We start from the raw sequence: 67,301 nt of genomic DNA, 5'->3' as shown, positions 1-67,301 counted from the left end.
GGTGCTGCCAGCGACGGGAAGCCGTTACCGACCTCACCGTCGCCTCTGTATCGCCACCACCGCGCCTACACTGCCACGACACCGGCGTCCATGTTGCTGCGGCGCCATGGACCCAACTGTGCTAGGGTGAGGTACTGGAACAGTTTCCCCATCTAAGAGCTATTTATCCCCTGATCTACGTTCTAGAGGTACTACGACCTATCATGTTTCACACACATATATTGAATGTCATTTGTTATGGCAAGTGGAGCCGGCCTAGGGGCCCATGCGACACTATAGCTGCATGAACAGTGACAGATCAGATTAGATTATATTAGATTGGTCTGGTTTATTAGGAAAGAGATACTGTAGGTTCTAATGTTGGGAGCTTCATTACAATGAACTTATGTAACTCAATTTTGTTGAAACTCAGCTTGGAATCCCTAGTGTTTCATTAATTTATATTTCATCCAGTGTATTTTGTGATGTTATCTCACTGCAACTACCTTGATAGCAATGCAAACCAATATCATCTCAATTTGCTTTTGTTTCCCGAGATGGACCAACAGGCTCAGAGCGTCCTTGAGGCTCTGCTTGAAGCGGAAGTTGCAGAGAATGCTAAACTGTTTGTCTCGCAGCCTCATGGTCAGCTACCTAAGGAATGAAGATGAAGATGATGTGCTTGAAGATGTTGTAGACAGGGACCAAATCGTTCGCCTAACAGCCTCATGGTCAATTGCCCATGGAGTCCCTATGAGCTTTTGATCCTTAACAGGATTTGGCATACTGCTTGTAGATTGGATTTTGTAGAACAGAACATCAGTGCTGGTCACCATTGAGCATGTTACTTATCGGTGGCGCTCTCGGAGCATGCTAAAGTAGCTAAACTTTGTGCAGATGGTGGTATCTTGACTTGATTGACACAGATGATCCGGTAATCTAATGGTACATCAAACAGCATTGGTCTCTGCTTCCGAAACAGTGTGTGCCATTAACGCCTTGTGGAAGCTGAAAGCATATGTCATGGATGGTTACCGAAGTTTTCACTTTTCAGGCGTTGTTAGACGGGATGAAATGCATTGGCTTCACAGTTCACATAGAGCCTTTTTCCTTCTGCTGAAGTGCTAGATGTTAACAGGGTTGCAGTTACAGAGGCAATGAGACTGGTTTAGAATTTGCTGGTACAAAATGTTCCCTAGAAAGATATTTATATATAGAAAAAGTTGTTGATGCAAGATTAAACCCATTTGGAAGGCGTGCATGTAAAAAATTCCCAATTAATTATAGGTGATCTGCTTGTTATGGTAATTGGCAAACAAGCAATGATCATGCATGCATAATGTCAAACCCTTCGCTAAGCTGCTAGTAATGGATACTGAGTATATATTGCATTCCTTGCACGTAACTGTTAGAACATTTTTATAACTGAAGGAATTGCTTCTGCAACTTACGGATTAGGACGTACTGTACCATGCATGTACGGAGTACGTGGTGAAGTAGGGCTCTTATTTCATCCGGATATATTTTATAATTTGTATAGAAACAAGTTGACTTTCCGGACTGGACCAGACCGGACCGCCCAGCCCGCGCCACGCCCCCCCTGCCCACGCTGCCCGCCACGCAGCCACCCCTTCGCTCTTCACCTTTTTAGTCTCATCGCCACTAGAGTGAGCCGTTAGCGAGTGTCGAGAGGCCGCTGCCGAGGTCAAATCAAGAAAGGGTGGAGCTTTCACGCGGCTGAGCTGCGTGAGATCTGTGCGCACCCCTCGCTCGGACTCGCGCCTCCTACCGCAGCCACTGCTCCATCTGCAGGCGAGATGCCCGCACCGGAGCTCCATGCACCGCCGCCAACCTCCGCGCCGCTGCGAGCTCCATGTGCCGTCGCCAACCTCTGGCACCACCGCGAGCTCCATGCGCCGCCACCGCGACCTCCACACCGGCGTCAAGCTCCACAACAACGAGCCTCCATTCGTTCAAGTAGCAGGGTAACATTGCGCTGAAAGCGCATGTTGCAAGCGTATGTTTAAGTGTTTCAGATGTTTTAGAGGTATGTTGCAAGTGTTTAATGCAGATGTTGTAAAAGTAGATCGGGATATTGGACATGTTGCAATAATGGTAGTACACGTATGCTGCAATTTTTGCTCCCAATGTTTTATCTGTTTTTTCCATACGTATATTGCAAATATGTTTATTCGGATGTTTCATACGTTTCACACATATGTTGCAAGTATTTTATCTGGATGTTGCGTATGTTTTACAATGGTTTTCAAGTGTTTTCCATGTGTTTTTGCAAGTGTTTCAGATGCATGTTTTAAATGATTGATCTGCCTTCAGACGTATGTTGCAAGTGTTGCATCTGGATGTTTCAAAAGTAGATCAGATGTTGTATCTCCCTCCTCGCTTTCTGCTGCCTCGCATCGGTATCTCCTCCTTCTCCTGGCGCTAGCTGGGCATCCAACGCCCCCTTCCCCTCTTTCTTGATGCTGGTGACATTCAGGGCGACGCGGGCCCAGCGTGGGCGTGCGAAACGGTACGGGAAACGGCTATCAGGCGCGGGCGTTCAGAACGCCCCGTCCGTCCAGATGTCCGGGCGCTAGCAACCCCGGTTGGCTAAAGGATGGAGATAGGGACTTGCATCACCACGATACAAAATATGATGACATGCTTGAAGCTTGATACGTAGTACTGTACTTGTTACTGAAGAATCTATATGCTCTAAAGAATATATTTATCTTATGGCCTTAATAATTATAATTATAATAGTCATGATTGCCGCGTGTGTAAAAGCAAAAGTGTGTTGGAGAAACGTGTCGACTCGATCCACCAACCCAACCATCAGCCATCAGCCTGTCCGGCTGGTGCTGATATGATCGTATATGATCGTGGATTATTACTGCTGGTTTGTTTAGTGTGAGAGAAAAATATTGTTCTGGCTGAAAATTTACGATCGTTTACGACCAAGCGAACAGGCTGCATGGCTGGAGTCAGACGGCCTATTCGCTGATTAGTTTCTGAGCTAGTTTGAGCTGACTGATGCTGGTTTGTTGTGAGAAAAAAACATTATTGACTGGCTGAAACCAACAAGCGAAACGAACAGGGTGAGAGTCAAGATCATGTGGCCCGCTCTGCCAAACTTTTTTTTTTGTTGCCTCGGGGGCACTTATTCTTCCTCTGCATATCTAAGGGTGCAGAACAGAAGAGTATAAGCGCTTAGGCGTATTTTACTCTCTCACCCGCTCCGTTTATAAAGAATAAAGAATATACTATGTGGGCACACACTGCCGAAAGATGACCACCACTTATTCCAATTTGTACGCTTGTGCTTAGGTGCTTATATAGAGTAATATATACTCCCTCAGTTCCCTAATAAATCAATGTATAGAATCATCTTAGTTTTTTTTAAGTTTGACTGAATTTATATAAAAAGATCGTCAAAATTTATGAAACCAAATTAGTATTGCTAGGTGCACCTAAAATGTATTTTTATAATGTGTTTATTTAATTCTATAAACATTGTGCTCTTTTCTATAAATTTTTGGTTAAACGTAAAAAAAAGTTTGACTTAAGACAACTTTAGAAACTGGTTTACTTATAGACCGAGAGAGTATTTCTTTTTTAGATTTAGTTTGTCCTTGAACTACATATATATAGGAGCAAACGTGTATGTGTTGCAAAATAGTATGTAGTCTAATGGTTACAAGAGCTTTAGTAACACATGAGGTCATAGACTCGTCTCCTGCAGTGGTAGATGATGTTCCAGTTCCGGTCAACGTTGTGAGCGTATATCCATAAAGACGAGAATAGAGAGAGTAAGTGACGGAAGAAGAAGATGAGAGTGAGGAACGTCCCCTAAAGGCGAGAATAAAGAAAGTGACGGAAGAAGAAGAAGATGAGAGCGAGGAACGTCGGACCGAGGGACGAAGAAAAAAAATTAACAATATCTTTTAATAGTATAGTGTATAGATGGCCCCGTTCGGCTTACTCCATATTTGACTTGTTTTTTTCAACCGAAACAGTGTTTTTCTCTCATAATAATTCAGTCATAATAGTGTTTTTCAGTCAGTTTCAGTCAAGATTCAGCCAGCGGAACGGGGCCATAGGTGTGAAACAGGTTATTCGGTTCGAATACCAGCGTTAGGAGTATCATGATGTTAACCTATCTCGATCAGTCTCCACCACATCCCATTCCAACTCAGATGTGACGCTTGGGTAGCTTTTTCCTTTTGAGTCCGTGATGGATACATATATACTGCACCTGTGACTCGCTGTCATGAAAAGTTGATTGTATCCGGCTTACTTTCTTCTAAGAAAATGAAACAAGGGATGCTAGGTCGTCATTTCTTTAAAGTTTAAACACAACGCAGATACTCACGTATGCATGTTCACACCCCACTCACACAACGCAGATACTCACGTATGCATGTTCACACCCCACTCAAATCCCACTTCAATTCTACCAATGCTTCTTAAAACACTGGGCCTGCACTTCATAAAACTGATAAAATCGCTGCAAGTATCCCTCGCTATTGATTAACACATCACTTATACCACTAAAATTAGCCGAAATACAAACATTCATACTGAGTTGAAGACGAATTAAATCTAGCCAAAATACTATTACATTCATACTCAGTAGTATTTCAGGTCATGTGTTCAACTCCCTCGTGGGAGCGAGTTTGAAAAGCTCTGAGTTTAAAAAACATGTAAGTTCCTGAGCTTTTAACATCTGATAAGTAGTTTTCAGCAAGACGCACATAGGCGTAAACATGTGGCCATGGCGCTCGCCGCTCGGTGGCACATCTAGAGCAATTGAACTTTGGGATTTTTTTTAATGCCCAGGGAAGTCTCCCAGAGAAGAAGGTGAGGCAACCCTACCGCCCAATGCTCGAACACGGGTGGGCAGCTCGACCCCAGTCAGAGCTAACCAACTGAGCCCCCGCTCAGTCCCGGACTTTGGGTTTTTTTTTTCTCGGCCTGCATGGAAGCAGATTCTTCTTATTAGTGAACGCCTTTTGGGGATGATCTTTTTTTTAGATCGAGTTTTTTAATTACTCAAGCACAATGTATTGCTCATACATGCAAGTATACTTGATCAACGTGATAGCATAACATGTGCTCGCTCCGACATCCGTCCCAAAATAATCGCACATCATGCTTTTCAAGGAGTACTTTAGGTTAGTTTTTTTTTATATAATGTAATAGTAACAGCATATATTTAAGCATGTTAGATTTGTCTTGACTCTGGGAACTATCTTTCAAATCAGCATACATTAGTTCACGGAAAATAACAAAGCCGATTTCCCTACTGGGAATCTTAGGCCTTCTTTTCGTTGACTTTTGTTGAATACGCCACCCTCCACCTCCATGATGGTCCTCACAAACCTGCAAATGGCATCATGCTTCTAGTGACGAATTAGATTTTATTATATTTACTCGCAAAGCCTAAAACACATTTTTAACTAGTAATAAATCAAGTCTATGAATGCAAAGTCAAACCGAAAGCGATCCAGAATAACAACACAACAAATAAAATGATAGAGCCACTGAAATTTTAGTTTATTCCAGTAAGAGTTGTTCTCTCTAAAAAAATTCCAGTAAGAGTCGTACGGGGCATCGCAAACAAAGATTACTGCAACAAGAAACCGCCCCGATTCCCATCTTGATGGCTTTCCACCCTTATATATGCTGACACCCTTTTGATTCTTTCCACACAACAAGTCACTTTGTTTTGCTCCCCTTTTCACCTTTTCTCCGTCGATCTTACAGCATTCAACTTATAGAAGCAAATCAAAAGGTGATGATGGAGTTAGTGGTGAATCTAGAGAGGTTACTGTCTGAAACGTGCCCTTAGACTGCATGCTTTTTAGTCTTAGTAACTACTACACGCATCTGAGGGTTACTTTCAGCCTAATTAGATTATGTTTTCATAATTATATTATAGTATATGCCATCCATATGTATATATCTTTGAGATGAAGGCACTACTAATTCATCAAACATCTGCACGGGGACTCTGAATGATTGACGAATATTATATGAATTCGATGACTCAATCATGATCATGGAGCTTAGCATGCCACCTCTGATCGATCTCGACAAAAGCTCAGCAACACATTTTAGGGAAGATTGGAATAGGCCTTCCTCTCTCTCTTTTTTTTTTTAAAAAAAACTAGCTTTTGGGGACTGTCCTAGATGCTTTTCCCTAGAGTTTTCCCAAGAAAAAAAAATACATGCTTTGCGTGATAATGCATTATTGATGTAGACATCGTCGACAGCACTTTCCTGATCGACCAGGCAGCTATCTTGTCTCCTGTGTAAATTATTGCAAATATGTGATGATCACACAAGTTGAGATTAGCTACGGGAACAATCTCTTGGCCACTGCAATTGGATAATACAAATCTGGATATGAAATCCAGAAACTAGTAACAATTTAATAGTGGAGGAGGTTGGCTTTGGTCAGTATTAGTAGTAGTAGAACCATCATGGATAAGTTTTTCTTTCCCATATATTATATTCCTTTTTTCTTTTTTGGAAAGGAAAAGATAACTTGTTATATTTATTTTGTCCTTTGTCTGTTGCATTTGATGGCTGATGTTTCATCTGTTGGACACACATATTGGTGCAGTACAGCTTGTTATATTCATTTCCTCTCCTTTATTTGTTGCATTTGATGATGCATGATCCCCCTCAGTACATTTTGTTTTCATGTTGAGTTGATATCCCATCTACGGTTGTTGAGACGTGAACATTTTAAGTGTTTGATTTCCCATTCCTATCAAAGGGGGGCAAAGCAAGCTTTCAAGTCCTAATAACAAAAGGCAACAATTCCCTGTTGGACTGAACTTTATTATCACAGCCAGAAAGGAGAAGAAAAGATGGATATCCTTTTGTTTTGCAGCAAATATAATAATAACATAATCGAAAAAGAGGAACCTAAGAATTAAAAACAGCGCGTTAATACATTACCTTACCTAGAAATTCTAGGCTTGAAGCGCTAAACCTTGACATTTACAACTCTTTTATTGCTCCAACTAGTACTAAGAGCTCGTTTGGTGTATCTTGGGTGTTCGATCGGCTCTCTAACAAAATATTTTACCGATAATGTTTTTACAACTGTAGTAAAAAAATCATTTTTTTTTCTCTCTCTAAATGAAAAGGATCCAGAAAACACATGAAGACTAGTTACGATGACTTCAAGAAGTACGGGGCTGTTTGGTGCCCAGGCGAGGTGTGGCGCGGTCACCGAAGCTGTGGAATTGCGTGGTGAGGGAAGTGGCTGCCACACCATTGGCAAAAACCAACGTGCAAACCAAACAGCAGCCGAGGTACGCGAGCGACCACGGGCAACCAAACAGCCCCTACGCCTCCTCTGCTTACGTGCTAGAGAGAGAACACATGGAATCGCTTGATTTTGATGGATTCATCGGCTCTTGGCTCCTCAAGCTACATTCGGAGTCAGAGCCCCGGGAGACCTAATAAACAAGCTCTAAAGTCTAAATAGTTCCTTGCCAAACTTAATATGTATAAAGCCAAAGATTAGGAAAAGTGAAGAGAAAACTATGTGAAATTCAAGTGTTTCCAAAAGTCCATCGCGGGACGCAATCGCAGTGAGAAAGAAATTCAGGCTCCTCCTATCCCAAAGTCGGAATTCGCTCCCTCCTCTCCTCTCTTCCACCCGCTCCGAGAAATGCTCCCAAAATCCAGCCACCGGCGCTGACAAATCGAGCGAACCAAACCGAACCACCCGCAGTCCGCGTGCCCTCCTCCGCAGGACCACCGGTCCACCGCCGCCTCTCCCCGGCTCCTCCTCGTCCTCTCTGCTGCGGCGGCCGTACCGTCGGTCGCCTGGACGGGTGCGGCGGTCACGTCGTGACCCACGGAGAGGAGAGAGGGAGAGGCCTGGCCGCCAGGGAGGAAGACGTCTCACCTCACCCCGCCTCGTCGTCTTCTGCGGCGTCCGTTCTTCAAGCTCTCTCCCCCGTCACCCACCAGCAGCCCGCCCGCCCCCCGAGGAGGACGCAGCGGTACGACTCGTCCCCTCTCCCCTCCACTTCGGCGACTGTTGAGCGGTCTGCGGTTGTGCGCCGATCACGTGTTCTTCTGTTTTTTATTTTTTATTTCAAGCAATTCCTCAGTGATACAGTGGACTTTATAGTTCCCGATTGGATCCGCTTCTTTGCTTCTGTTCTGGGATTCGTGGAACCGTGGGAGGGCTGGGTTTAGGGGTAATGATTTGGATGAAGTTTCGTAATTACCACTCGATTTCTTAACCTGTTGCCTGTCGATGGTTTTGACATTTGGATTCAGTATTTTTCTTCAGAGGATTTTATTGAGTTCACCTACCTCCGAAACCCGTTTAATTTAGTTTAAGGTGTGCTGTGGATTAACTTACTAGTTATTACTTACAAGTTACAACTGCATCTGTCTGATACTGATTAATATGGGCGGAGTTGGATACTGATTAATATGAGGAGTTGGCTAGTTGTTGTTTTTTTCTTCTTGAAACATGGTACTGTGTTTCATATCTGCAGAACATAACTGATTGTGTTAGCATTTCTCTAGTGAGGTCAACTAATTGCAACCATATATTTCAAATTTGGCTGGCTGATCTGGAAAGGCGCTACCATGCTACTGCATCGAACTTCTAGTTGTTTAGCTTCCAGTACCATTAGTTTTGCTAATTATATGGCACAAATGTTATAAAAAAACTGCTAAATTTTGATGTAAACACGCCGATATTGTTTCCATATACGAAGTCTGTGGCTTTGATGCACATGGGAAATGCATGTGACATGCTAAACTATAGGGTTGAGAGGCTAATTTTCTTGCTGCTTGATCGATGCAGGTTGCCATGAGAAGATAACTTTGGTAGTGCCAAACATCAGCCTAGGAATTTCAGCATGGGTTCGGGGAATTTGGTAATGAAGAAGGCGATAAGGCCCAGCTCCTTTGATCTGGACATAAAAATTGATCAAAGTTGGATGGAGGATGTTGCTTGCCCAATCTGTCTCGATTTCCCCCACAATGCGGTACTGCTTAGGTGCACCTCGTATGAGAAGGGCTGTAGACCTTTCATATGTGACACTGACCAGACTCGCTCAAACTGTCTCGAGAGGTTCAAAGGCGCTCATGGCCTACCAGCCAATGTCAAAGTCTCATCTCGTACTGTGGCTCCCCTTAATAGCATTCATATCATTTCATCAAATGCAAATAACCGCCCAGCTTGTCCGTTGTGTAGAGGTGATGTGATTGGGTGGTTTGTTATTGATGAGGCTCGCCTTGCACCTTAACCAGAAGAAAAGATGCTGCGAAGAGAGTTGCTGCTCGTATGTTGGCAACTTCCATGAGCTTCAGAAGCACACTCAACAAAAACATCCAAATTCACGCCCTTCTGAAATTGATCCTGCTCGCCAGGTTGATTGGGAGAACTTGCAGCAGTCTTCTGACATAATAGATGTCTTGAGCACAATACATGCACAAGTTCCGAATGGTATAGTTCTTGGAGATTATGTCATTGACTATGGGGATGATGAAGCTGGAGATGACTATGAAGTTTACCACAGGGTTAGAGCAAACTGGTGGACATCCTGCATTTTTTGCAAAGCATTCTGTAGGTCTACAGGAGGAGGCCGAAGAAGGACAAGAACAAGGGAAAGGAGAAGTAGTGGAACAAGGAACAGTCAACAGATCTAGTCAAGAAAGCTTTAGTCTTGAAGTGCCAACAAGATCTGTTGACATGAGAGAAATCAGATTTGATGAAATTGATGATGAATATATAGTTACGGGGGCCATTGACTAGGGCTGCTGTGTCAAGGAGAATGGCTGCTCATTACAGGTCTGTAGTCACTGTGTTATTTCCTGCTGTCTGTTATTACTCAGATCATATGGTTAAAATGACATGCACACTATCAAGAGAAATGATTTTTTATTTATGTTCTCCATTTGCACACTTTTTTCTTCAGTCTCAAACTGTGCCCAATTCTTCTGATTATTACATGGCTACATTCTAGTCCATAGTGCATTGTTTTGGGGGGTTCAGAGAGCCCATAAAAAGTTTTAATCCCCCTGCAGTGATTATTGGCATCATTTGGCTGAAACTTTGTAGTGTTATTATTACAGGATTACTCGCTGTTGAAACATGCTATTGGCGTACTGGATAGCCAATAAACATGACAACCAACAGCACAGTTTGTTTTCAGCTCTTGACAACCAAATCTTGCGCATGGCTTTGAAAATATCGTAACACTACAGCCTACAGCTGTTACAATTTGAAAATCTCGTAACATGATACCTTACATCTATAACAAATTGTATTCTCTTTTTATTGAGTTAGTTAGCACCCTATCTCTGATATGCATTCTGTTTCATCAATTCAGGGATCCCAGATTTGGACGCCGCATTCCTAGGATCATCAACTAAGGAAAGCTGTGCTGATGTCAGATGCAACAAAAATCAGAACCGTTCTACCTCTGCTCATTTCTATTTCTTTTTTTTATTCCTTGAAAATGAAAAAAAAGAAGAAGAAATCACTTTACCCTGTGGGTTGTACTCGGGCAGCCCAAACTTCATGTACAGATAAGATAGCAGTAAACTTTTTCATACTGTTGATTCGCTGCAGGTTTCACCATTTTAGGTTCTTTGATGTAAATATTAGCTTCCTACTATCTTGTAGCAATGCTGAAGATCAGCTTCCTGTCATGGAAATCCTTGTATCTCAAATTGCTTCTCTGAAATACAGCCAACTTTTATAGCAAGCACCCGTAAGACGTTTCCATGCTGATTTTCTCACCCTCGTTCAAAAACTGAATTTGAAGACGCTGAGATCACAGGAGTGTCCCATACGGTAATACAACTTTTGAATTTTGAATTTCATATGGATGCTTGATTGCTTGTGCTGCTGGAACTGTGAACGACCTTCCGTGTTGGAAAGCGCTGAAAGGAGCTGCTACTGTCTGCCTCGCAAGCAGATGTCGTGCTGGACTGTCTGATCTGTGCCTGGGCTTATCGAGAGCTTTCGTGCTAGACTGCCAACCCCGTTGCCTTTGCTCTGATGGCTTCCATGGCGTGTCTGCTTGATTCCGGTTGACTCTGATTGCTTCCATGGTGTGTCTGCTTGATTCCGGTTCACTTTGAATCACCGAGTGGCTCGAAGATGCCTGGCTTGCCATGGATGGGCAGCTCATTGCCTCTGAATCTTGCTCGCCTTTGTTACGCATCATTGTCCCTTCTTCCTCTGAATATATGTATAAAAAAAAGATATCGACAGAGATGGTGAAATGAAAAACTCTGTTTGGACCGGTTACAGTTATCGATCATATAAACAGCCAATCAGGCAGTGCAGCAGGTCGACCTGAAATGGCAGGTCATGGTAACATATAGCAAGATGATAGAAATCATTAAATTAAATGACAGAAACTCTTGACAATAATCACATGGCCGTCAGCTTGATCCTCACCTCACTTGTTGGTTTGCCACCACCAAGCCATGATCCTAGCTAAGAGAAAGAGACCAATTGCAGTTGACATTCAGCACCAGGCCCCAATCAAGTCATTAACGTGCAATAAATGTACAGATAAGATGGGATTGTTGATATTCATCCTTTGATAATCAGATTAAAAATAAAATGTTATAGGCATCACTATCACCTGCGGTAAGCACAAAGTGATATGAAAGCAAAATTAAATACAACAGGTGTTTGTGTTACAGCTTCTCCAGAAAGCAGCAATTGAGTAAGCACAAAGTGGCGCAAAAGCATAACTAAATACAACAGTGTTACAGCTTCTCCAGAAAGCAGCAGTTGATGGATCAAAAATCAGAAGACCACAGCATCACTTGTCACCGACGGCGGCGCCACGAGAACGCGGGCTCCAGCTACACAATGCCAGTCCCCTTGGAAACATGATAACAACTGAGATTAGCCTTATGGATGCCAGCTATTTCATCATTGTAGACAATACAAACAACAGCAGAGGTAACTTATTCCTACTTCTAGACCAGCCAACTCCCAGGCATGGCACAAGTAATCAGGTCTGGTTGTCCACTTCACCAACCCTATTGTTTGCACCCCACTGTTGAAAAAATAATAATCAGCCTCAGTCACATGAACAGGCAGCTGGTCTCCAGAGACATTGCTTCAAGGAAGCTGGAAAGCTTGCTGGGACCTTCCCATCTCAGACTAATGAGCTTGCTAGAGAAAGCTCATGTATTTCAGTTAGCGTCCACTCTTCTCCAGTTTGTCCTCCAAGAACTATTGCCTTTGTCCCTCCAACAACACAAGTACTGTGGCCCCAGGCGAACCGTGGAGGATGCCCTGGAACATTCAGAAGCCTCCAGGTTGGCTTCTCTTCAGTTGGATCCAGGAGGTAAAGTTTTGAAGCAGAATGAAGACCCGCCACAGACCCACCAAATATTAAAACTCTCCCACCAGGAAGGCTCACTGCAACATGATCAAGGCGAGGTGGTGGGCCGACTCCAGCAGGATTACCAGCTCCTGGCATCCTGCTGCCAGTAATGCACCGCCAGCAAGGCTTGTCGTCACTCAAATCTAGAGTGAACACATCACTAGATCTAAGTCTTAGAGGACCACTTTTAGCAAGACCACCAAACATCAGGATTTTCCTGCCATCGTAGACAGATAGTGAGTGCCCCAGCCTGCAAGGTGGAGACCAAGATGCAGGTATCTCCCTCCAAACAGGTTTTTCCATCGTCACATCTAGGAGGTAGGTATCACTGAGAAGAACACCAGAGTCAGCACATCCACCAGAAACCACCAGCTTGGTTCCATCCACAGTGCAAGAGCTATGCCATGACCGTGGTACAGGGGGTGCAAGACCAGGAATCTCACGCCAAGTTGGATGCTGTGCATCAAGATCCAAAATGAAGACATCATTAAGCAGCCCCTGCCCCCCACAGCCACCAAACAGAATCAGCCGCGATCCATTCAGGCATGATAGGGTATGCCCCCAGCGACCAGGAGGAGCTGAGCTCACATTGATGTGCCTCCATTCTGGCTTGTTGGCACTCAAGTCCAGCACAAATGTATCATTCATTGGCTGCATATTAACACCCTCTCCACCAAATAGGACAACACGATTCCCTACAGCACAGGCACTGAAGTTGCAGCGAGATGGCTCCACTGCACCACCGACTGTCAATTTCCTCCAGGCAACAGCTTCAAGGGTGGTCAACTCTCGTGCTAGCCGGCCCCATGCCAAACTTCTTGATCCTGCCACGGTCTCAAGGGCCCGAGTAGCTTCAGTGCCCCATGCATTCTGACAAACCATCCTCCAAAGGTCTTCATTCCTTGTCATGTGATAAAGTCGCTTGCAAACAGAGTTTACCGATGCTATATCCCTGGGTGACAATTTAGACAAGATCTTCTGGCAAATTACCTCATCACTCAGCAGAAAGAGACTAGAATGTTCCCACAAATTACCCTTGCCTACTGAAGTTGGTGAGTCAGTGTTGCCAGGTGCAATCCATGTGGATCTCGCAAGTTCCTTTGTTACAGAGCCAGGCGACGGACCCAAGTCAACATTAGAATCATTGAAAAACTGGATGCCCATATAGTGTGTTATCATTTCATCATCTCCGTATATGGGTGTTAATTGCAGCCTTGCCATGTATGGAGAACCATCTTTTCTAAAATTCAACAGATCACCCTGAAACTCAGTCCCTTCCTCTAAACATCTCCGAATCCCAGTAACAACTGCTGCATCAACAAGGGGATGTCTCCTCTGAGCAAATGGTCCTCTGCATTGTAGAAACCGGCTGCAAAAGAAGCATCAAAACGATAGAAAATAAGACATAAGTGAACATCGTACTAGCAAAATGAGTAACATAGCATGCTAAATTCTTTCATTTGATCAGAAGCAAAAGAAAAATAAAATATTAAGAAAAAAAATGTATTATGTCAACAGACTAGCAACCATGGAACTTACCCTCTTCTACTAGCAGTTGAATAAAATCAAGCAAGGTATGTTCAGAAGTTCATGGTGTGCTTTCATTATTCAACTACTGCTGATACTGTTAGATTACATTTGGTGTGCCTTAAATGTCTGAACCACATGACTGGTACCGAAGGCCACCATATACAATTCAGTTATTTCTAGTTTCTACCACTAATTCCCAACTATAATTTTCACGGCAACTAAAGCTTTTTCTGCTTTCCTATACTTTTCAAGCAATCCAACCCCCCCGGTCTACATATATCAATTAAAACCCCTTAAGGCATTTCTATTTGGTCTCTAAAAGAACTTAGCTACTATTACCACTGACAATATATTGTGGTCACCATATGACTTATTATTTAAGATAACAGAGCAAGATTCCGGTTTTGCTGGAGCCACCAACAATCTTTAGCATCGTGCTGGTCAGGTATTACTAAGTCTTCCTTGTGACATCTGGGCAAGTTTAAATTTGGCCCATTGTGGCCCTTGAGTGTGTTTATGTGAGATTGTGGGGGTTTAGTCCCACCTTTGTTGTTGAGGGTGGGTTAGACTAACATATGAGGCTTCTAGACTACAGCCTATAACACCAACCCCAGGTCAACCCTTTTACACGAAAGCGTAAGTTGGTCAGCATGCTGAGTGGATCTTAGATACCAATAAAATTCTCAAGAACAATCTGCAGACCAAGAGGAAGTGGTGCAATTTGGAGCCAGAAGATGAAACATATGCGAAAAGTAACATATCATCGATGTATTTGTAATTTGTTGCTGCAAGACTGAACTATACAAAAGGAACTTATGTGAAACAGAACAGTTGGCAATAGGACGTTCAACAAACTGTAAGAATAGATTAAAATTTCTGATTTAGTCTTCACACAAGTCCATCAATAGGCTAACACCACTTCAAGATTAACAACCACTAAGCCGGCACTTTTATTTAGCAAACTCCATTCATTAAGATTTCTAGCTACTAGTTTCACCATAACACAAAATAAAGATCACTGACAGCATATACAAACATATAAATTCTTTTTAAAAAAGAAAAAGAAGAGTTCCATACAGATTAATAGGGGAAAAAAAGGAAAACATGTAAACCCAGATTCCTTGTCAAAATGAATCTCCAAAACAGATCCAGGAACAGCAGGCTACCACTAACCAAAGTTATCATTTGAACCTCGTTTTAACCTATGAAATATATTTTAGAAAAATAGAAACTAGCTTCAGTAAACAGTTAAACTCACACTGTTGAAGAAAAACAAACCAGCTCCATCAATTCTCAAGGGATACTTGGTACATGTGAAACATAGTTGTGGGCGGCAAATTGATCATTTTCCTTTCAGATCGTGTGAAGAAGTGTAAAGAGACCAAAAATATTCTCCCTCGCTACTTATAAAAAAGGGCGTACCCAGTGCAGAGAGCTCCCGCTCTGTGCGGGGTCTGGGGAAGGGTGTTAGTGGCAAGCCTTACCCTCTCCTGTGCAATGCAAGGAGACCGCGACTCGAACCCGGGACCTTCCGGTCACAGGCGGTAAGACTCTACCGCTTGCACCAGGCCCGCCCTTCTCTCCCTCGCTACTTATGCTAGGATAAAATGTAAAGAGAGAAATGGGTTGTTTTCATCTTAGATTCCCACTCCCTAGCAAACAATTTGATGGGTTAGGAGTTAAAACTGATTTCTGTGTCGAGCCAGCCTTCTATTCGGGTTTCTGTTATGCCAATCCTTCATCTGGTCCTTCTCTGTTACATCTTTCATCAAAACTCTCTGTATTTCCGTTACAAGCTAATGGAAATGGGGTTGCCTCGTGTTGAAAAAAAGGAGTTAAAACTGATTTGGGCCAACCAATTTTTGAAAACCACTCTTTCTCTAAGGAGAATCTAGAAGCAACATGTCATGGGCCTGCTTGGTTGGTTTCCAATCCTTGACCAACCAAAATCATGGCAAACCAAACTTTTTTTTTGAAAGGTAAATTTCATTCAAAGCTTAAATACAAAATACAGAGATGGGGCAAAAATTGCCCCATTGAAAGTTTTACAGAGCCATCTGTGCGTGCCCGTAGGGATAAACAAACTAAGATTGAAAGAACAAAATGGTGGAAACTGAAAGGGGAGACGTCAGTGGTATTCAGGGAAAGGGTTATCAAAGAGGGCTCTTGGAAGGAAGAAGAGGACATAAACAACATGTGGGAGAAGATGGCAACCAACATTCGGAAGGTGGCCTCAGAGGTGTGTGGAGTAACCAAAGGAAGTGGAGGCGAGGCTAAAGATACTTGGTGGTGGAACGAGGAAGTCCAAAGGGCTATTAAGGAGAAGAAAGAGTGCTATAGACGCTTGTACCATGACAGGAGTGTGGACAACATAGAGAAGTACAAGGTGGCAAAGAAGACTGCAAAGCGAGCTGTAAGTGTGGCAAAGGGTAGAGCGTACGAGGATCTTTATCAACGTTTGAGTACGAAGGAAGGAGAGAATGACATTTATAGGATGGCTAGGGTTCGTGAGAGAAAGACAAGGGACTTCAACCAAGTTAAGTGCATTAAGGATGAAAGGGAGCATCTCTTGGTGAAGGAGGATGAGATCCGACATCGATGGCAAGAGTATTTTGACAAATTGTTCAATGGTGAGAATACGGACACAACATTTCAGTTGGATGACTCTTTTGATGACACCAATAGGCGCTTTGTGCGGAGAATCCAAGAATCTGAGGTCAGAGAGGCGTTGAAAAGGATGAAAGGAGGTAAGGCGATGGGACCGGATGGTATCCCAATCGAGGTGTGGAGATGCCTCGGGGACATAGCTATAGTATGGCTAACCAAGCTGTTCAACCATATTTTTCGATCGAACAAGATGCCTGATGAGTGGAGAAGTATATTGGTACCGATCTACAAGAATAAAGAGGATATTCAAAGTTGTACTAATTATCGGGAAATTAAGTTGATGAGTCATACTATGAAGCTATGGGAGAGAGTTATCGAGCATCGCTTGAGAGCAATAACGCGGGTCTCTATGAACCAATTTGGTTTCATGCCCGGAAGGTCAACCATGGAAGCCATTTTCTTAATAAGACAAGTTATGGAGCGGTATAGGGAGAAGAAGAAGGACCTACACATGGTTTTTATTGACTTGGAGAAGGCTTATGATAAAATACCAAGGAATGTTATGTGGTGGGCTTTGGACAAACATAAAGTCCCAACGAAGTACGTCGGGCTCATTAAGGACATGTACAACAATGTTGTGACTAGAGTTCGAACAAGTGATGGAGACACGGATGATTTCCCGATTAGGATAGGACTACATCAAGGGTCAGCTTTGAGCCCTTATTTGTTTGCCTTAGTAATGGATGAGGTCACAAGGGACATACAAGGGGACATCCCTTGGTGTATGCTTTTCGCGGACGATGTAGTGCTAGTTGATGAAAGCCGAACAGGAGTGAATCAGAAACTGGAGTTATGGCGGGAGACTTTGGAGTCCAAAGGTTTTAGACTCAGTAGAACTAAAACTGAGTATATGAGATGTGACTTCGGCACTACTATTCGGGAGGAGGAAGATATTAGTTTGGAAGGTCAAGTAGTGCCTAGAAAGGATACATTTCGATATTTAGGATCAATGCTACAGAGAGACGGGGATATTGATGAAGATGTTAGCCATAGAATCAAAGCAGGGTGGATGAAGTGGCGGCAAGCATCTGGTGTCCTATGTGACAAAAGGGTACCACAGAAGCTAAAAGGCAAGGTTTATAGGACGGCGATTAGACCTGCTATGTTGTATGGTGCAGAATGTTGGCCTACGAAAAGACGACATGTTCAACAGATAAGTGTCGCGGAAATGCGTATGTTGCGTTGGATTTGCGGTCATACAAGAAGGGATCGAGTTCGGAACGATGATATACGTGATAGATTAGGGGTAGCACCAATTGAAGAGAAGCTTGTTCAACACCGGTTGAGATGGTTTGGACATGTCCAACAGAGACCTCCAGAGGCACCGGTGCGTAGTGGAATCCTAAGCCAGGATAGTAACGTGAAGAGAGGCAGAGGAAGACCGAAGTTGACTTGGGTAGAGGCAATAAAAGGAGACTTGAAAGGATGGAATATACCCAAAGACTTAGCCTTAGATAGGAGTGCTTGGAAGACAGCTATTCACGTGCCTGAACCTTGATTGCTTCTGCTGGGTTTCAACTCTAGCCTACCCCAACTTGTTTGGGACTTAAAGGCTTTGTTGTTGTTGTTGTTGTTGATCTGGATAGTACAATTTCTAGAATGTGTTCAAGACTAAAAAGAGAACAAACAAGAACTAGGAATTGCAGCCTGCCTTGCTTTTTTTGTGAGATTGTCAGCCACTGAATTTGCATCTCTACCAATTTTAATGATAGAATGCATTATGTTCGCTGTGCTAGCTGAAAAGTCTGCTAGGATTGGCCGCAGTGACCAGTGACCAGTGACCACGATTATGGAGGAGGTCCCTCATGTTTGCCGCAGTCGCCAAAACTTCATTGTTTGTTATAAAGACTGATCTTTGGACATTTATTGCAGCAGCAAGTTTAGCTGCCAGCAACAATGCAGATGCTTCAGCCTCTATGGGTTGTAGGATACGTTGTATAGCCAAAAACATAGGTGTGCATTTGGTTAAGTGCCGTAACAATAGTAGAAACACTTTTTCTCTCTTATGCAGTTTAAGAAGTTTCTAGAGACTTGTCAAAACTTTGGCCATAAACATTGGTGTGCCAATTCGTTGGCAATGAACCAATTAATGACTAAAAGTTTTGGCTTGCCATGATTTTGGTTGGGCAAGAATTGGAAGCCAACCAAGCAGGCCCATAAACCAAACACCGTCAAGACTCTAGTTGCTGCAGTAGTTCATGGAAATGGAACCCTTGATTGCTGCGGTTCACAAAGCTTAAGCTAACACTAGAAAAGAAAGAAAACTGCCTGTTAGCAATTCAACCTAGCAAAGCAGCTAAACAGAACCCCGATTTGATTCCAGACAGCCATTACAAATCCAAATATTACCTATGGTTGCTGAAGACTGAAGTCACCACGAAACAGCAACAAGCACGCTAAATAACTTCCCGTGGTGGATCACCTAACTATCCGCGCCCCCAAGCGCCTCCTCTAGCAACGAACAAATCCCCGGCCCCCGCGCATCACCACGGACCAACGAGCTTGAATTGAAACACGTGGTGATCGAATCGAAGCAGGAGCGTGTCAGTCGGCTCACCAGTTCCTCCCGAGCACCTCCTCGGCGCGGTATCCGGTAGCCTCCTCGAACCCGCGGTTGACGTAGATGATGGGGAAGTCGGGCTCGAGGGCGTCGGAGACCACCATGCCGCACGCGCCCAGCACGCCCTCGATGGCCAGCGAGAAGCCCGGGCCCGCGTCCCCGCCCCTGCCCCCGGGGCGGACCTCTTCTTCCTCCTCCTCGTCATCTCCGCCGCCGCCGTCAGAATCGCTGTCCCACTCCATCGCCGCGGGAACCCTAGCCCATGCCGGGGCGCGCCGCTAGGGTTGTGGTCGGAGCGGGTTGCGACGAAGGGTGCGGGGCGACAAGGCCGGATTTATACCGCGGCGGGACCGGATTGGAGAGGTTAACCGCGGGGGGTAATCGGGGGGAGGGCAAGGCGGCACTGGACTACTGGAAGGTGGTGGTGGAGGAGGCAGCGACGAACGAGTGGACGACGACGGCGAGGCGAGGCGTTTGGGAAGACGCAGCGCCCGGTGGCCGATCTGCGCCGTCGGATCTCCGGGGCAGAGAGGGTGGACGGCTGCGATCATCCTTCTGATTCTGAGGGTGTGTGTATAAAAAAGGTTGAAGAAAAGTATTTTACTCCCTCAATCCAAAATCATAAATCATTTTAACTTTCTTCTCAAGTTTGATCAAATTTATATAATAAAATAATAACATTTATAACATTAAATAAGTATCATTAGATTTTTTATTAATTATATTTTCATAGTATATCTATTTAATATCATATTTTTTTTTGTAATTCTTAGAGATATTTTGACTCTCCAATAAAATTAGAAAAACTTATAATTTGAACCTCAAAATAACCTCTTCTACGTATAAACACAGAAATCTTCTAAAGTCCTCTCTACCCAAAACCTTGCCTGACACTATTTCCTTTTTTTTTATCTTTTGGCTTTGTTTGGTTGTTGCTCCACACAAGCCGTAGCCAAAATTTGGCTGCAGCCAAATCAAGCCATATATAGCCAAAAAAATAAAGCAGATCTTGTATATATCTTTGGAGAGCATCTCCAAGAGACTCGTTAAAGTTCTGCATGCAGTCCGATTTTGAGTTTGTGGACAAAAAAAACGCCTCCAACAGTATCGATTTCCAAAATGCCGAGTCCTCTATTCCAAATTTGTAGGTCGGTAGAATTGGCGAGGGGGCTCCGCTCGCCATTTGCCTCGACCCTGGCTATTCCCGTCTGCATGCAGTCCGATTTTGACGGAGAAAAATCTCATCTGTTGACGTGTCCAATCAAATATAGATAGCGACTGAACTTTTGAAGAGACTGTTGCGGTGCTTCAATTATTTGGAAGGCTATCTATTTTACATATCCTCTAAATCCTAGTTTTTAAAGATCTATTTTACAGAGTCTTTGCTTGTAGCCATGTTTTTTCTTAATAAGACAAGTTATGGAGCGATATAAGGAGAAAAAGAAGGACATACACATGGTTTTTATTGACTTTGAGAAGGCTTATCATAAAATACCAAGGAATGTTATGTGGTAGGCTTTGGACAAACATAAAGTCCCAACGAAGTACGTCGGGCTCATTAAGGACATGTACAACAATGTTGTGACTAGAGTTCGAACAAGTGATGGAGACACGGATGACTTCCCGATTAGGATAGGACTACATCAGGGGTCAGCTTTGAGCCTTTATTTATTTGCCTTAGTGATGGATGAGGTCACAAGGGACATCCCTTGGTGTATGCTTTTCGCGGATGATGTAGTGCTAGTTGATGAAAGGCGGACAGGAGTGAATCAGAAACTTGAGTTATGACGGGAGACTTTGGAGTCCAAAGATTTTAGACTCAGTAGAACTAAAACTGAGTATATGAGATGTGACTTCAGCACTACTATTCGGGAGGAGGAAGATATTAGTTTGGAAGGTCAAGTAGTGCCTAGAAATGATACATTTCGATATTTAGAATCAATGCTACAGAGAGACGGGGATATTGATGAAGATGTTAGCCATAGAATCAAAGCAGGGTGGATGAAGTGGCGGCAAGCATTTGGTGTCCCTATGTGACAAAAGGGTACCACAGAAACTAAAAGGCAAGTTTTATAGGACGACGATTAGACCTGCTACGTTGTATGGTGTAGAATGTTGGCCTATGACAGATAAGTGTCGCGGAAATGCGTATGTTGCGTTGGATTTGTGGTCATACAAGAAGGGATCGAGTTCGGAACAATGATATACGTGATAGATTATGGGTAGCACCAATTAAAGAAAAGCTTGTCCAACACTGGTTGAGATGGTTTGGACATGTCCAACGGAGACCTCCAGAGGCACCGGTGCGTAGTGGAATCATAAGCCAGGATAGTAATGTGAAGAAAGACAGAGGAAGACCGAAGTTGACTTGGGTAGAGGCAATAAAATGAGACTTGAAATGATGGAATATACCCAAAGACTTAGCCTGAGATAGAAGTATTTGGAAGACAACTATTCACATGCCTGAACCTTGATTGTTTCTGCTGGGTTTCAACTCTAACCTACTCTAATTTATTTGGAATTTAAAGGCTTGGTTGTTGTCGTCGTCGTCTGCTTGTAGCCATGCCAATATTTGGATACAGATTTGCTAATCGATGACCGGTTGTTTTGCGTCCAGGTAGCAACCGTTTTTTTGACCGTAGGATTGGTACGGGTCGCTGCCTCCTGCCGCCCGATCCCGATGCGGCTGCTGCGTTCGTTTGTCGCTGCCACATGCCTCCTGCCTCCCGATGCGGCTGCGTTTGTCTTGTTTGCTTTCGGAAAGAGGTTTCACAAACAAACAAGGATGCATGTACAGAACTGTGACAAAAGAATAGCCTAGTATACCATACAGCGTATATTGCACAATACACACAGGACTGCCACGTCTCATGCAAAAAACAAAAACAATGACAAAAGCAGGTAGTAACAAAGCAAAGATTAAAGGAAAGCGTGCAAGCTGCGTTCATTTGTCGCCCGATCGCCCGAGGCCGTCGTTCGCGCGCGGCCGGGGTCCCCGTCGACGTCGTTTGGATGGAGTGCCATGACCTTTCTTCCATCCGTAGATTTGTAAGTTTGTGAATAATTTGACGATATTTGTGAATAATTTGATATATATTTCTTTGATATGTGGAATCCATAGAAAAAATTTGTACATTTTTTTTTGAAAATTCGGTATTTATTTGTTTGGGATCTTGTGTTATCATCAAATTATATCACTCTGTCCAATAAATTACATTGAAAAAATCATTGTAAATATAGTAATAAGGTAGGTGCAAATATAGCTATAGGACAGTGTAAGTGCAATAGAAGAAATCTGGTTGTTGAGAGGGGCTAAAGCAACCAGTTGTTGACTAGACAGATTCGGATACAGATTTATTGGATAGGTTACTGTGACATGGGTACCCATATATCATTAATGTTTTAATTAAATGATGAACATATCAAACATGGATCTTGAATCGAAGATTTAATTACAACGAATATGTTATACCAGATTTAATTTAAGAGATACTGTACTCGTACAATCATTTGAAGTAATAAGACTATGAATAGTAGGAGTGCATTGAAACATTAAATGCATCCAAGCAGAAGTGGCCACGTCAGCCATGCATGAGCATGTGAAAGCCAAATTGAGGCGGCTGTTTTGGTCGCCCAGATCTTGCAAGCAAACTGCTTGAGAAAGCGTTGCCCCGACCAAATATTCTTTTTGGCTGCCAAAATTGGGCCTCCAATCAAACGAAGACCAAAATTAGTGGCTTGGCATGCCGGTTGCCGGGCTCAAATCCAAGAGAACGTGCCCAAGCTCTGGACCTTTTACCATACCATGTACCATGTACCATGTACCATATGGTCCATATACCATATACACCATACCATACCAGGCAGACTGCAGGCTTGCGCGCTGGCGGAGGCGACTTGAGTTCAGTCAGTCGCCAAGCAAGCGTTTGTTGGAGGCGGTAGCGGACCTCTCCTGTCCTCGCGGGCGTCGTTTCTCTGCTCGAGCTTGCCGGAGCTGAGTCGCCAGGGACTTATCAGCATGACACTCCCTCTCGCACCCGAAGAGCTCCTCCTCCTCCACTCGACGGTCACTGCGTGGGCTCGTGTCTGTCAGCAACGCGATCGCCCGACGATCGAAGCGGATGCACGAATTTCCTCCGGTCACCGTCGCGGTCGACGCCGCCTCCACGTTGGCGGCCTCGCCCACCGTCGGCCCTGCATCATCCCCGGCGGCCTCCGGCAAGGAAGCTGGTGGCTCGTCAGTGCTACTGCTGCCAGGTGCAATCCATGTGGACCTCGCGAGTTCCACTGTTACAGAGCCAGGCGACGGCGACGGCGACGGCAGCAGCAACGGCAACGGCCCCAGATCAACGTCAGAATCGATGAAAAACTGCATGCCCATGTAGTGTGTTATTATTCCATCTCCGTATCCGTACATGGGCGTCAACTGCAGCCTTGCAATGAACGGAGAACCATCTTTTCTAAAATTCAACACGTCGCCATTGAACTTTAACCCTTCCTCTAAACATCTCCGAATCTCAGTAACAACTGCTGCGTCAACAAGGGGATGCCTGCTCTGAGCAAATGGTCCTCTGCACTGCAGAAATCGGCTGCAACAGAAGAAAAAAAAGAGGCATAAGTTTTTTTTCCCTCTAAAACATGCCTGGCACTGAGTTCAGTATATGTCCAGGCTAGAAAAAGAGCCTGAATGTCACTGTGTTCGAAATTGGCTATTACAAACAAACAGATCAGAAAGTGACCTATGCATGCAAAAACTATTACACATGGAAGAGTGCAACCTTTGATACCCCGCTTGCACCCAAGCGGTGTGATCTCCTCCCAGATTGGGGTAGCACGATGGTGGGCGCTGTGTCGAAAGACCCATTGAAAACCTGCCGGTTGCGTTCCTTCCAAAGCCTCCAATGAACTCAGTGACAAGCAATCTATATTTAGAAGTTCCCTGATGTGCTTTAGATCACATTTAGTGTGGCTTAGATGTCTGATCCACATGACTGGTACTGAAGGCCACCATAGATAATCTGGTTATTTCTAGTTTCTACCATTAATTAATTCCCAACTAGTATGATTTTCATGGCAACTAAAGATTTCTCTGCTTTAATTTGGTCTAAACTTTTCAAGCAATCCAACCCCAGGTCTACATTCTCATATATTAATTGAAACCCTTTAAGGGCCCGTTCGTTTAGGCTGATTTCCGGCTGGAACGCTTCCCGGTGATGGTTGTCCGTATAAAATACAGCTACGTTCCGGACCGGATCGGTTCCGGCACTCCATTCCCTGCAAACCGAACGTGCCCTAAGGCATTTCTATAAGGTCTCTAAACCAACTTAGTTGCTAGAACCACTGGTAGTATACTGTGGCCACCAGGATGGATGACTTTTATCTAAGGTAGCAGAGCAGGAGTCTGGTCTTGCTAGCACCACCAACAACCTCTAGCATCATCAACACAGTCAGGTATTAGTGTACGTCTTTCTATAAAAGGTGCCAATAAAAATCTATTTACAACAGCAATCTGCAGACCAAGAGGAAGTGGTGCAATTTGCAGTCAGATGACACGAAGCATATATGTGCAAAAAGGAACATATTAGTGAAGTACAATTCTATCTGCAATTTGTTGTTGCAAGACTGAACTAGAAAAGGAACATATGTGACACAGAACAGTTGGCAGTAGGACGTTCAACAACTGTAGCAATAGATTAAAATTCTCGGCCTCAATCTTCACACAAGTCCTTGATCGATAAGCTAACTAACAATTCATGATATTCTCTTCTCTGGCTACTAATAGACACCAAACAGCGGGCACTTCTATCTAGCAAACTCCATGCATCAATTCTAGATTCCTAGTTACTAAGCTAGTTTCCCATAATAATACTAAATAAAGATCACTGCCAGGTGCCAGCATATACAATTTTCTTTATTTCTTTTTTTTAAGAAAAAAAGGAGTTACATACAGATTGATAGCACAAAAATGAACATTTTTTAGAAAGGCGAAAGGCACAAAAATGAACAATTAAGCAAACCCAGATTGTTCCTTGTCAAAATGATTCTCCGAAACAGTATCAGGAACAATAGGCTACCACTAACCGTAAGTTATCATTTGTACCTCGTTTTAACCTATATTAGAAACTAGCTTCAGTAATAAACGGCTAAACCCACACTGTTGAAGAAAAAACAAATCAGCTCCAACAACTCTCAAGGGATACTTGCCACATGGGAAACATTCAGGGCAAATTGATCATTTTCCTTTCAGATAGTCTGAAGAATTGTAAATAAAGAACCTTAAAAATATTCTCCCCTAACTACTTATGCTAGTATATACAAAATCTAAAGAGATAAAGAGTTGTTTCCATCTTAGATTCCCACTCCAAGAAAACAATTTGATGGATTATATAAGAGTTTAAACTCCCGCCTCCGGCTCCTCAAATCAAATAACAAACTAATCTCCCGCCCCCGCACATCACCACGGACCAACGAGATCGAATTGAAAAACACGCGGTTATGGAATCGAAGCTGGAGCATGCAGGGTTAATTAAGCGGCGGCTCACCAGTTCCTCCCGAGCACCTCCGCGGCGTGGTAGCCGGTGGCGACCTCGAACCCGCGGTTGACGTAGATGACGGGGAAATTGGGCTCGAGCGCGTCGGAGACCACGATGCCGCAGGCGCTCAGCACGCCCTTCATGGCCACCGAGAACCCCGGGCCCCCGGCCAAGGAGTCGATCTCTACTTCCTCCTCCTCCTCCTCCTCATCGCCGGCATCGCCGCCCCACTCCATCGCCGCGAGAACACTAGCACATGCCCGGGGCTGGCGCGCCGCTAGTGTTGTGGTCGGAGCGGGGCGAGATGGCCGGTTTATAATGCGGCGTGCATGGCCGGAGGGTTGGGTGAGGCCGTCGGATCTACGGTTCAGGACTGGCTGAGGGCTGCGATCGTCCTGCTCTGAATGTGCTTATGGCCAGCCAAGCTTTAAAGAGCACATGTAGTCGCTTGCCAAATACAGTCAGTAGTATCACCGGAACGAGATCCTCTGCGCATCCACTTTTCTCTACAGTCACTCGTATCTACTACGTCCGTTAGGATCAATGGTAAAGCTTGCAAAGCTCATCTAACAGGCCATACGGGTGGGTTACGATGGCCCATCTAAGCCCACAGGCTACGCCGCCGCCCGCCGTCTTCGGCGTCGCTGCAGCTCGTCGCCGCCGCCGTCGCCAGTGCCACGACCTGCTCTTTTGGTGCTGCAAGGTCCTCGTCGCTCTTTTGGTGCTGCCACTCCTCTATCCTCTCTGTCTCTCCTGCAAGGCCTAGCTCGATGCTGTGGCCGGAGATTCTCGCTGCCGCGGTCCTACTCCGCCACGGCGCCTGTGGCCCTGCTCCGTCGAGCGCCGACGGCCGCGCGGCCCTCCAGCTCGGCGCGCGTAGGTGGCCATGGCCCTGCTCCGTCGAGCGCCGGCAGCTACGCGCCCACCAGATCCTGCACAAGCGGAGCGCATCCTAGCGATGGTGGAGCTGTCAGGCGGCAAGGTGGGGAAGGTCGACACGCCTAGTCACAGAGCGGCGACACGCATCGTTCGCGGCGACGACGCCTGAGCTTTGCGACGGTGGCTTGGTGGATGCCTCGCGCCGGCGTCCATGGGCTGATGGGCCGGCTGCTGGCCCGTTAGAACAGGTAAGTTCCCTGAGTCACGGTTAGATCTGAAATAAACGGTTTCCTGAGTCACGGTTAGATCTGAAATAGACGGTTCAGATCACGACTGCAGAGACAAGTCGACTGGAGTGACTGCAGGGGATCTCATTCCAGTATCACCACGCCTTACGTATGTACGTTTGTTGCCATCCTAATTCACGTGTATTTGATTCAAAAAAAATTACGTGTATTAAGGTCTTCATTTGGGATGCTCATATATCATACCTCAATCCATCTGTGTTGGGATAGATTGATGTCCAACACATGTAAATTAAAGAGTAAAATACACCCTGGGTCCTCAAACTTTTACCCCTTCCCATCTGCATCCTCAAACTTTTAAAGTAATTATTCAGGTCTCTCATCTTTTGCCGTAGCGCATGGACGGTCCAAAGTCAGCCACGCCAGCCACATAATCCAATGTGGCCGTGCCACCGTGGCTGATGGAAGCTGAGCCCATGCCAATTTAGCAAAAAAAACCCTCGCTCGCTTTGTTCCTTACTCTCAACTCCAGCCATTGTCTTCCCTATTCGTTCTAAGTGTTAGGGTTCTTGGCTCATCGTCGGCCGCACGCTGCCCGCCGCTTGCTATCCTGCCGCTCACTTCCTCTGGTTCGCGGCACGCATTCTGCGATGACGTTCGGTGGCTCGTCGTCGGCCGTAGGGGATTGTAGCCCCCGAATTCGGGAAGCACACGAGGCTGCCTGCTTGTGCCCTGCCCCAAATGTGGCGAGGAGATCATGGAGCTCACTTGTGGTCTAGGATCTAAGGTCCCGAGAGCCATCTTTCCTCAAGTACCGGCTTCATGAGAGAGATGTAAGCCCCTAAGGTTCAACCCTCCCTGTACCAGTAGCTTTCTCCTCATTTTGATTTGGTTGAACCCTCCTATATCAATTGCAGGTGCCTGGAACTTGCCCATGGTATCTATTTGCCAGCAAGTACGAGAAAATGTTGATTGCTAAGGGATATATTGAGAAGACTGGGACTGTTGTGGTCATCATTAGGCCTGTGGAATCCTTGCCTGAAATTGAGCAGATCAGGATTGCAATTGGACGACTTGAGGGACTAGTTGAAGCAAACAAGATTGAATTGGCACCTTTGCTTGATGATGTTGTCTCTGAAGAATGGAGCTGATAGAGTAGATGAGAAGCAACAGAAGTTGATAGACATAGGAAAAATAGCAGTAGTGTGCCTTGTAGTTGTTGCTGTGTTTGTTGTTGTGGGTGTAGTAATCATGTTAGTCAAGTAAAAGTGTCACCTTATCCATCATGTTAATCATGAGTTGAAGTGTTATGTAAAACCTGTGTTTTATGTGCAGTTAAGAGTAATGTTCAGTCAATTTGAGTTCTGATGCAATTTCTGTGAATGCAAGGTTGTTTTACTTTCTATTTTTACAAGAGAATGATGTAAATGCAATTCCCTCGTCCAATTGACACAAGCCGATTGAATGATGGATGAAAATACCATTAATTGGAACATACCAGATGAACATAACATTAACCGGAACATGTTTGCAGTCACTGCAATCAACTAACATAGTTTAGGCCATTCCTTCTATGACCATGAAACTACAACTAGACTGCTTTGCATATGACATATTTGGTCCACTATGATCACTGCACAAAAGGCAACCATTGCTTGCTTGACAAAAGGCAGCCTTGCTGCTGGACAAAAGAAAACTATAGCTGCTTCACAAAAGCCAACTATTTATCATATACAAAAGTATGACAGGTACACTATCTTCACTTCTCTGCAAGTTGTCCCTTTCTTGGACTTGCCTCCCTTCTTCTTCTCTATAGTTATCCCTGCTGGCCCTCACAATCTTGGATGTTGTTGTAAGTGGCATGTGTCTTGCTGATGGGAGGCTAGGAGCTGAGGTAGGTAGAATCTAGAATAGGCTATCTCACTGCAGTTTGCCTAACAGTTTGGGTAGCCTGCACAAATAGGGATCCAATTAGTAGTCTTACAAAGGGGGAAAAAAGTGAAAGCTATTGGGAAGAAGGTGTTGCCTCATCAAACAACTGTGACGCCACTTGGATTCTCCAAAGTTGACATAAGTGGTTGTGTTTCACTTTCCTACAGGTTCACCTCCTGAAAAACATGACAGATGAGTTTCATATAATGATACATTTTTGCTTTGGGTTGGCTGTGCACAAACCTAGACAGTGGCAGGTTGTTCACTTGGCTGTTGATCTGGCTCAACTGTAGTAGGAGTAGCTTTCTTTGACTTCTTCGCTGCTGGTTCTCCTACTTTTTTCCTAGCACAAGTGGTTGGGTTGTGCCCAGGTTCTCCATAGTGACTACAATGCATGGTTACTTCTTTCTGTTTGTTGTAGTGCCTGCTCATGGGCTATCCCTTAATCCTTTGCAGCATGCTCAAGATGGGAAGTTCTCTAGCATCTAATATGTACCTGTTAAACACTTCACAATTATTGTTGAGCAGAATATCACATTTTAGGTACTCACTGAAAAATGCCCTTACCCAAGTGGTTGGGGCCATTTTCTCTAACCAAGCATGGGCATCTTTGTTGAGCAGTTTCATTTTGTCCATCTCTTGGTTCCATCTTGGCATTGTACTTGCCCTTGCACAAGCCTAAAGCTGATTCTTCAGGTTTTCTCCTTTGAACTGACCTTGGAAGTTGGAGTAGAGGTGCCTAACACAGAACCTGTGTTCTGAGTCAGGAAAAGTTTGCTGCATAGCAGGGATTAAACCTTTCTGTTTATCAGTCATGATGGTCCAAGGTGTAGTGTTCTCTATTCCAAGGTCTTCTTTCAGGTTCTCTAAGAACCAGTTCCAAGAAGCCAGGCACTCAACCTTAACCACTGCCATTGCTATAGGATAGATACAATCATTAGGATCAATTCCTATAGCTGTTAGCAACTGACCCCCAAATTTAGTCTTGATGTGGCAACCATCAAGACATATGATAGGCCTGGATCCACTTAAAAATCCCCTCTTGCATGCATCCAATGAGACATACAGTGAACTAAAACATCCATCAAACAATTTCCAAATATAAAGTGCTGCCTGGATTAGTCTTCCTTAGTTCTTGCCCATAGTTCCATAAGTCACTAAACTGCTGCACTTCATCTCCATATATCATCTTCCATGCTAGTCTCCTAGCTCTAGACAACTTATTCCTAGATGGGGTCAATTTAACTCCAGTTGCACTATCCTTACAAAATTTGTCAAAGTCATCTTCTCATCAGCTCTGAACTTGTCTATGTACTTCTTGGCTAGCCATGCTGAAGTACACCTTTTTAGTACCTATTTCTTCTAGGCAGGTGTGATTCCCAACATAAGTCTTGATCAAGAAATAGTTCACCTTTCTGTCAAATGAAGCAAACAAGAACCATGGACACTGTTCATCATAATGAGCTCTGATTTTGGTCCTATCATTCTTAGGCATCTTTATCTCCACTCTATTCTTTATATTGTACTCAGTAATAGCCTTCCTAAGCACCTCCACTAAGTCAAACTTCATACCAACTTTGAAAATTGGGTTCTGCAAATCTTCTGGTCTAAAACTTCTCATGTTTTGCCCAACCTGACCCTCTTCATCAGATTTTGGTAGCTTCAATTCTTCTTCATCAGAATTCAACTCATCCCATTCTTTGCCTGCTGAGTCCTTGTCTGTGTCAGTTGGGGCATTTTTTTGCTCCCTGCTCTGGCTATTATGCCCTTTGCTGCACCCCCATCAACCACCCCTTCATCAACATTATCAAAAAATAGGTCATCATCATCATCAACTTCATAGTCACTGTCAACAAAATCCACTTCTGAACAGCCTTCAGTATCATCACCATTCATCAGCATCTATACTAGGAGGGACAGGCACCTTTGTAGGACTAATCACTTTGGGTAATGTTGCAATTGGATTGAACACAATGTCCTCCCAGTTGTTGCTATCAGTTGTATTGTAATGGTCCATATAAAGCACATAGTTCTTGACCTTAAATGCAACTTGCTTCATTATTTGTGCTTCTTTATCTGATTCAATCAAATTCAAACCGATTGACAAGTCCATATCAAGCAACAACCAATACACCGGGACACCCAGATCGTAACCTAGCACCACGGATATCTCATCTACTACATAAAAAGACCAGTACTGCACTTTGATATTATCAAACCAATCAACCTTGCCATCCAGGTACACCTGATGCACACCAGACCCACAGAAAAATCCCCCATGATGCACTTCCACTGAAAACTCTTCATCGTCATGCCCTAAAGAATGAAAATCAACCCTAAAATTAAAAACAGAACCAGAGCATATCCACCAAAATAGTTTGCTGCCTAACAGACTAATTACTACGGCCCCAAAACGACTGCAATAGGTACCATTCACTATAGCGATAGAGCGACACTTACCATAGATTGGTGCCGCTTTTGCTTTAGGTCGTCGCTGGCCTGACATGGTGCGGCCGCGCCGCAATCTGTGCAGCCGGGCGGCACCCAAAGCGGAGCTTGCTGGCACCGACGAACTCCCGCCTTCGCATTCACTGCTCCCTGCTCGCGACTTCATCGCCGCCCCGCCCCGGCCTCGTCTTCTATCCCAGGTTGAAGAAAATTGGGGGAGAGAGCGGGTAGAGTTGGGAGTGACAGGAGACAACGTTCGAGGGGTGGTTTTTGATAAAATGCAATGCCCTGAGATTCCATCAGCCACGGTGGCACGGCCACGTCAGATTATACGGCTGGTGTGGCTGACTTTGGACCGTCCATGCGTCCGTGGCAAAAGATGAGGGGCCTGGATAGTTGCTTTGAAAAGTTTGAGGACGCAGATGGGAAGGGGCCAAAAGTTTGAGGACCCAAGGATGCACTTTACTCTAAATTAAATTAAGGTGAACATAAGTGTAGCGAAATAAGCTTGTAGGTGCTTTGTATTTGGTTTCAGACGCAAGCTCTAGCTTGCTAAACTTTTTTATCCATGTACTCCACTCCACATGTAATTACCTTATTTTCTTTGCGAAAAGTGTGGCGACTATTTTTTGTTCGCCAGACGCACTTTGCCAATATTAGTTGCGAAATTAGGTGCCAACCAAAAACAAGCCAAAGAGTTTGCCCAATATAAAGGTGTGGCTTTGCCCAATATTAGTTGCGAAATTAGGCGCCAACCAAAAACAAGCTAAAGAGTTTGCCGATATAAAGATAATCTGAAGTGTCTACATTGATTTGTGTAATCTTAACATTTGCATCTAGCTTCTCGTATACGCATTTAGCCACTCATGAATATACTCTCTCTATTCTAAATTATAAGATGTTTTTGCTTTTAGATATACATTATTTTTATTATATATTTGGACATAGTGTATTTTAATAAGTGTAAAAAAGGAAATAATGTATTTATAAAAATTAAAATGTCTTGTAATTTAGAACAGATTCATAGAGTCGAGGAGTGTGTGTACGAGTGTGCATCATATGGTTAATTATCAAGTTATGGTATGGTACCTAATAACCTTTATGTAACCAATATGCAACTACTAGCAACGTATATTTGGAGCAAGCCAGCTGATGACCATTACACAGGTTAAGCAACTGGTACGTCTAAAGTGGCACAACAAGACGTTAGACGTCCTGCTTTGCATGAACAACATGATGTAGACTTGAAGCACACATACAACGGATGGAAAAAGCATTGCGTCGAGGGCCAGCCGACCCGACTTCCAGCTAACTATTTAGCTGCTAAAATCTATTTAAGAGCATCTCTAGGAGTTTGGTAAAAGAACTCCCTATCTTAATTTTTTAGCAAAAAGGAAAAAAAAGTTTCCTCTAATAGATTGATAAAAGAGTTCCTTAAAAATAAAAAGTTGTCAAATATCCTCCTCAACTCATAGATTTTCAAAGTCGAGAGAACTCCCTATCCTCTGTGGACCTATTTTCACGGTACTTCGCGCGAGAGTTTGTTTTTGCCATGAGATATATTGTTGGCGTGATCTATTTCGCCACCGCCCATCGGTCCTACCGCTGCTGCCCTTCCCCTCCGACGCCACTGGTACGTACCTGTCCGCCACCCTAGCAGCCTTGTTTTCACGGTTGTGTGCCTGACGGTGGCATGGAGCAACAGCCAGATGCATGGCCAGACGCCCAGCCCATTGCTGAGTCTGCTCTGCGGTTGCAGCAGGTGCAGGTCTGCGGTGCCAGGTGATGGTCGCCGGCACCCGGCAGAGCACTCACACGCGGAGGGACGAAAGGGCGGCGGCGGTCTTTAAATTGTAAGTTAAAATAGCAAACTGTTGGAGAAAGATAAAATATAAGGTTGCTATTTCTTTTATTAACTTGCTAAATCAATTAGTTTAGCAACTAAATTATACCATACTCCTAGAGATATATGCTCTTAAGATCTGTTTTTAAATTCACAGCTAATATGTAGGACAATGTCTTACCCAACAAACTAATTAGGCCTGAGGGCCTAATATGGTCAACCAAGCGTTTAGATGAAGTATGGATAGGAGGAAAGTTATGTTGTTTTCCTGTTCCGAGATACACATACTCGATCTTCCTTATCGAAACAACCTATTGTGGCTCGCTATGGAGCTGGAGCTGCAACTATCGCGGTTGTCCCAAAATATAATTAAGCTAACTGAGCAAGGCCACTTTTATATCTTACTAGATATATACCCGTGTGTTACACCAGAGTCAAGATTTTTCTTATTAAACCGGCGGAAGTCAGCCAGGGGGTCCACGATAGCATTTTTTACCATCGCTCGATTTTGTATCTACGATGCTCGTTATTGGTAAACTGCACAACATCAAGACCAACAAGCTTGAATGAATTGAAACCCACGATTACCGAATCGAAGCTGGAGCCTAGAGCAGGCAGGTCAGTCAGCTCACCAGTTCCTCCTGAACACCTCCTCCGCGCGGTATCCAGTGGCGTCCTCGAACCCGCGGTTGACGTAGATGATGGGGAAATCGGGCTCGAGCACGTCGGAGACCACCATGCCGCACGCGCCCAGCACGCCCTCGATGGCCAGCGAGAACCTCGGTACCACGTCCCCACTCTTGCCCCTGCCGCCGCGCCCATGGCGGACCTCTTCTTCCTCCTCGTTGTCACCGCCGCCGTAATAACTATTGTCCCACTCCATCGCCGCGGAACCCTAGCCCATGCTGGGGCACGCAGCTAGGGTTGTGGTCGGAGTAGGGAGCAGGGGCGGAGACAAGAGGGGCGAGCAGGGGCTCAGGCCCCCTAAGAACGAGAAATTTTCATGATTTTTTTAAATTAAATAAATTTTGAAAACTTAACTCTGCTGCCCCCCCTAACATTCTAAAAATCAACTCCCTGGCTCCGCCCTTGCAGGGGTGCGAAGGTTGCGGGGCCGAGAAGGGTGGATTTAGACCATGGTGGGACCGGAATTGGCGAGGTTAATCGCGGGGGTAATGGGGGGGGGGGGGGGGGGGACAAGGCAGCGGCACTGGATGGAATACTGGAAGGTGATGGTGGAGGCAGCGACAAACGAGTGGACGACGACTGGCGAGGGGAGGCGAGGCGTTTGGGAAGACGGAGCGCCAGGGCGGCTGATCTACGTCGTCGGATCTCCGGGTTGGGGAGGGTGGACGGCTACGATGGTCCTCCTGAGGGTGCGTGTATAGAAAAGGTTGAAGAAAAATATCTTATTTTATTATTACTATATATATTGTATATACATATATATTTTTTTCTCGTGAAAAAGTTGTATTCTTTTATCTGAAGGGTAAGTGATTTCGCTTCTAGTTTTTCTTTGTATTGCTCTAAAAGGTAGGATGTGCATGCATATTTATAGAGATGATAATAAGTGTGTACCCTCGTTTATATGATCCATCAATATCAAGCTATGCAAGTAGTAATAGGGGTAGAGTACCAAATGACCTTTACACAACCAAATTGTACAACTAGCAATATATAGTTGGGGCAGGATAACTAATGATCTTTATGCTGCCGTTACATAACTAGGAACGTATAGTACTTGCGGATGAGCGGATCTTTATGCAACCGAGTACGCTTGCCTACACTAGACATGTTTCTTTTGCATGCACATGACGTTGCTGAGGGCTAAGCTATATATGCATAATGCACAGATATATACAATGGATGGAAAAGCACTGCATCGACCAGGCCAACCCAAGTTTAAATTTAAGTTGTGACTCGATTGCACTAAATAAGATGAATGATTTTCTCGTGTTTCTAATTTATTTAAACCTTCAGTTCTTCGCGTAGCAAGTTAGAGGGACAAATTCATTTATGTTGCATGCATTGGTTTTGTGTGAAAATGGATTTCCAAAGCATGAATAAACTTTAGAGTAGGTTTTGTCCCTTTTGAGAAAGAAAAATGTCAAGAACGAGTTCAAACTAAAATGAATCTAAAAAAAGTTCGAAAACCAATTGTGAAAATCTCCATAAAACCTCCCAAATTCCTTTTTATTGCATATCACTAAAAATCCTTGCCTTTTCGCATATGAAACCTCTTTTAAGTCAGCTGGCCTTTCCATAAATATTCTAGCATCGTGCTTTCTAGCTCTATCCTTTAATATAGTGCATTATGGAGACTTTAGAACAGATTCAGGGTAGCTTTAATGGTAACTTATGAGCTAGCTCAAAGCATATTATTTCATGTTTTAATAGAAGGGGGGGGGGAGAAAGCTATCTCTTGATCAAGAGCTAGTCTCGTATATATACACACATTTTCAAGATTATGTGAGTGTCATGTGGGGCTATTTATGTTATGAGCTATGTGCTAAAAGTCGGTACCACCGGAGAAGTTATCTTAGAGCCAGGGTACCCTAAGAGAGAAACAAAAATGATAAGTAACAATATAATACCTACTAAATTTATGCTACTATTTAATGTAAACTGCTTTTGTCTTTTAGAATCTCCTATATTTAAGTACAAATTTTGAATGCTTGAATACACTATATATATTACAGAACGCAGGGAGTATATGTCATGCAAATCGTTCACTCTAACCCCTAAAGTCTGGAGTTAATTAGGTATCAATGCTAATATGCCTTAGTTTTGATCTAACCATTCCTTATTTTCCTCATGTCTCAGTTAGTCTTTGTCCAATTTGAAATTCTCTATAAACACCGAAATCTCCTAAAATGCTCTTTATACAAAACCCTTGCCTACACTATTTCCCTTTTTCTTCTAGCTTGTTTGGTTGTTGCTCCAAACAAGCCAAGCCAAAATTTGGCCACAGCCAAATCAAGTTATAGCCAAAATTTGGTTGCAGCCAAATCAAGCCATAGCTAAAATTTAACAGAGCTGCGAAAAGAGCCTATGGTCTGGTGGTAGGACTGTCCAGTGACGCTATTCACCTGGTGGGCGATCTGCACCGTCGGATCTCTAGGTCAGGGAGGGTGGACGGCTGCGGTCGTCCTCCTGAGGGTGCGTGCATAAAAAAGGTTGTAGAAAAGTATTTTATTTTATTATTACTATATATACATAGGAGTATATATTTTCTCGTGAAAAGATGTATTTTTTATCTGAAGGGTCAGTGATCCTTATTTATATAGATGATAAGTGTGGTCTATTACTGTATTAAAATAAAGATATTTTTATCATGGTACAACTAGTTGTGCACATATTTTGTATAATTCGGAACATAAATCAGGTCTTTAAACCAACAAGCTGTTGTTCATTTTTAATGAGAAATTTAAAAATCACTTTTATTTAAATGAGTCTCTTATTTCAAAAATCCCCTAACAAGTTTGTATTAAAATACAACAGCCATTGGTGACTGGGAGGCAAGAGGGAAGATTTCAAGAAAGAGTCTCTAGTCAATCAAATGTTGGATAAACACTAGTCTTACAACAATAATTTTTCAGCAATGGTAAAAATAGATTTTCAGCCGAGGACGTATATATAGCAAGCGTCTCTAAAAGTTGAGTATTTTTTAACACTGGTTTATAACTGCCTCTAGAAATTGATTCATAACCTTAGAAATTGATTTTTAGTGGCGGTCCACAATGTGGCCTGCTCCTAAAAATAAAGTATAAAAAACAAGAAAGAAAACCAACTCCTTTTACTAGTAGAATAGAGGCAGCGTGCGGCCGGCCGGCAGGGAGGAAAGTGCATGTCTATGTATCCCTTGCCTATACTGAATTATTGGCTAGCGGACACATCTCTAGCCACTACTAGTACTGTACTGTCTCCGGTCAGTTCAAGTCATCACAAGAGAGGAAAGAGATAAGGCCAACTAATGACAGAGAAGATAGCTTTATTTGGTTCAGTCCGATCGATATCATCTTCATCATCATGGGTGCTCGGATGCATGACATATATGTTTCTCAGTCACATGAATGCATGTTTATAAATTATTTGATGTATAACATTTCCTTTATTATGTACCAATTGTTTCCTACAGCTACATCCACATGTGGGTTGCATTGCATTGCTTGCCACGATTACTAGGTGTACATGGTAGAAAAGACCCAACTAGACAAAGGAACGAAGCAATAATACACGCACACATGCACTATGCCAATAGGAGACTAGGTAGAACCAGAGCTCTGGTGCATTGCTTTGGTGATGACGCTGATGCATGACTACATATGCATGCATGGTTGGTTTTCAAGTTATGGTATTGTGGTACCTAATAACCTTTATGCAACCATATGCATTATGCAACTAGCAACGTATAGTTGGATCACGCTAGCTAATTAATGACCTAATTTGTTTACACAGGTTAAGCAGCAACTGGTACGTCGTCTAGAGTGGCACAGCAAGAAGACGGCGGCAACTGGTACGTCAGCGGCACGCCCACATGCTCAATAAGGATGGCCATGAGAAATATCTTGCCGCCAGGACACTGGCTAGCTAGCCTATAAATAGGCCTGGCCGGCGACGCTCTCGCCTTGCCCTCTCCACCACCAGCTCCGCCGAGGGCGAGAACACCCCATCTCCCCCTCATCTTCCCCTTTCCCCTCCTCTTTCCCTCTTCTTCCACCTTTCTCCAATTCGGAAGTTCGCCGGCACCATCAGTGTCGCCCCCTCTCTCCTCCTTCTCCTCCGCGTCTCTGGCTGATTGGAGCGACCGGTGAGTCCCCAAGCTCCTCCTCTTCTTTTGCTGTAGCTAGTAGGTAGCTTAGGTCTCTGTGTAGCACTGCCTGCGTGAGCCCCGCTCTGTCGAGCCGCCATGGCCATCGGCCATCACCGGCGAGGCCACCCTAGGGCACATTACCATCACCACTGCACTCCTCTTCCACCCGCACGCACGTACACGTAGTTAGTTGAGTAGAATAGGGCCTCAAGTGCCGAGTCTAGTGCACAGTGCCGCCATGACCACTCCGGTGAGCCGCCACCGCCGCCACGGGCACCCATTTCCAACAGCGACCTCGCCACCGGCTGCAGCGTGACCCCACGGACCCCGTCCACCCTCCATCTACCACCCCCGAAGGCTAACGCCGCTGGCGTAAGCCACTCCAACGAGACCTGTTCCCCCTCCCCTGCTCCATCACCAGTGCGGGCACCTTTGTCCGCAGCCGTTCCCCTCTTCCCCCTCCCCTGTCTCCGCCAGGTGGGACCAGGAGGAAACGGCGTTGCCGTCACCCTCCATACCCGTTCGTCTCTCTCTCTCTCCCTCACTGACATGTGGGCCCACGGCCTTAAACGCCGATGCCGCCATCACTGCTGACACACGTAGGTGGCCCACCTATCACACACACACATAACACACAGCGCGGGGTACGCTTTAGAAAATGCTGGGTACATCGGCTAGTGTGCACAGAGTTAAAAATGCATTCTCCTAGCCTAGAAAAATTTCCTAGAAAATTTATAAATAAACTAGATGGATTAAGGAAATTAACCATGTAGTTTGCACCTATTTTTATGCACCAAAAAATGCATATAAAATTCCCCTAGTTAATTAGTTATATAATAAACTTCTAAAATACATAACTTTTAAACCCTAACTCCTTTTTACATGAAACCACTTCTAAAATTCATCTAAAATCAAACCCTACCATTTGCACCTAGTGCCGCCATATAGTTCTATGTTTGTTTTTGCCTTTTCTTTCACGTATAGCTGTAGTCTTATTTGACCGATATGTTCGACAGACGATGGTAATCGTCAGGAGGACGAAGACCCGAATTTCGTAGACATGCCAGAAGGTGACAACGATGAAGGCAAGTCCTAGCTCCCCTCCCTACCATCTTGCTTTAAACCACTGAAATGCTAAAACATGACTATAAGATTATTACCCTAGAGAATGAGCTCGGTTAATACAATATGACTAAGATAAATGGTTATCTTGTTATTTTATGAGCTCCTCACCATGATTAGATTTAGGGCTAATAATGGAACCTAAAACTTGTTAAACCTAAAACTAAATCCCGACATGGGGCGAGTAGTGGTGAACTACGGATGTAGTTTATCATGGCAGGGATGCCTGTGGGAGATACTCGCCTCGGTCACATAAGGACCGGTTCGTAGTCCCTCTCGTCTAGTGAGTTATTTTGTACAACCACATGTCTATATGGGTAGGCTTGATCTCACACCCCGTTAGATAGAGATATAATATCTACTAGGAGGCCAGTGTCGGCAGCGGATTTGTTAGGAGCCGATACGGGGGATAGGTTTTCTTCCGTGTCCGGTTGGAGTGGATGCTATGTGATCTTCCACGTTAAGCTTTTGGTTTTTAGGCCACGTTCGAGCCACTGCTTTCTTGGCCGTGTTCGAGCCATGTTTATTTTTTGTGGTGATTTGGTATCATCACGTTTGGGGGAATTTGGTATCTTCCCGGTTTTGTGTTCCAACCCCTGAGAAGCCGTAGTAGAGTTATATAGACATCTAAGGTCGCGTACATTCGGGTACGAGGTCTCGTTAGGTCTATTTCGTCCACTGATCATGGATGAGCTTGCACCTATCGTGTGGGGAAATTTGTACACCTCTGCAGAGTTTATTGAATCTATTCGAATAGCCACGTCCTTAGAATGGGCAAAATGCTAGGATAGGATACTATGATTAACTTTGCTTTTATGTATAATGAAACTGGTAATATAATCGATGTTAACCCGGGCACCAGTTTGGTTGTTGCTCCAAACAAGCCAAGCAAAAATTTGGCCGCAGCCAAATGAAGACATAGCAAAAATTTGGTTGCAGCCAAATCAAGCCATAGCCAAAATGTTAGCAGAGCTGTGCCAAAGAGCCTATGGTCTGGTGGTAGGGCTGTCTAGTGACGCTATCCACCCGGTGGGCGATCTGCACCGTAGGACCTCCGGGTCAGGAAGGGTGGACGGCGTCGGCGTCCTAGGGTGCGTGTATAAAAGAGGTTGTAGAAAAGTATTTTATTTTATTATTACTATATGTATACATAGGAGTATATATTTTCTCGTGAAAAAGATGTATTTTTTATCTGAAGGGTCAGTGATTTCGCTTCTAGTTTTCTTTGATAATATGTTCTAAAAGGTAGGATGTGCATTATTTATAGAGATGATAAGTGTGGTCTATTATTGTATTAAAATAAAGATATTTTTTATCATGGTACAACTAGTTGTGCAAATATTTTGTATAATTCCGAACATAAATCAGGTCTTTAAACCAACAAGCTGTTGGTTCATTTTTAATGAAAAATTTAAAAATCACTTTTATTTGTTACTGTTATTCTAAAATCTTGAAATGAGTCTCTTATTTCAAAAATCCCCTAACAAGTTTGTATTAAAATACAACAGCCATTGGTGACTGGGAGGCAAGAGGGAAGATTTCAAGAAAGAGTCTCTATAGTCAATCAAATGTTGGATAAACACTAGTCTTACACAATAATTTTTCAGCAATGGTAAAAATAGATTTTCAGCAGAGGATGTATATATAGCAAGCGTCTCTAAAAGTTGAGTATTTTTTTAACACTGGTTTATAACTGCCTCTAGAAATTGATTCATAACCTTAGAAATTGATTTTTAGTGGCGGTCCACAATGTGGCCTGCTCCTAAAAATAAAGTATAAAAAACAAGAAAGAAAACCAACTCCTTTTACTAGTAGAATAGAGGCAGCGTGCGGCCGGCCGGCAGGGAGGAAAGTGCATGTCTATGTATCCCTTGCCTATACTGAATTATTGGCTAGCGGACACATCTCTAGCCACTACTAGTACTGTACTGTCTCCGGTCAGTTCAAGTCATCACAAGAGAGGAAAGAGATAAGGCCAACTAATGACAGAGAAGATAGCTTTATTTGGTTCAGTCCGATCGATATCATCTTCATCATCATCGGTGCCCGGATGCATGACATATATGTTTCTCAGTCACATGCATGCATGTTTATAAATTATTTGATGTATAACATTTCCTTTATTATGTATCAATTGTTTCCTACAGCTACATCTACATGTGGGTTGCATTGCATTGCTTGCCACGATTACTAGGTGTACATGGTAGAAAAGACCCAACTAGACAAAGGAACGAAGCAATAATACACGCACGCACGCACTATGCCAATAGGAGACTAGGTAGAACCAGAGCTTTGGTGCATTGCTTTGGTGACGCTGATGCATGACTACATATGCATGCATGGTTGGTTTTCAAGTTATGGTATTATGGTGCCTAATAACCTTTATGCAACCATATGCATTATGCAACTAGCAACGTATAGTTGGATCACGCTAGCTAATTAACACTACGTAAAAAATGATTTTTAGCAATGGATCCAATTTTTTATAGGGGCGGCTGGTGATGGAGCCGCTCCTACAATGGCGTACTCGGGTGCCCAGACACCAGCCGCCCCTATAAATGGAACAGCATGGGCGGCTGGTGATACGAGCCGCCCCTACAAATGGGGTCTGATTTGTAGGGGCGGCTCAATCACCAGCCGCCTCTGGAATTTCTATTTGTAGGGGCGGCTGGTCATTGAGCCGCCCCTACAAATGCCCACGTATATATAGCTCGGATTTGTAGGGGCGGCTCAATCACCAGCCGCCCCTACAAATGACCCACATATAAAACAGCTGCAACACTTCTTCCTCCTCGGGTCACTCACTCCAACCCGTAAAAGAAAAGTGGGGAGACCTTGGGCACCTCCCAAAAATTGCTCTACTAAGGGGGAAGGTTTTGGTCTCAAATCCTTTGATGGAGAGGTTGTAGAAGGTAAGAAATTACTATTCCACACTTGTTTTGAAGTTTTAATGGTTGGTTAGTGAGTAATTAGAGTTTTGTTTTTCTCTCTCTTCTATGGTGCTTGAGCTACTTATGAAGCAAATTAGAGCCAAGTTTTAAATGCACTAGGGTAAATTAGGGAGGAGAACAAGATCATTACCTTATTTGGTCCATGTTTTTGATTTTAGTGAACAATTAGTTAGTTTTATGGATGTTTCATGTGCATGTGGATCTAGATCTAGGGTTTGGTTTTTTTATTAATTTTATTTTTGTAAATTTATGTTTGATGAAATTGGACTAGGGTTTGTATGAAAGATATTGGGTAAAGTATAATTGTTGCTAATTGTTATCTTTGAAATTGTTTATTGTAATCAATAAATATGTATTTTAATTATTTATGGATAAATGGGCCATTAATTAATTTTCCTCTACCATGGTGTGTTTGTATGCTTCATGTAATTATATTAGATTTATATTTATATATATCTGAAGTATATACAATTATTCTCAAGTAATTATTATTTTGATTCATTTTTATATATATCTGAATAAGTAGTCCTTTAATGTTTGTTTTGTTGTTGTTGTTGTTGTAAAAGATGGACTACAGAAACTCTTGGATGTATGGTTCGTTAAGGTTCAAGGCAGGTTTCCGTGAAGAGGTGGATAAATTTATTGAAGCCGCAAAGAAGCATGCAACGACATTGAAAGAGAATAAGGATACAATTATTTGCCTCTGTAAAGATTGCAAGAACTGTATGGCATGGACAGATGTAACTATCATCAGATCACATTTGATTATGCGAGGATTTGTTAAGGACTACAAAGTGTGGATTCATCATGGTGAAACGGTTATTGTTAACGACGAGGATGAGGAGGAATACGACGATGAAACCATAGAATCACTGTCCCAATATTCAGCAGAGCTTGATACACGAATGGATTTCGAGTTTGGTAATAAACAAGGTGGTGATGCTGGTGGTTGGGATGGTAATGACGAAGATGGTGCCAATAATGATGGTGGAGCACGTGTCGGGGATGAAGATAATTTGGAGGACATGATTCGAGCCTTTGAACCAGAGATTTTACTAAATAGCCCGAAAGGTCTAGAAAATTTAGAAAGGGTGACAAAAGCATCGAAGGAGACTGTGTATAGTGTTGAAAAGGGTTGTCCGACACATTAGACATTGCTACATTTTGTGTTTGAGCTGCTCATCCTGAAGGCTAAGTATGGCTGGTCAGACTGCAGTTTCAATGATCTATTGCATCTCCTGTCATGGGTGCTGCCACAACCAAACTCAGTTCCCGCCAACACATACCAAGCGAAGAAGGTCATAAGTCCATTGACAATGGGGGTTGAAAAAATCCATGCATGCCCCAACCACTGTATACTTTTTCATGGCGAAACGTTCAAGTAACTGGATAAATGTCCCCGGTGTGGGGCCAGCCGGTACAAGAACAATGACCTTTACGGTGGGGATGAACCCTCCACGGGGAAAAAGAGGAATAAGAAGGGTACAAAAAAGGTGGTACAAGAATCTCAGCCCCCAGAGGACACTCTATTAGGCAACGATGCAAAGCAGAGAAAAATTTCTACCTTGGTAATGTGGTACCTGCCAGTGACCGACCGCTTGAGACGTATCTTCCTAAACCCTAAAGAAGCCGCACTCATGACATGGTGGGATGATGAGCGCAAGGTGGATGATGATAAAATTGGATACCCGGCTGATTGTAGTCAGTGGCAAAGGTTTGATGAGAAGCACAAAGAATTCAGCGATAACCCAAGGAATGTACGGTTTGGCTTGAGCACCGATAGAATGAATCCCTTCAATGAGAGGATGAGTGACCACAGCACATGGCCAGTGATCTTGACCATGTACAACATCCCAACATAGTTGTGTCAGAAGAGGAAGTACCTTCTCCTCACTATTCTTATTTCTGGCCCTAAACAACCAGGCATTGATATAGACGTGTTCCTCGAGCCTTTGATGCAAGAAATGGAGAGGCTATGGAGGCATGGGTAGCAGATGTATGATGCGTTCCGAAAGGAGGACTTCATATGTAGAGCAATAATATTTGTTACTACCAATGATTATCCCGCGCTGTTTGCTTTGTCTGGATAGATCAAAGGAAAGACGGGATGCTTGGTTTGCTTGGATGGTACTACATGGGTGTACCTAGATGCATCCAAGAAGATAGTTTACCTAAGGAACCGATGCTTCTTAAAGACAAGTCACAAGTACCGCAGCAAATTGTTCTTTAGATTTTATGACAATGCCTCGGAGATTGAACCCCCTCCGGAGAGACATCATAACAGAGAACACGTGTATAGAATGGTGAAAAACATACGCATCGTCTATGGAAAGAAGAATCTGGATGGGGCGAATAGAGATAGAAGCACACCTCCTGTCGAAGGTGTACCTTTTAAGAAACAATCGATCTTCTTTCAGTATTTGCCTTATTGGCCATACTTGGAGGTCCCCCATGCCATTGATGCTATGCACGTGCAGAAGAATGTCTTTGAGAGTCTCATTGCTACCTTGATGGACACAGGCAAGTCAAAGAATGGTCTGAAAGCACGGAAAGACATGATGCAGCTAAATGTGATGCCACAGCTTCACCCGGTACCTGAGGCTAATGGAAAATACACTCTACCCACGGCGTGCTTCAACCTAACACCAGACGAGAAGAGAGCTATATGCACTTTTCTGAGGGGGATCAAAGTCCCAACTGGGCTTTCAGCAAATGTTAAGAAGCTAGTGTCGATGAAGGACTTGTCAATAACACACTGCAAGGCTCACGATTGCCATGTGATGCCGATAGTGTTTCTACCTATTGCAATCAGGGCTATAAACCAGAGTTCTTGAAAATGGCCATCACCCGCATGTGCTACTTCTTTTCGAAGATCTCATAGAAGATGATTGGCAAGCAAGAGCTGAGTGACCTACATGAATTTGTGGTGGAGACACAAAACCAACTGGAGATGTGTTTACCTCCTACTTTTTTTTAATATAATGCCACATCTCATGATTCACATGGTTCATCAGATACATGCGCTGGGCCCTTGCTACTTGCATGAAATGTGGTCCTACGAGCGGTTCATGTCAGTTCTAAGTCGATACGTGCATAATCGGGCATACCCAGAGGGCTCCATGATAGAGGGTTACAGTACTGAAGAAGTCATCGAGTGCTGTTAAGAGTACCTAAAAGTACAGAAAGGGATTGGTAAACCCGATTCTCGACACAAGGGTAGGCTGGCTAGGAAGGGCACCAGTGGTAGAAAAGTGTTCATCGACCATGATTACAAAGAGCTGAGTCAGGCGCATTATAGTGTCTTGCAGAGTACACAACTGATGCAACCGTACATTGATGAACACTTGGCTACCATTATGGCGGAGAGAAATGGCCGTTCGGATGATTGGGTCATGAAACAACACAAGCAATGACTAATTACATGGTTGAAGGACCAAAACATACCGCCTGGAGAAACCACAGACTCTATTACCATCAGTAGGTTGGTAGAGGGGCCATCGAGACAGGTGACATCTTGGAATGTTTATGACATCAATGGGTATACGTACTATACCCACGCAAAGGATAATAAATATGTGAACCAAAACAGCGGTGTTCGAATAGAGGCTCTCGATGGATTGGGGCAAAAGATCCAATACTTTGGCATCATTGAAGAGATATGGGAACTTGACTATGGAAGGGATATAATGGTGGCCTTGTTTCGATGCCGCTAGATCAAACAACACCAACTGAACGAGATCGGATTGAGAGTCATGGACCTCGAGAATCTAGGCTACCAAGATGACCCTTGGGTGCTCGCTTTACGTGTCACACAAGTTTTCTATATGTCTGACCTACAAAGTAACCTCCCCTCGAAGAAGAAGACAAAGCACGTGGTTGCCTCCGAGAAACAGCACATTATTGGAGTTGATGTCGTGGATGATGTTACAATAACTACGATGAGATGCCGCTATTCACAGACTTTCCTAAGAAGATCAGTGCTGTGGAAAAAAAACCTCTCCAAAGACGTATTGCCATGGGAACGAAAATGTATCAAGGGGAAAGTCGTTACAGCGGGCTAGCTAGTTGTTGAACGTGGAGTGTTTGTGTAAGTGTGTGTTTGTAAGACTTCATTTATGCATACGTGTAAGACTATATATTTATGTACGTGTATAAGACTACATATTATTGTATGTGTGTGAGACTACATTTATGCATGTGTGTGAGACTACCCTTTGCAACATCCAGATGACTCTATTTGAACATCCACTCTATTACTACTAAAACTTTATGAAATCACTTAACACTTTATGAAATAAAGAAATGACCAAAATAAAAGTAGGAGATCTTGATGAGTTATACAATTTTTATATTCATCACCTTTACAGCTGAAATCATTTAGTGTTTGAAAATCAGGTTTGAAGCTGTCATTTTCTAAAATTTAAAATTTGAATTGTTCAAAGTTAGTGACAAAGATAGATGACTAGACTAAAATAATAGAGCATGATTTTAGAAAATTTTAGGGAAAAAACCATCATATTTGGAGTTAGTATGAGGGACAAAAAACTAGTTACAAGTTTCAGCCACAGGTTAAAAAGAGAAATCATACTTGTTCATCATTGATCATTATGAACAGTTGTAATTTTTCTTTTTAATCTCTGGGTAAAATTTGTAACTAATCTTTCTCCCTCATACTAACTCCAAATGTGATGATTTTTTCCCTAAAATTTTCTAAAATCTTGCCATATCAAGTTAGTGTGTTGATTTGGTCATTCTTTTCATTTGACAAAGTTTGAGCACTTCAAATTTTTAAATTTAAAAAATGACAAGTTTGAACGAGATTTTCAACAATTAAATGATTTCAGCTGAAAAAGTGATGAATACCAAAGTTGTATAACTCATCAAGATCTACAACTTTTATTTTGATCATTTCTTCATCTGACAAAGTGATAGTAAACATTGTTTACAAATCAACATGTTTCTCGTATAGTTCATGAAACTATGAGTCATATGTGTATTTATGAACAATGTTTACTAATACTTATTACATGAAGAAGTGACCAAAATCAAAGTTGTAGATAGTGAGGAGTTCAACAACTTTTATGTTCACAACTTTTATTGTTGAAATCATTTAAGGTTTCAAAATCTTGTTTAAAGTTGCCATTGAGTGAAATTCAAAATTTCAACTGTTCAAATTTGGTCAAATGAAAATATGATCAAAACAAAAGTTGTACATATTGATGAGTTCTACAACTTTGGTATTCATGAGTTTTTCATCTGAAATCATTTACTCCTTCAAAGTATTGTTTCAAGTTAAAATTATTTGAATTTTAAAATTTAAATCGTTCAAACAAAGTCACATGACAAGATGACCACAATAAAAGTTGTACATGTTGATGAGTTATACAACTTTTATGTTTACAACATTTTCATTTTATTTCATTTAATGTTATAAAATTGTAGTCGAAGTTTTAAAATTCAAATTTTTAATTTTTGTTTTCTATATTGTTTTGACCACAATTGTTTATATATATATATTTCTTCATATATAGAATAATACAAAATATTATATTTGTGCATATACACCATTTTTTTATATTACTTTGTGTTTTATGATATAAAAAATATAGAATTTATTATTTAAAAAATAGAAACTATTTGTAGGGGCGGCTGGATCAGGAACCGCCCCTACAAATCATCCCGACTATATATTCAAGGCCGCACACGGAGTTGCCTTGTTGGGCGCTCTCTTCTTCTCCGACGCCGTCAGGCTGCCTCCCGGACCTGTCCCGACGCCGGGCCCACGCGCCCCCTCCCCGCACCCGCGCACCCCCTCCCCGCACCCGCGCACCTGCTCCTCCCCGACCTAGGGTTTCTGACCGGCCGGCGGCGGCCCCATCTCCGCACCCGCCCCGCCGAGCTCGGCTTCCTGTTCCACTCCAGGCAGTGGGAGCCACCGTCCGCACTGGTCTCCGTGGAGGCGTACGTGTACCTGCAGTCGACCAAGACGATCGTCAGGAACATACCTACGAGTCAGCCGTGCTCAGGGTGGCCAACGCCAGCCAGCTACAGGCGCTACGCCGGTCCAGGCCCAGGCAACCCAGGCGCAATGTGAGTTCATATCCACTCTTTCCTGCTTCTCAATTGATTTCAAGTGCTTGTTCGATTCTAGGAATTCTAGGAATTAATTTATTCGGTGACAGAGGGAGGTACTGTAATGCTTCTGCAGTCTTAATTGCAATCCCAATATGTTTGTCTAGGGGAAAATCTTCCTGGCTGCGTAAAATGTCCATGAGGCTACCTTTATTAGCATACTCATATATCAATATCAGACTTTCAGCTTCCGAGCAACAACCCAAAAGTCTGATAATATTCTTGTGAACAATTTGAGACAAGATGATGCCTCCATTGATGAATGCCTTTTCTGAGTCTGCATAAAGAAATTTCCACACCACCATAGCTGTATTATCCTCAAGTGTTCCTTTAAAGAATTTAGCTGGTCTACCTTCCCCGAGTAGACAAGAGTAATTCTCTGTGACATCATTTATCTCCTCCTTTGTGAATCTTGTTACATTTCTTAGTTCTGATAGAATCTTATGATTGCTAGCATTTCTCTTGAGAAAGCTACTCTTCTTGTACCATGAACAGAATGATTCCAAAATGGATTGGGGACGTCTGTTTTCTTGTCTAGTCCTCACCTTTTTTTTAAGCACACAAAGGCGTTCTGCCACATCAGTCATTTTAAGATGTTCATTTCTATCCCGTCTGAGGCATTCATTTGCTAGTTTCACCATCTGTTGAAGAATCCCTATGTTGTTTTTGTTTGCTATTTCTGAATCAAATAGTCCCCTCAAATCCCTTGACTTTGCGTCGGCAAAAGTTCCAACTAGGTAAACATCACCCTACTTTGCCCTTTTTGTAGCTATTAGTTCCAAGAGAACTATTCTGAAACTATAGACATCACTCTTTGGGGTAAGACATCCTATACGGAGATATTCAGGATCCATGTAATTCATGCTTCCAACTACCGTATTTGTGTTCTTGTGCTTCATTTTACTATGAATCCTTACTTCTTCCATGAACTCTTCTCTTAAGTCTTTACGAATATATTCCTTCACTGCAACTTGATCGTATTCGTCCAGAAGGTCCCCTTTGTAGACTTTCCCAAAGCCACCTTCTCCAATACAAGTGCTATAGTTGTTAGTAATTCTTTTAGTCTCATCTTTGTCGAAATGCTTTAAATTTTGCCATGTCCCAGGACACATATCCATAGATGACGATGAGGTCTCCATGCATAAGCTTCTGGATATTTCCAATCTATTCCAACAATATTCCAAGAGTACAGTTGAGAATCTAGAGAAAATGATACGTTAAATTCTTTTTCTAAGCATGGTTAACTAATCAATAAATATCGTTTTGACAATTTAAAAAACTGAATTTTAAAATATGAGAACTTCAAACATAATTTTGGGACCATAAATGATCTTAAATGATCTTAATTTTAGCACATGTATTACTTACTGCTTCATTGTTTGATATTGTGGACATATATGCTGTCCACAGAGCTGGCCGGCTCTGTGGACACGTGCTGTCTCCACCGTGTATTACTCTACTACTTTCCACATAGCACATGTATTACTCTACTACTTTCTACTTACTACTACTACTTGCTACTCCTAAGTGGCTGCTGCTCTTACTCTACTACTACCACTCCTTCTCTGTTTTTTGCTTATATATTGCTGGTGTGTAGTGGTTGTTGCTACTACTACTACTCCTACTCCTACTCCTACCACTACTCCTACTAGTACTCCTCCTGCTCCTACTACTACTCCTCTATTTTTTTGCTTATATACTGCTGGTGTGTAGTGGCTACTGCTGCTACTACTACTACTCCTCCTCCTCCTACCACTCCTCCTACTACTACTACTACTACTCCTCCTCCTCCTCTTACTACTCCTATTACTCCTCCTCCCTGTACTTGCTACTCCTACTGCTGCTCTTCTTTCAGTGATGCTCCTACTACTACTCCTAAGTGGCTGCTGCTCTTACTCCACTACTACCACTCTACTGCTACACTTACTCTACTCTACTACTTTCTACTTACTACTACTACTTGCTACTCCTAAGTGGCTGTTGCTCTTACTCTACTACTACCACTCCTTCTCTATTTTTTTGCTTATATACTGTTGGTGTGTAGTGGCTGTTGCTACTACTACTACTTACTAATACTACTACTACTCCTACCACTACTCCTACTAGTACTCCTCCTGCTCCTACTACTACTCCTTCTCTATTTTTTTGCTTATATACTGCTGATGTGTAGTGGCTGCTGCTGCTACTACTACTACTCCTCCTCCTACCACTCCTCCTACTACTACTCCTCCTCTTACTACTCCTACTACTACTCCTCTTACTACTCCTACTACTCCTCCTCTTACTACTCCTATTACTCCTTCTCCCTGTACTTGCTACTCCTACTGCTGCTCTTCTTTCAGTGATGCTCCTACTACTACTCCTAAGTGGCTGCTGCTCTTACTCCACTACTACCACTCTACTGCTACACTCTACTAGGGAAAACAAGGAGCAGGGCTAGGGAAAAGGGCGCCCTGGAATATGCTGAAGACAAGGAGAAGGGCTCATTCAATCCTTCCAGAGAGAGAGATGAGCTTAGTCTTGGCTTAGGAAATAAGGAGCACACAGGCCAAACCAGGGGGCTAGGGAAAAGGACGACCTGGAAGCAAGGATTTGAAGAGGACAGGCACATATACAAGAAACATGGCTGAGACCGGGAGACTAGTCTTGAGCTCCAAGTGAAGGCTCTAGTTGTGAAGGCGCTGGAGGAGCAAGGACTGTCTATAGAGCTACGGATATTAGTGATGCCACTGGGAGAACTGGCATTAGTTGGCAGCCCTCCGAAAGTTCCTAGCAGCCAAGGTTCCACTGCAGCCACAACCCCAGTCGATCGCATACGGGAACCAACTAGTTGCACCTTAGTGTTTCTCAGCGGCCGGCAGAACACTGTGATGGAGGTGGCAACGGGTGTGGCACATCCTCCCGGTGGCTTACACCACAATAATAAGATACCTCTGCACAACACTAGGGTCGAGGTGCATATAGTGAAGCCCGAGTTCATGCAGTGGAGGATAGACTATGTAACTCCCGAGGGGCTAGTGTTACTTAGAGACGTTATGGGGTAGTTCATCCTCTGGCACAAATGGGACATTATATTGACTGCTTCTTCGCCGCCTCCCCCTCTCCCAAATTTGGAGTGAGTTGTTGAGGTTGGGGAGATATTTTCACTGTCTCGTGACCCCCACATTCCTGAGATGCCACATTCTTCCCCTCCTCCTAGCGAGCATGTGCCTGATGAGATGCCACAACCTTCTCTAGCTTGTACCAAGCAAGTGCATCATGAGATACCACAATCTTCTCAATAAGCACAGCCGATACATGAACAACGAGTGCCTCTTGAAGAAGCTGTAGCACAAGAAGATGAGGACATGCCTGAATGGGAACTTCTAAAGAAGCATCCAATCACCATAAGGCCAGTTTATGTTCTAATCAAAGACGTCTCATCGGTGTCCAAGTGGTATTCCTATGACCAGTTCAAGCCTAAGAACCAAGTTAAAAAAGTCCCATCACAGGGTTCTGAGGAGGCCGCCACTAGCAAACTCCACCAAATTGCAAAGTAGTATCCAAATGTTGATGCCATCGAATGGTCAAAGGATTGCCCGAAAACATATGAAAGAGGCAAGCCCTTCCTACCAAACTGGGACATCCAGCGCCTACCACTTGGAATGAGAAGGTTCCATGATTGGTACTTGCGTGTTCTCCCAACGAGCATAGATATCATACAAGCATGCTTCCCCACCGGCACATTTGGAAGCCCAGCCGAGAAAATTGTCTTTGACTTCAATGACATGCAAACATGCTTTCACCTGGGAGAAATGGAGATGAATCTAATTTGCACGTGGTGCCTGTAAGTCCTTGTCCTCTTGATATGATATGATATGAATGTAATCTTTGAATTTTGTTATAACTAACCCACGCCATGATTTGTAGAATGCAAGTGCACATTGTCAAACAAATGCCAAGTGTGAAAGCCGGGTATGTGGACCCTCAAGCTATAGCCCAAACAAATTTCAATTACCCTAAATGGTGGACACTAGATGCCAAAGAGCTAGCTGCTGCAAAGACTCTTCGGGAGAAAGAGCACATCCGTACGGCGAAACTAAGGGAAGAGTCCCTTAAGGTTACGGCATACATTGCCCTGGCTTTCAAAAATCTCCAACAACACTCTACTATATGGCTACCATACAACTTCGAGTAAGCTCACTCTATACTTAAAGCTTTGTTCGATATATTTTATTCGATGCAAAAGAGCTTATCTAGTTCTATGATTAAATCCATGCAGCAACCACTAGATTTGTATAGCCGTCGATGTCGGGAGGAGCATGGCATGGGTCTTTGATTCATTAGATAAGGACATGGTGACACACAAAGACTTCATATCGATTCTCAAGACGTATACATATCGATAATCCTCATTAGCTTATATGTTTGTATACATACTTGTAACGTTCATTTTTGGATACTAACAAGTTGTATTTGCTAAAATAATTCAAACAGGGCATTTAGGTTCTATGTCACTAATCATCATGGAAGGCATGATCCAGCAAGGAAGGAAAAGCTAGCTATAAAAACACTATGTACGGTAAGTGTAACTTACTTCTTCAGTACTCCATTACATGGCTGTCAAAAGCATTACTTAACATTTTCATATGTAAAACACACAGTGCCCCAAGCAGAAGCCTGGGAGTGTACATTGTGGATACTATATATGTTCTATAATGAGTAACACCGGTGCCTACAGGAGACACCCCTTAAGGGTAAGTTTGAACCTCTTCACCCGTAGTATAAAAACTTCGTAAATGGTATGAAATACTAAACCAAAACTTGTTCTCTTGTAGTGGAGAGAAGAGAAAGGAATGAAAAGAGACCCATACAAGGATGACCAACTCTTAGAGCTCATCAGCGACCTTTGGAACTTCATATTGGACCAGATTGTACACGTCAGAGGTACCTACCATGACCGAGAGTCTGAGTTAGGTACAAATCCTCAGTACCAACACCTTCGTGAGACTAAAAGGCTAGCTCCAGGACGTTGATAACAATGTGTATGGAATTTATATATTTAATGATGGATTGTATATATTCTTGTGAATTGGACTTGTAATTGTAGTTTATAGAATACTCTTGTGCTTGTAGTCGTGGTCGCGGGGTGTTCGGCAATGCGAACGCTGGTCGTGGGGCGTTCGGCAACGCGAACGCGGTTCAGAATGCTGGTCGCAGGGCGTTCGGCAACGCGAACGTGGTTCAGAATGTTGGTCGTGGGGCGTTCGGCAACGCGAACGCGGTTCGGAACATTGGTCGTGGGACGTTCGGCAATGTGATTTTGAATTGTAAATTTGAATTTTTGGCGGGAAAACATACTGTAGGGGCGGTTCTAGATTGAACCGCCCCTACAAATACCTATTTGTAGGGGCGGCTGGTACTACAGCCGCCCCTACAAATCGATTTGTAGGGGCGGCCTGGGAACCGCCCCTACAAATGCATGATTTGTAGAGACCCTTGCGTAGGGGCGGCTGGGCAAACTACCCCTACAAAGGGTTACCAGCCGCCCCTAGAAATGCTTTTTGTAGTAGTGTAATGACCTAATTTGTTTACACAGGTTAAGCAGCAACTGGTACGCCGTCTAGAGTGGCACAGCAAGAAGACGACGTGCTTAATTTGCATGAGCATGACGTAGACTCGATGCAGACATACAACGGATGAAAAAGCATTGCGTCGTGGGCCAACCGACTCGTGGAATTAGATGAATGCTTGGATGGTTCGAGCAACCTTAAGCCATATATCTAGCTAGATCCCTTCCAGTTCTAGGTAATAACTATTTAGCTGCTAAGATCTGTTTTAAAATTCACAGTACAGCTAATCACTACTACATATATCATTTGTAGGGGCGGCTCAAGACCATTTGCAGGGACGGTTTAGCCAGCCACCCCTACCAAACCGTCTCTACCCAACAAATCAATTTGTAGAGGTGGCTGGTGTTATCAGCAGCCCCTACAAATCGATCGATTTGTAGGGGTGGTTGGTGTATAATACCTATTTATAGGGGCGGTTCAGTCTAGAACCACCCCTACAGTACATTTTCCCGCAAAAAAAATCAAATTTACAATTCAAATTCGACCAGAACCGCCCTGTTTGTTTTCGCGTATTCCCGCGTTCACGTTGCGAGTGAGCGATCAACGTTTCGAACCGCGTTCGCTCAACGTCCCATCGAACGCCCCACGACCAACGTTTCGAACCGCATTCGCTCAAGAGTATTATATAAACTACAAGCACAAGAGTATTATATAAACTACAATTACAAGTTCAATTCACAAGAATATATACAATCCATCATTAAATAGACATAATTCACAAGGTAAAACCAATGTCAAATTCCATACACATTGTTATCAACGGCCTTGAGCTAGCCTTTTGGTCTCACGATGGTGTTGGTACTGAGGATTTCTACCTAAGTCAGACTCTCGATCATAGTAGGTGCCATTGACGTGTATAATCTGGTCCAATATGAAGTTGCAAAGGTCGTCGACGAGCTCTAAGAGTTGGTCATCCTTGTATGGGTCTCTTTTCATTTCTTTCTCTTCTTTCCACTACAAGAGAACAAGTTTCGGTTTAGTATTTCATACCATGTACGTCGAAGTTTTTATACTATGGGTGAAGAGGTTCAAACTTACCCTTAAGGGGTATCTCCTGTAGGCACCGGTGTTACTCATCATAGAACATACATAGTATCCACAATGTACACTCCCAGGCTTCTGCTTGGGGCACTGTGTGTTTTGCATATGGAAATATTAAGTAATGCTTTTGACAGCCATGTAATAGAGTACTGAAGAAGTAAGTTACACTTACCGCACATAGTGTTTTTATAGCCAGCTTTTCCCTACTTGCTGGATCATGCCTTCCATGATGTTTAGTGACATAGAACCTAAATGCCATGTTCGAATTATTATAGCAAATACAACTTGTTAGTATCTAAAAGTGAACATTACAAGTATGTATACAAACATATAAGCTAATGAGGATTGTCGATATGTATACGTCTTGAGAATCGATATGAAGTCTTTGTATGTCACCGGGTCCCTATCTATTGAATCAAAGACCCATGCCATGCTCCTCCTGACATTGACACCTATACAAATCCAGTGGTTGTTGCATGGATTTAATCATAGAACTAGATAAGCTCTTTTGCATCGAATAAAATATATCGAACAAAGCTTTAAGTGTAGAGTTGAACTTACTCGAAGTTGTATGGTAGCCATATAGTAGAGTGCTGTTAGAGAATTTTGAAAGCCAGGGCAATGTATGCCGCAACCTTAAGGGACTCTTCCCTTAGTTTCTCCGTATGGATATGCACTTTCTCCCGAAGGGTCTTTCCAGCAGCTAGCTCTTTGTCATCCATTTTCCACTATTTAGGGTAATTAAAATTTGTTTGTGCTATAGCTTGAGGGTCTATATACCCACCTTTCACACTTGGCATTTGTTTTACAATGTGCACTTGCATTCTACAAATCACGGCATGGGTTAGTTACAACAAAATTCAAAGATTACATTCATATCATATCGGGAGGACAAGGACTTATAGGCACCATGTGCGAATTAGATTCATCTCCATTGCTCCGAGGTGAAAGCATGTCTGTATGTCATTGAAGTCAAAGACAATTTTCTCGGCTGGGCTTCCAAATGTGCCAGTTGGGAAGCATGCTTGTATGAGGTCGATGCTCATTGGGAGAACACGCAAGTACCAATCATGGAACCTTCTCATTCCAAGTGGTAGGCGCTTGATGTCCCGGTTTGGTAGGAAGGGCTTGCCTCTTTCATATGTTTTCGGACAATTCTTTGACCATTTGATGGCATCAACATTTGGATACTGCTGTGTTGTTTGGTGGAGTTTGCTAGTGGTGGCCTCCTCAGAAGCCCGTGATGGGACTTTTTTAACTTGGTTCTCAGGCTTGAACTGGTCATGGGAATACCACTTGGACACCGATGAGACGTCTTTCATCGGAACATAAATTGGTCTTATGACGATTGGATGCTTCTTTCGAAGTTCCCATTCAGGCACGTCCTCATCTTCTTGTGCATCACCTTCTTCAGGAGGCACTCGTTGTTCATGTATCGGCTGTGCTTGTTGAGAAGACTGTGGCATCTCATCATGCACTTGCTCGGTACGAGCTGGAGAAGGTTGTGGATTATCAGGCACATGCTCGCTAGGAGGCGGGGAAGAATGTGGCATCTCAGGAATGTGGTGGTCATGAGACGGTGAAAATATCTCCCCGACCTCAACAACTCGCTCCAAATTTGGGAGAGGGGGTGCGGTGAAGAAGCAGTCAATATAATGTCTCGTTTGTGCCAGAGGATGAACTGCCCCATTACGTCTCCGAGTAACACCAGCCCCTTGGGAGTTGCGTAGTCTATCCTCCACTACATGAACTCGGGCTTCATGGTATGCACCTCGACCCTAGTGTAGTCTGGTGGTATCGTATTATTGTGGTGTAAGCCACTGGGAGGATGTGCCACACCCGTTGCCACCTCCATCATAATGTTCTGCTGGCCACTGAGAAACACCAAGGTGCAACTAGTTGGTTCCCGTATGCGATTGATGGGGGTTGTGGCTGTAGTGGAACCTTGGCTGCTAGGAACTTTCGGAGGGCTGCCTACTAATGCTAGTTCTCCCGGTGGCGTCATTAATATACGTGGCTCTGTAAATAGTCCTTGCTCTTCCAACGCCTTCACAACTAAAGCCTTCACTTGGAGCTCAATATTACTCTCCCGGTCTCTGCCATGTTTCTTGTACATGTGTCTATCCTCTTCGAATCATTGCTTTTAGGTCGTCCTTTTCCCTAGCCCCCTAGTGCGGCCTGTGTGCTCCTTGTTTCCCAAGCCAAGGCTAAGCTCGTCCCTCTCTCTGAAAGGATTGAATGAGCCCTTCTCCTTGTCTTTAGCATATTTCATTATCCTTGATACTGTCTCTTGGGTCTCCGGCTTATCAAACTTAATATTACCGCTAGATGATTCTGTACTCCTCGCATATATCCAATTCCTTGAGCGTACCTTCAAATTCATCACATCGATATTCCTAGCAGCTGCGGCCTCTTCGTCCATCTTCCTAAACTGCTCTTCCTTGGCATAGTAGCCATTGGGGCCTAGATGATGGTGGTGTTTGTTCCTCTTCGCCAGCTCGGTGTTATGGGCACTGAGCTCTAATGCCTCCGGTGAAGTCTTCTGAGCCACGAGCTCCTCCCATTGACCAGGAGTTATGTTGCCAAACTCGTTGAAGGGAGTTAACCCCTTTTGGATATAGTTCTTGTTGAGCTTCGACCTCCAACATCGAAATGACTCTCCCATCATCCTAAAAGCATTTTTTACCAATTTGTGCTTACCCTCCAGAAATCTAAAATTGAGCTTCAGCTGCCTATCCCATAGTTCATCCTTTTTCTTCTCTGGTACCTCTTTCCAGTTAGGGATTGCTGGGTTCAATTTATCTCTAACTAGGGCCCCAATCGCATTACAGAATCGTCCTCTTAATTCCTTTGGCTCAAGGATCTCCCCTGCTGGCCCGACTTCCGTTATCACATAGCATGCCTTATCTGGATATTGATTTGCTTTTCTATCCCCTCGTTTTCCTCTTAGGCTTGGTAGTCGTGGTTGTGTCTTAAGGTTGTGGAGCAGAGGCCTCAATGTCCGTCTCTGTGGCTGATGCCTCTGCTCTCCTTTCCTCTACTCCATCTTGTCCAGCGAGATGTCATGGACATCGATGTCATCTTTTCCGAGTTTTAGGAGGGACCTGTATATACGACATGTCAAAGTGTTAGCAGAGGTAACACAACCAAAGATTTAGCAAAATTTACAAGCTAAGGCTTTATCCCTACCTCCTCGTTCGGGTCAAAATCCTTGTCCAAATCTTCCTCCGTTGGCCTCCTTCTGGCTTCACGTGGGAAATGATCCTCGGGACTTACATATCCCTCTTCTGACTCATCATCATCATCATCATCCTCTTCTTCTTTGCCTTCAGCAGCCTCTCCTGCTCTTCCTTCTGCCCCCCCTTCCTCCTCGTCACACTGCTCCTGAGTAAGCATGACTTCTAGATCCTTTTCTAACTCATTATTGAACTGCTCCTGAGTAAGCTGGTCCTCTAGTTCTTGCTCCTCATAGGTTGGCTGCTCATCATGCTCGGGGCATCGGGCTGCACTGTCTGGTGTCCACAACATTATTTCGTGCTTTGTTCTAATAGATGCAAGAAAGTATGCTTTAGGTACACGAGAAGGTATAAGAAATAAAAAAGGTCTATAAACCAAAGTAGTCCTATAAAATAATAATATATCAAAAAAATGAGTAGTAACAGTAGTAGAGGCCTCAGAAACATGTCAATCATCATTTGATCATGAACTTGGAGTATCAAGGCATCATAACAGAGAAGAGAGGAGAAGGTAATGTAGGGGCAGCTGCTAATGATGCCAAGTTCCTCACAAGTTCTTGATCATCAGCTCATATTCCATATAATGTATGGACTTGGACAATTTCATCATCGACAAAACAAAGGAGAGGAGAGAAGAGGAGAGGGGAGATTCGGCAAAACATATGTAGTTGGACAATTTCATCATAGGCAAAAGAGGAGAGATGAGGTGAGAGTTTGCCAAAAAAGGCAGCTGCTGGTTGCCAAAAAAATAGAGCAGCTACTGCCAAACATAGAAGTAGTAGAAGTAGTAGACAGAAGACCAGAAGTAGTAGTAGGGAAGTAGTAGGGAAGACAGAAGTAATAGAAGTATTAGACAGTAGTAGTAGGGAAGTAGTAGAAGTAGTAGACAGAAGTAGAAGTAGTTGACAGAAGATAGAAGTAGAAGTAGTAGATAGTATTAGTAATGAAGTAGTAGAAGTAGTTGAGAGAAGATAGAAGCAGTAGAAGTAGTAGACAGTAGTAGTAGGGAAGTAATAGAAGTAGTAGACAGAAGTAGAAGTAGTTGACAGAAGACAGAAGTAGTAGACAGTAGTAGTAGGGAAGTAGTAGAAGTAGTTGATAGAAGTAGAAGTAGTTGACAGAAGACAGAAGTAGAAGTAGTAGACAGTAGTAGTAGGGAAGTAGTAGAAGTAGTTGACAGAAGACAGAAGTAGTAGAAGTAGTAACAGTAGTAGTAGGGAAGTGGTAGAAGTAGTTATCATGATAACAGAAAACAGAGTAGTTCAAGAAAATATCACAAATATAGTTAACAGCAGAAACCGGCCAATGTGAAAACATAGGAAATCACTTAATGCTATAAGCAAAAGGTAGAAATTAAGAGTATATTTTCTTTTGACAGAATCAACTAAACATTACTTAAGGAATCATTTGTTAAAGCTCAACGAATGGGTAATATATACTACTACTAGTATCAAGGGTGGGTTTTCGTTGAGGAATCAGGCAAAACATGCACATAGGGGTAGTACTAATTAACCAACTGATGATGATCTGACTAGCATCAGCAGCCACCGGCCAGCCAGCCTCCAGTAGGCAAACCGACTGGCATGCAACGCTGCTGTGTCATCCTACCATGCCATGCCGTGCGTAGGCACACACGATCAACGCATTCATGTGGTGCACGCGTACATCATTGGCTGCTTCTTAATTCATGTTTCAAATCGTCAAATTTAAGGATGCATATACTCCTATTTGTATGTATGTGTGTACTCTGTTAGCTCCATCAGCCCAAGGCCTAAACTGCTCCCTGTTGAAATATGTGTTTGTCACTATGCAGTTGTACCCAATTGTTCATTAGTTTCCCTGAGTTAGGTTGTTGAAGTAGAATACCACATAGCTCGTAACTCAGTTACTCTTAGCGAGGGACAGGATACCAATGAGTTGCATCTTGTTAGTGCTTGAAAACTCTATACAATTGATGTTTATGATGTTAATTATCAAGTTCTATCATTCCACTTATTATGGTTCTTTCCCATTATAGAATTGACTTGAAAATGAGTGCTACATTCTGTTTCTATTATTAAGTTCAGTTGAGAAAAGATACTAGCAAAATCGTATTAAGTGCAAGTAATATCATGGAATATCTGGATACAACTACTATAGTATATTCGGTGTACAATTAGATCTTTGAAAAACACTGTGCTTTTGAAACATTATGAAATGTTCGCAAAAATATTCTATTGTGAATTGAGTTGTGCGCAAAAAAGTAATAATAAAAGTCTAAGTTGAATATAGTGGCTTTGATTGATTCTCAACTCATCTCTGTTCAGATATTTGATGTGCTTGTCATCTGATATACTTTCTTCCTTTTTTGTGTGTTATAATGGTGGTGATTAGAGAAAAATAGGAGGATTAGTATTATGGAGATCAGGGACTTCTGTTTCTCTGTACAGGGGAGTAGATTATGATGAACCAGAAACCACTAAGGGGTCAAAGAAGAATTCACAGTCTCTTGCTATGAAGTCCCCAATTAAAGGGTCTCCTAATGCTTCCTCACTACCAACTAAGAAAGCAAACAATGTACAAGATAGCAATGGACCTTTAGTTTCTAATGCTCCAAAAGAGGAAACAGTTGTACAAGCACCAGAAATCTAGTATGAAGATGAAATTGACAAACTATTGGATGAACTTGGCCCAAGATACACTGACTGGCCTGGATCCGACCCGTTACCAGTAGATGCAGATTTACTTCCTGCAACCATGCCAGGTTACAAGCCCCCTTTCAGAGTTCTGCCATATGGTGTCCGGCCATCTCTTAGCCGAATGGACACTACCAATTTACGCCGTCTTGCCCGGGGACTGCCTCCTCACTTTGCTCTCGGTAACTTCTGTTATGCACTTATGCTTTAGTTAAACTATGAACTTGTCGATCCATTGTACTATCTTATATTAATTTCACCCTACTAATGGATGTTAGGACGAAGCAGACAACTCCAAGGCTTAGCTAATGCTATGGTAAAGTTGTGGGAGAAAAGTTCTATTGCTAAAGTTGCTTTGAAGAGAGGAGTACAGCTTACCACCAGTAAGAGGATGGCTGAAGATATTAAAGTAAGTAAAGAAAGTGTCTCTTGTTAGATTTGTACAATTTGGGTAGCATATGTAAATATGTGTATCCTAGTTAGAAATGTTAATTGATCACTAGCAACAGCACAATACAGATTCAAAGTCCTTCTAGGTTTTCTTTTGCAACTGTCATTTTCATCCATTTTCTATAGCTTGAAGTTTGTATTTTATTTCTTAGTCTTACTAAATGAGCATTAATGCTACCTATGTACTGATTTGGGCTCTTGATCAATAAAAAATGTTGGCTGATTTTGCATGAAAAATTCATAGGGTCTATGAAAGATTAAATCGATGAGAGTTGTGGTCCTGTGGAACATAGATTATGAACCAAAATGTTAATGTTTACATTTTGGCTCCCTGTTATAGAGAACAATCTGCTACTGCTATTTTTCTTTTCACTTATCCATTTGTTCAAGTTTTTAGGTAGGTCTTGTAGTGAACTAATGATTCATAGCTAATGTTTTTTTTTCAATCCACGTCAGAAATTAACAGGTGGCGTGATGCTTTCAAGGAACAATGAATTTATAGTCTTCTACAGAGGGAAGGATTTCTTGTCCTCAGAACTTGCAGAGGTGCTGCTAGAGAGGGAAAGATTAGCAAAGTCACTTCAAGATGAAGAGGAAGCACGGCGAAAGGCAGCATCTTATTTTTCTTCAAGTGCTGAGACATATGTACAACCTACTGTAGCTAGTACTCTAGGAGAGACTCTAGAGGCTAATTCTAAATATGGAACTAAACTTGATGAGAATCATGTGGACAAAATGACAAGAACTATTGAAGCTGCAAGACATGCTGACCTCGTAAGAAAGCTAGAGTGGAAGCTCTCACTTGTAAGTGACCAAGTTTGAATAGTCTAAGTTCACTTCGTTAGATTCTATCTTATCTTCTGGAAACATTTTTTTTATATGTGCCTCATGATGTCCAAAATACGTCAAGAGCTTATATTTTCCCCCAAAATATGGCAGAGTGCAGATGCATAATTTTAGTATGACAAGTAGTTTAGGGCGTGTTCTTTTCTCTTCTTGTTGGTGTCTCTTGTTGGGTTTTCAATCTAGGCCCCAACTGGCTTGGGACTAAAAGGCTTTGTTGTTGTTGTCATAAGTAATATAGGGTCATGTTGCATCTAAGCTTGTGTGGCTAAATTCTTGTATGCATTGTATCACTGGAAGATGCAAGTTATATGATTTGAATCAAACCAATTTCACTTTATTTATGTACAGGCACAGAAAAAGATAGAGAAAGCTGAAAGGGTACTAGGAAAGGTTGAGACAGCCCTGAGGCCAACTGAAGATTCCAGACCTAAAACAATAACAGATGAAGAGAGGTTCATGTTTCGGAAACTTGGTCTAAGGATGAACGCATTTCTGCTCCTCGGTAATTCTCTATCTTTTTCTTTTTTGTGTTGGACTTTTGCACAGTTACTGGGAAACAGTCACTGGACACATATGTCCTATTACATTTTTAGTCTGTTGCTACCTCAGATTGCATCTCTTCAACCTTCATTTTTTTATTCATGGCTTGTGAATTTAAAGATGACAAAAACTCAACAATTTGTTTGGTATGATCTCCATGAAGTTATGATGGAGAAAATTTTCTAAGTGTATTATGTGATTTCTGTGCACTTGTCTTTTAGTACGCGTCCCTTTGTTGTTAATAGTTTGAAAAGTGACCAATTAATGTCAAAAATTCTGCAACCATGACAGGAATTTACTTGGGCTGAAAGACCCTATATGACTCGCCCCCCATCTAAGCATCAGTGTCAACAGAATAACAAATGAAGGAGATCCGAATACTAAGTATGTAATATACATATATTCATCCTATATTTTCCACCTTTCAGCTTAATAAATAGATACTAGCCTGCAAGCTCACCAGTTCCTAACAAGCAAAACAACAATTTCTTCCTGAGACTCTTAATTTCCCATCACTGGAACCCTAGAATTCACAGCATTCATAAAACAAGCAGATCTGATATTCAGGCCACTCAATTATGTGCATTCTATTTTTAGAGTTAATTCATGGCTTTATTTTGTTCTAAGCAGTAAGATGCAATGATGCATAGAACTTTAGAAAAAAAAACAAAATTAAATGATGCTTGGCATTCGTATGACACTAGTATCAATCCAGTATAGCAATTATTAACCCAGCCACTCAAGTACATACAGACACAAGTTCACGACTCGATGGGAAGATAATCAAGCGAGCAAATGTGTCACTCTATATCAATAATGTGTCACTCTCAATCACTATCTGAACTGACATGCTCAAGAATCCACACACACACACACGTATCCTTAACTGACATGCATACTACTAGCAACTAGCAAGACTAGGAAGGCAAAAGTACGACCTAGATGTATATTATCGCGTTCAGATCTGGAGCAGATAGCTGAGGCATACCTAGAGCAGAGAGCGAGGGCGTTCAGATCAGCTCGCTTCGCCGGGAAGACGCGGACTGAGACAGGACGCGGTCGCTAGGGGAGTTCGCGCCGCCGGGAAGTCGTAGGGGCCGAGCGAGTCCACGCCGCCGGGGGAAGTCGCGCCGAAGATAGCAAGAGGGGATGGTGCTAGCCCGTCTTCCTCAGCGTGGGGAAGGAGAAGCGGGAGGGGAAGGAGGCGGGCGACCTTCACTGCCGCTGAACTAGCGGCACGCGTGCACGAGCGTCTATGCGGGAACTAGCGCCCTGAGCGAGCAGGGGATGGGGAGAGACCTGGTGGCGCGTGCTGTGAACCCTATCGGTGCGCGCACTGGGGAAATGTAGCGCGCGGGAGGGCGGGAGGGGGCGAGCGGGAGAAGAATTCATGTGCGCGCACGGCCAGGTGCGCAAGGGCCAACGAGGATGAGGCGACGGTAGCCATGTGGATTGTGAGCTCTCGCGCAAACCCTAGCTGCCGTGGCGGTCGGCCTGGGGAAGGCGGCGTTTGGGGGAGGAAGCGTGGCGGGCGACGGAGGCTGTCATAGGAGGACAGCGGAGGTGAGAGAAAGCGGCGCGAAGAGAGCGGTGGCTAGGGCACGGAGACGGTGGCGGCGACGAGAAATAGTTGGGCAGCCTGACGGTGTCGGGAGGAAGAAGAGAGCGTCAGATACTTGTTCACCCGAGCGACCGTGGTTTTATACCCAGGATGATTTGTAGGGGCGGTTCCTGATCTAGTGGCCCCTATAAATATTTTCTATTTTATTAAATTATTAATTCTGTATTTTTTATATCACAAAAACACAAAGTAAATGTATATAATATTTTGTATTATTCTATATATTTACAAATATATATAAAAACAATTGTAGACATAAAAGTTGTAAACATAACTCAATCTTGTCATGGGACTACAATTTGAATTTTAAAATTTTGAATTTTAAAGCTTTGACTTTAATTTTAGGACAATAAATGATCTAAAATGGAAATGTTGTAAACATAAAAGTTGTATAACTCATCAACATGTACAATTTTTATTTTGGTCATCTTGTCATGTGACTTTGTTTAAATGATTCAAAATTTAAAATTCAAACAATTTCAACTTGAAACAATATTTTGAAAGAGTAAATGATTTCAGCTGAAAAACTCATGAAAACCAAAGTTGTAGAACTCATCAATATGTACAACTTTTATTTTAATCATCTTTTCATTTGACCAAATTTGAATAGTTGAAATTTTGAATTTCAATAAATGGCAACTTCAAACAAGATTTTGAACCTTAAATGATTTCAACAATAAAAGTCGTGAACATAAAAGTTGTTGAACTCATCACTATCTACAACTTTTATTTTGGTCCCTTCTTCATGTGCCAACGTATTAGAAAACATTGTTTATAAATTCACATATGACTCATAATTTCATGAACTATACGAGAGACATGTTGATTTGTGAACAATATTTACTATCACTTTTTCAGATGAAGAAATGACCAAAATAAAAGTTGTAGATCTTGATGAGTTATAAAACTTTGGTATTCATCACTTTTTCAGCTAAAACAATTTAATGGTTGAAAATCTCGTTAGAACTTGTCATTTTTTTTAATTTGAAAATTTGAATTGCTCAAACTTTGTCAAATGAAAAGAATGACCAAATCAACACAGTAACTTAATAGGGCATGATTTTAAAAAAATTTAGGAAAAAAACATCACATTTGGAGTTAGTATGAGGGAGAAAGGCTAGTTACAAAATTTACCTAGAGATTAAAAAGAAAAATCACAACGGTTCATGATGATCAATGATGAACAAGTGTTATTTCTCTTTTTAATCTGTGGCTGAAACTTGTAACTAGTTTTTCTTCCTCATACTAACTCCAAATGTGATGGTTTTTTTTCTAAAGTTTTCTAAAATCATACTCTATTATTTTAGTCTAGTCATTTATCTTTGTCACTAATTTTAAACAATTTAAATTTTGAATTTTAGAAAATGACAGCTTCAAACCTGATTTTCAACCACTAAATGATTTTAGTTGTAAAGGTGATGGATATAAAAGTTGTTGAACATATCACTATCTACAACTTTTATTTTGGTCGTTTTTTTATTTGATAAAATTTGAACAGTTTAAATTTTGAATTTCAGAAAATGACAGCTTCAAATCTGATTTTCAACCACTAAATGATTTCAGCTGTAAAGGTGATGAATATAAAAGTTGTTGAACACATCACTATCTCCTACTTTTATTTTGGTCATTTCTTCATTTCATAAAGTTTTAGTAGTAATAGAGTGGATGTTGAAATAGATTCATCTGGATGTTGCAACGGGTAGTCTCACACACATGCATAAATGTAGTCTCACACACATACATAAATATATAGTCTTACACACATACATAAATATATAGTCTCATACGCATGCATAAATGAAGTCTTACAAACACACACTTACACAAACACTCCACGTTCAACAACTAGCTAACCCGCTGTAACGACTTTCCCCTTAACACCTTTTCGTTCCTGTGGCAATATGTCTGTGGGTAGGTTCTTTTCCATAACACTGATCTTCTTAGGAAAGTCAGTGAATAGCGGCATCTCATCGTAGTTATTATAAGCTTCAACATTGTCCACGCCATCAACTCCGATAATGTGCTATTTCCCAGAGGCAACCATGTGCTTTGTCTTCTTCTTTGGGGGGAGGTTACTTTGTGGGTCAGACATATAGAAAACTTGTGCGACACGTGAAGCGAACACTCAAGGGTCATCTTGGTAGCCTAGATTCTCGAGGTCCATGACTCTTAATCCGATCTCGTTCAGTTGGTGTTGTTTGATCCAGCAACATCGAAACAGGGCCACTGTTATATCCCTTCCATAGTCAAGTTCCTATATCTCTTCAATGATGTCAAAGTATTGGATCTTTCGCCCCAATCCATCGAGAGCCTCTATTCGAACGCCGTTGTTTTGGTTCACATATTTACTATCCTTTGCGTGGTATAGTACATATACCCATTGATGTTATAAGCATTCCAAGATGTCACTTGTCTCAATGGCCCCTCCACCAACCTACTGATGGTAATAGATTCTATGGTTTCTCTAGGCGGTATATTTTGGTCCTTCAACCATGTAGTTAGTCGTTGCTTATGCTGCTTCATGACCCAATCATCCAAACAACCATTTCTCTCCGCCATAATGATAGCCAAGTGTTCATCAATGTATGGTTGCATCAGTTGTGTACTTTGTAAGACATTGTAATGCGCCTGACTCACCTCTTTGTAATCTTGGTCGATGAACACTTTTCTACCATTGGTACCCTTCTTAGCCAGCCTACCCTTGTGACATGAATCAGGTTTACCAATCCCTTTCTGTACTTTTAGGTACTCTTGACAGCACTCGATGACTTCTTCAGTACTGTAACCCTCTATCATGAAGCCATTTGGGTATGCTCGATTATGCACGTATCGACTTAGAACCGACATGAACCGCTCGTAGGACCACATTTCATGCAAGTAGCAAGGGCCCAGCGCCTATATCTGATGAACCATGTGAATCATGAGATGTGGCATTATATCAAAAAAAGCAAGAGGTAAACACATCTCTAGTTGGTTTTGTGTCTCCACCACAAATTCATGTAGGTCACTTAGCTCTTGCTTGCAAATCGTCTTCTGTGAGATCTTTGAAAAGAAGTAGCACATGCGGGTGATGGCCATTTTCAAGAACTCTGGCTTTATAGCCCCGATTGCAATAGATAGAAACACTATCAGCATCACATGACAATCGTGAGCCTTGCAGTGTGTTATTGACAAGTCCTTCATCGATACTAGCTTCTTCACATTTACTAAAAACCCAGTCGGGACTTTGACCCCTCAGGAAA

General features: G+C 42.9%; 2 protein-coding genes and 2 pseudogenes across 4 annotated transcripts; 2 read left to right on the top strand and 2 right to left on the bottom strand.

The window, feature by feature from the left end:
- Positions 1 to 8,089: 8,089 nt before the first annotated feature.
- On the top strand, positions 8,090 to 10,739 carry LOC136475698 (uncharacterized; annotated as a pseudogene).
- Positions 10,740 to 11,549: 810 nt separating this feature from the next.
- Positions 11,550 to 19,738, bottom strand: LOC136475696 (putative adagio-like protein 2). Its single transcript, XM_066473286.1, has 2 exons — positions 19,138 to 19,738; positions 11,550 to 13,752 (listed from the first exon to the last, which is right to left on the bottom strand). Exons 1-2 carry the CDS (start codon positions 19,380 to 19,382, stop codon positions 12,153 to 12,155), a joined length of 1,845 nt encoding a protein of 614 aa, XP_066329383.1. The 5' UTR covers positions 19,383 to 19,738; the 3' UTR covers positions 11,550 to 12,152.
- Positions 19,739 to 22,560: 2,822 nt separating this feature from the next.
- LOC136475699 (putative adagio-like protein 2) lies at positions 22,561 to 25,988 on the bottom strand. Of its 3 annotated transcripts, none has more exons than XM_066473289.1 (3): positions 25,683 to 25,820; positions 23,919 to 24,062; positions 22,561 to 23,729 (listed from the first exon to the last, which is right to left on the bottom strand). In XM_066473289.1, exons 2-3 carry the CDS (start codon positions 24,002 to 24,004, stop codon positions 23,048 to 23,050), a joined length of 768 nt encoding a protein of 255 aa, XP_066329386.1. In that variant the 5' UTR covers positions 24,005 to 24,062; positions 25,683 to 25,820; the 3' UTR covers positions 22,561 to 23,047. The 3 variants fall into 3 exon arrangements, with proteins under 3 accessions (XP_066329386.1, XP_066329385.1, XP_066329384.1); XM_066473288.1 differs by having other exon boundaries at positions 23,919 to 24,649; positions 25,683 to 25,793; XM_066473287.1 differs by lacking the exon at positions 23,919 to 24,062 and having other exon boundaries at positions 25,683 to 25,988.
- An 8,393-nt stretch (positions 25,989 to 34,381) lies between these two features.
- LOC136468557 (CRM-domain containing factor CFM3, chloroplastic/mitochondrial-like) lies at positions 34,382 to 62,491 on the top strand (annotated as a pseudogene).
- The last annotated feature ends 4,810 nt before the right edge of the window (positions 62,492 to 67,301 follow it).

This window comes from Miscanthus floridulus, chromosome 8 (assembly GCF_019320115.1).
Source record: "Miscanthus floridulus cultivar M001 chromosome 8, ASM1932011v1, whole genome shotgun sequence".
Taxonomy (NCBI): Eukaryota; Viridiplantae; Streptophyta; class Magnoliopsida; order Poales; family Poaceae; genus Miscanthus; species Miscanthus floridulus.
This window is presented reverse-complemented; position numbering and strand designations above follow the sequence as displayed.

Coding starts and splice junctions, on each gene's coding strand:
- LOC136475696 (XM_066473286.1), bottom strand. CDS start 19,382: ATGGAGTGGGACAGCGATTCTGACGGCGGCGGCGGAGATGACGAGGAG. Junction 13,753..19,137: donor GAGGTGCTCGGGAGGAACTG/GTGAGCCGACTG, acceptor CTTCTTTTGCAG/CCGGTTTCTACAATGCAGAG.
- LOC136475699 (XM_066473287.1), bottom strand. CDS start 25,909: ATGGAGTGGGGCGGCGATGCCGGCGATGAGGAGGAGGAGGAGGAGGAA. Junction 23,730..25,682: donor GAGGTGCTCGGGAGGAACTG/GTGAGCCGCCGC, acceptor CTTCTGTTGCAG/CCGATTTCTGCAGTGCAGAG.